Source organism: Nomascus leucogenys, chromosome 16 (genome assembly GCF_006542625.1).
Source record: "Nomascus leucogenys isolate Asia chromosome 16, Asia_NLE_v1, whole genome shotgun sequence".
NCBI classification, from domain to species: Eukaryota; Metazoa; Chordata; class Mammalia; order Primates; family Hylobatidae; genus Nomascus; species Nomascus leucogenys.
The window spans coordinates 62,650,431-62,722,519 of record NC_044396.1 but is presented as its reverse complement, the minus strand read 5'-3'; the positions used below and the strand labels follow the sequence as shown (position 1 = coordinate 62,722,519).

At 34.7% G+C, this 72,089-nt stretch overlaps 1 pseudogene; it reads right to left on the bottom strand.

Moving 5' to 3' along the window:
* Positions 1–45,566: 45,566 nt before the first annotated feature.
* On the bottom strand, positions 45,567–52,399 carry LOC100601102 (annotated as a pseudogene).
* Between the last annotated feature and the right edge of the window lie 19,690 nt (positions 52,400–72,089).

Here is a 72,089-nt window from a genome sequence, read left to right as displayed (position 1 = left end):
AAAAATGGTATTCTCACACCCAACCATAGTAGCAAATTCCCAGCGGGAGCTTAGATTTCTAGCATCCTCATGCTGTAATGAACTTTCTCAGCTCATGCGCTGGGATGGTAGGAGAGAAAGCCTAGTAGGGAGTCAGATTTTCCATCCTAGCCAGGAAATAACAAGGCCACCTTTGCGGTGTCAGTGGTGATTGCGTGAAGAGCTTGGGTTTTCAAACCAACCTGTCATTAAGGAGGTAACCCTTTCTTCACCCCACTGAGAGTGTCAGAAAGGCCAGCCAAAGAGTCATAAATTTTATCTCAATTTTACAGCAGTTATGAGGCTACTTTCCCCCAAGTATCCATGGGGTTTATTAATGATATACTCCTAAATCTCCTGGCCAGAGACAGTATATCATTGAAGGCCTGACAGGGAACTAGAACTCCCACCTACACGAAGTTGTGACAAGCACTCCCTGTTGGGTGTCAACATAGGCTGAGTGGGAACTATGGACTTTCAAATCTCCTCATGGTAATGACGCAGCAGGCTCCTTTTATTTGTAAGAACCATATTAGAGAGAAACAGCGAAAATAGAAATTTTAAATAAAGTCCAGAGCCTCATTACCTCATACCTAAAATGTTAAAGTTTTAATAAGTGTATTAGTCTCTTTTTGTACTGCTATAAAGATACTACTTGAAACTGAGTAATTTATAAACAAAAGAGGTTTAATTGACTCACAGTTCCACATGGTTGCAGAGGCCTCAGGAAACTTATAATTATGTCAGAAGGCAAAGGTGAAGCAAGGCACGTCTTACATTGCTGCAGGAGGGAGTGCACGCATGGGAATCTGCCACTTTTAAAACCATCAGATTATGTGAGAACTCCCTCAGTATTATTAGAACAGCATGGGGGAACCTCCCCCATGATTCAATCACCTCCCACCAGGTCCCTCTATCAATACGTGGGGATTACAAGATGAGATTTTGGTCGGAACAGACAGCCAAACCATATCAAGAAGCAATCACTTGTCCTAAAAAGAATTATAAAGATCTCAAACTATTTATAGCAATGCAAGAAAAAAAAAATCTCAAACTGAATGAAAGAAGACAGTCAATAGTGGCCAATACCAGGATAATAATGATGTCAGCATTATCTGACCAAGATATTTTAAGGCAGCCATCATAAAGTAGCCATGATAACCAATTACAAAAATGTTTGAAATGAGTGAAAAAAAAATCTCAGAAAAGAAATAGTTCCAACAAAATACAATAACTGATAAAAATAAGTAAATAAAACCTCAGTGTGGTAGCCCGAACACCAGAATGGAAGAAATAAAGAAAAACAAATAAATGGGTGAATTTGAAAATAGAACAATAGAAATTACATAATCTGAGCAAATGAGAGAAAATAGAGTTAAAAAAACGAACAGAGCCTCAGAGACCATAGAACTATAGCAAAAGTTTTAATATTTGTGTCATTCTTATATCAGAAGACTATAAAGAGGGTACAGCTAAACAAATTATTCAAAAGACTAGTGGATGAAAAGTTTCTGATATGGTTTGACTCTGTGTCACTGCTCAAATCTCATGTCGAATTGCAATCCCTAATGTTGGAGGTGAGGCCTGGTGAAAGGTGATTTGATCATGAGGCCAGTTTCTCATGAGTGGTTTAGCACCATCCCATTGGTGCTGTTCCTGTGATAGTGAGTGAGTTATTGTGAAATCTGCTTATTAAAAAAGTGTGCAGCAACTTCCCTTGCTTTCTCTTGCTCCTACTCTGGCCACGTAATGTGCCTGCTTCTCCTTCACCATCCACCATGATGGTAAGTTTCCTGAGGCCTACCCAGACGTTGAGCAGAGGCCAGTGCCATGCTTGCTGTACAACCTGCAGAACTATGAGCCAGTTAAATGTCTTTCCTTTATAAATTACCCAGCCTCAGATGTTTCTTTATAGCAATACAAGAATGAACTAATATAGTTTCCTAATTTGGCAAAACATTTAAATCTACAGAGTCAAGAAGCAGAGCAAACACCAACTAGGATAAACTCAAAAAATTATACACAAAGACACAGCATAGTCAAACTTCTGAAAACCAGATACAAAGAAAATCACCCTGGGAAACAATGAGAGAGAAATGACACCTTAAGGGGAATATAGTTCAAGTGACAGTGGATTTCTCATCAAAACCCATGAAGGACAGAGGAAACAGCATATTTTTCAAGTGTCAACTCAGAATCCTATGTCAGACAAAAAATATTCCTTAGGATGAACAGACAATCAAGACATTCTCAGAAAAAGTTAAACCAAGAGAATTTTTCTCCAGCATATCTATGCTAAAAATGGCTAAAAACATTTACTAGTTGAAAGATAACAATAAAATAAGTAAACTTAGAACATGAGAAAGGAAAAAAATATAGTAAATAAATTTATAGGTAAATACTATAGACTTCCTTTCTCTTCTTGAGTTATCTAAATTTGTTTAATTATTGAAACAAAATAATAATATTTATTGGTGTGATTAAAATGTAACCTAGATAAAATGTTTTTTTAAATATATAAATAAGGAGGGTAAACTGACTTAAAGAGATTAGGGTTTTTATACTTCCTTTGAACTGGTAAAGTAACAACATCAGTAGACTCTTGTTCTATCTATCTATCTATCTATCTATCTATCTATCTATCTATCTAAAATACCTAGAGCAACCACTCTAAAAGCTACAGAAAGTTTCAAAGAGAAACTGTACCAGACACTTGTTAAAAATGACAAAGAAGGCTTTATTCAAAACTATTGCAATAAAGTAAGGAGACTATCGCAATAGGAGAGAGATCAGACTTATCTCTGTTGATACAAAAGGCAGGAGAGTTTTTAAGCACTGGTGTGAGGTAGGGGAAAAGTTCTGGAGGATATTAGGGGGAAATTGGCCAGTGTGATTAGGCCACCTGAGTTTGCTAATTGGCACTTATAGAATTGAAGCTCCTAACTTCCCATAGGCTGGTAGATGATAGGTATGCTATCTAACTTGATGATTACATTTCAAAAGGATGGCTTCCAGGTCCTTGTAAAAGATATTCCTGGATGGCAAAACTGTAACGGAGCTGGGAGATGATTTACATTTGAAATAGGCAGAAAAAATACAACTGCAAGTTTTCTAAGTAAATGCTCTGTAAGAAAAGGGATGCCAAGGGTCCACAGTCAGAAAGAAACCTATTCAGATTTTAGACAAGCTGAGGGGAGCATGAAGGATGTACTGGTGAAACGGATACTCTGAAACATACTACATATAAATCAAAATGAAATCCTAAAACATTGTTGAAGTTACCCACAATAAGGCAAATAATCTAAACCAAACAAAAACAAAGAGGAAAAACAGAAGAATGTCAGTACTAAACTCTAACATGTCGATAATTAAATAAACTGTAAATTTTCTGAATAGCCAAGACAATTCAAGATAGAGGTTGGCGCAGTCAATTGAAAAATATTGCCCAATGATAGGCAGTCTTCAAGAAACTTACTTCAAATATGATATGGGTAGATTGAAAACAAAAAGATAGAAAAAAGTATATTATGTGATCATTTCAAAAGAAATCAGGGATGGCTACTAATATAAAGTAGACTTCAGAGCAAAGAATATTAACAGAAAGAGATTTTATATAATTTAACAATGGTTAACACAGCAAAAAGACACATCAATTCCACATATATATGAAACAAGCAACAGAACATCAAATTATGTGAAGAAAACATATGATAGAGCTAAAAGGAGAAAAAGACAAATCTACTTATAATAAATGAGTTATCTCATTCAAAAACTGATAGAACAACAAGTGAGAAACGCAAGGAAATAGAAGAGCCTAACACCACCATCAGCCAACAGGATCTTACTGATATTTATAGAACACTCCACCCAACAAGAATAGAATACTCACTTTTAAGTGCCTGTGAAATATACACTAAGATAGACCATATCCTGAACATGAAACAAATTCAACAAATATTTTAAAAATTAAAAGCATGCAGACTATGTTCTCTGACTACAGTTGGAACAATCTAGAAATCAGTAACAGAAAGATAAAAAGAAAGAAAATCTTAAAACTTTTAGCAACTAAATACCATTCTTCTATATACTCCATAGTTCAAAGAGAAAGTCTCAAGAGAAGTAAAGAACACATTGCACAGAAGGAAAATGAAAATGCAACATATCAAAGTCACTAGGAGAAGCTAAAGCACTAGGACAATTCATAACACTAAATGTTTATATTAGAAAAGAAAAAAAGTCTAAAGTCAATCATCTAAGCTCTGACATCAAGACCTTTAAAAAAGAACAAAATAACCCAAATAATTGAGCACAAAAAGTAAAGATTAAAGATAAAAACAGAAATTGGATACAGAAAAAAATAGATAAAATCAGTAAGAAAAGCAAAACTGGCAGAGAGAGACGGAGAGAGAGGGAGGTGGGGAGATACAAAATACCAATATACCAATATCAGGAATAAAACCAGTCTTCAAAAGGATAACAAGTACTGCTACAGAGACATCTGTACACATAGATTTGACAACTAAGATAAAATGAAGCAATTTCTTGAAAAATACAAATTACTACAAATTATTCAACAAGAAATAAATAATTTAGATAGCAATATGACTACTAAGGCAGTCGAGATAACTTAACAACTCCCCAGAAAGAAACCTCTATATCTCAGTTATTTAACTAGAGAATACTACCGATGATTTAAAGAATTAACATCAGTTTTATAGATCTCTTCCAGAATGCAAAAATAGAGAAAACATTGTCCAATTTATTTTATGAAACTGGTCTTACACTGATACTAAAACCAGATAAATACAGTATAATAAAAGAAAATTACAGACCAATACCCATTATGAATATAATAATCCTTAACAAAATATTAGTAAATAAAGTGCAGCTATATGCAAAAGAAGTGATAAATCATGACCATGTAATGTTTATTCCAGGGACACAGTCTGGTTCAATATTCAAAAATCATTCAGTGTGATTTATCATATTAACAGTAATGTTTTAGAAAATAATATCATATCAACCTGTGGGGCGGAGAGGAACTTGGGACAGTTATTCAACACTCGTGCATGATAAAAAACTCTTAGGAAAATAGAAACAGAGGTAAACTTTCTCAACTTGAAAAAGAGCATTCTTAAAAAATAAAATAAAAACTACTAGCATATTTTCTCCCTTATGATCAGAAGTAAGAAAAAGAACACATGCCCTCACAGCTCTTACTCAACTTTGTTCTGGGAGTTCTAGGCTGTGCAGTAAGCTAAGCAAAAGAAATAAATATATACAGAGCAGAAAGGAATAAATAAGACTGCCTCTATATGCAAATAACACAAGTGGCTACAAAGAAAATCTCAAGAAACCTTAACTAAACAAAACAACCTCCTAGAAATAATGAGTCCCAATAGCAAGGTCACTATGTAACAAGATCGACATAGGGATATTGATTTTGTATCTGTATACTACCAATGAATGTATTTACACAATAATTAAAAATACATTTATCATTTATAATTACTCAGAAAACATGCTTAGGTATTTCTAATGCTAACGAGGTAAATCTAAGAAAACAAATTGGACTTTTTTGTTAAAGTCTACAAAATAGTGTTAGAAGTAGTGAAATAAAATCTAAATATAAAGAGGGACATAGGTGTTATATATTTGGTTTGGAAGACTGAACATAATAAAGATGTCCAGCTTCCCAAATTAATCCACAGGTTTAACATAATTTCTGTCAAGCAGTGAACATTAAAAATTCAATATGAATATATAGTATAAAGATTATATTATACAATTATGTGTAATACATATAAATATATATATAACCTGTGTACATTTATATATTATAATATATATTTTTAAATAGACCTTTTGTTATACCAAGTAAAGTTTATATAATTGTCATCAGGTTTTGTCTCTCTAGATTTTGTTAATGTCTAGGTTTTGTTAATGTCTAATTACTTGCTAATTTTCAGTTACATTACCCATTTGTTATTTTAATCACATTTAATTAAATTAATTATGGGGATATGAAGACAGGTCTTTCTTCTAATTGTAGGTTGATAAAATATGTACAGTCATAATTAAATGTCTATTTTTAAAGACTACAGAAAGATGGGAGATTAATCAGAATTGTCTTTCTTTATTTCACATGATATTAAAATACATTAAAAATTAATAGAAGGTCCCAATATATTTTCTATTTGTACTAATTCATTTTCAGGTTTTCATCCACTGTTTTAGGATATTCACTCTATCTCTTAAATTGCAAGATATTTGAAAAATATAATAGTTTTTTGTTAAACAAATACCTGATGAGTATTTCTGTCCTTAAACTTAAGTTTCCTGACTTTTCTAATCAGAGTAAGAGATTATGACTTTAATAGTCACACAAATTGTTTCCACTAACAGCAATTCATTACTCAGAATATGTCAATTTCTCTGTTTTGATTCCATCATTAACATAAAATATGTAGCTTGTTATTACAATAATTAAAATCACTCAATGCATTAACACAAACATAACTGTTAAATAAATAATAATTTGTCATAATTAATATCATTATAATTGTGAACTACTTTTCCTCCACATTGTTAAAAAGGCATAAGGTCATAAATATAAATATAAATAACTACAAAGCATATCATGATTATTCCTAAAACATTTTTTAAATGGCTAATTGTTAATTGTTGTTATTTTCCTCTTTCAATTTCCTTTTGGCATTTATTTCATTTTCTCTTTAGAAGTTCCCCCTTCAGACTTTTCCCTCTTTTGCTATTTTTAAAAGCATATTGCTATAGTTTGGATGTTTCTCTTACCCAAACCTCAGGTTGGAATTTGATCCCCAGTGTCGGAGATGAGCGCCTAATGAGAGGTGTTTGGGTCAAGGAGGGGATCTCCACATGAATAGATTAATGCCCTCCTTGGGGTAAAGCGTGAATGAGTACTCAGTCATTAGTTCCAATGAGAGCTGATTGTTAAGAAAAACCTGGTATCTCCTCCCCTTCTCTCTTGCTTCTTCTCTCATCATGTGATCTCTGCATATGCCAGCCCTGCTTCACCTCCTGCCATGAGTGAACACAGCCTGAAGCCCTCCCTCAGGAGGGCTTGTTTCTTTTACGGCCTGCAGAATTGTCAGCCAAATAAACCTCTATTATCTATAAATTACCCAGCCTCGGGTATTACCTTATAGCAACACTAAATGGACTAAGACACATATTTTCCTTAAAGTATGTTTACTACCTTTTTATTTTCTGTACCTTCCTCTGAACTGCTCATTTAAACAAACAGAGATAGAAAATATACTACTAATAAAATAATTAGCTTAAAAGTAAATATAAATATGTAGTAATTTAATATACTTTCATGTTCATTGTTGTTTACTTCAAAATAATAACTGTGCATTTTCCATTTTCTGTCTCTTATAATCTAAGGTAAATTCTGCTTCTTGAATCTATCACATTATTTTTTTCTGCATGTAGAAAATGAGCAGAAAATGAATAGAATGCTTGTTTTTTTTAATAAATGGAAAATATCTTTAGGTTTTAACTTGGAAAAATTAATTTACAAGTATTAGAATGTAGGAAATAAAAGCATCCATGTGTTGTTCAATTATATATGTATACTTACACATATATACATATGTATTTCATTTGTATATATTCAACTATGTTTTTGAATTTTACATTCATAAACATATTCATAAACATATACAATTTATAAATAAGAAAAATATTAAAATAAAATTTAAAACCTTTGCGTGTTTAACATAAATCCAAACATTTTAGTGTAAAATAGCAAACAAACAAGAATTTATTGTGTTTTCTCTATTAGACCTCATTAAAGTAAAAGTTTAAAAAATATATAAACTCAGGAAAATATATGCTCAATAAACTCCTGAAAAGTGGAAACCAGATGGAATGAGTGGTGGTAGATGACATAGGTGAAGAAAATGTCATAAGGTGCTTTAAGTAGCTGTCTCACCTTGCAAAACTTTCTTTGAGAAAACAGCTCAGGTCAGAAATTGGTAACATCAGGAACTATGGAAGACATGCAGCTAAAATAAAGTGCATTAATAGGCACCTCCAAATGAAATGGTGATTGCATACACACACACACACACACACACACACACACACACTCTCACACACATTTATGGCATACTCACAAAGTAGACCATTATTCCCTCTCACTACTTTAGTGCTGCCGGGGGAAAAAAAAAAAAAATCAGAGGTTTTTTTTTTTGGTTGTTGTTTGTTTGTTTGTTTTTCCCAAAGTAATTAAACAATCTGTCTTGGTAGCCTGGGAAACAGTAAGGAAAATTTGAAAGTTGACATACTAAAGCAAAGTCTTCTGCTTTCTGCAATTATTTGATTCAAAAGAATGATGGTTGGTACTTTGTATGTCTCCCCTAAAATGAAATCTGGCAATAGATGTGCTGTACTGTGAAGTTATATACACTACTTCCTTGTTGTCACACCAGATATCTGAGAAATTAAAGAAAGAGAACAAGGTATAAAAAATGATAAATCTAATGAAAATGGATAATTCAAGGGATAAATACATAAAAATATAATAAAAAACAACAGCAAAATATTAACATTCAAATAAAGAATCCCAGAAATATTTGAGAAGCTGTTACATCCATAATATGGATCTGCCCAAGTGTGGACTAAGAGAAGGGAAGATAAGGAGGGGAGGAAAGGTTAAAAACTAACTACTGGGTACTACTCTCAGTACCTGGGTGATAAGGTCCTTTGTAACCCAAACCTCAGTGTCATACAATATACCCAGGTAACAAACTAACACATTTATACCCCTATATCTAATATAAAAGTTGAAAATAATAATAAAATACAAAATATATAAACACAAATTACATCTATGAGTCACAATTCTGCACAATAGAATACTATGTACCAAGATTCCTATCCCAGTATTAATTCCCTACTTATAATTTCCAGGAAACCAAAGGCATAAAAGTACTGGCTTGTTTAGACACCCAGAGATGTGAGCATGTTCCCACATAGTCCCGCCAATTCCATCCTGACCCACAGCATCCCCTGCTATTTCAGTTCTAAACAAAGATTTATGTCAAAACTTAAAAATATATATAATCAGCTCTAAAAATGGTCTCTTAGCTCCCAAATTTGAAGGTGAGAATATTATACTTTTGATTTATTTCCCTTTTTTGATGCTAAATTTTTCAAATTTATTTTATTTTTTCTTTCTTTTTTTTTTTTAGACAAGATCTCACTCTGTCGCCCAGGCTGGAGTACAGTGACACCATCACAGCTCACTGAAGCCTCAACATCCCTGGTTTCAGGTGATCCTCCTAGCTCAGCCTCCTGAGTAGATGAGACTACAGGTGAGTGCCACCATGCCCAACTAACTTTTGTATTTTTTTGTTAAGACAGGGTTTCACCATGTTGCCTAGGCTGGTCTCAAACTCCTGGGCTCAAGCATCTGCCTGCCTTGGCCTCCCAAAGTTCTAGAATTACAAGCATGAGCCACAGCACCCAGCGATTTTTATTTTTATTTGTCAAATAATATAATTAGTTATATTTATAAGACACAATGAGATGTTTCAATATATATCTACTTTGTGGAATGATTAAATCAAGCTAATTAGCATATTTGTCACCTCACCTACATATGGGTTTTTTGTGGAAAGAATACTTAAAATTTAATCTTTAAGCAATTTTGAAATATACAATGCATTTTTAATTATTGTCATCATTCTGTGCAAAAGATCACTAAAACTCAAATCATAAGACATTGCCCAACCTTGTAGATAAAGATAAATGTCAAAAATATGTCTACATATACAAACACACACACACATACACATACACACATTCATACTTGTATATATATATAATACAATTAGCATGAATTTAATGCAGATTCCAATCAGAAATGATTTAAACATTCATATGATTTGTTACACTGCCACAATTATAAAAATAGTATTTGCTCTCCCTCAAGTAATACAAAAATCTTGCGTTCATATGTTAGACTGCCTGCTATCCTCCTTTGCCCAAGAGGTACATGATACAAGCAAGCCAATTGTAGAACAGTATCCCTCTGGATACAGTAATAGCTGCAAACATTTATGAATTTGACACAAGCATTGGGAATTCCTAGTCTGAACATTCCTTATATTATTCCTTAAGAAGTTTCCTATAGATAGTATATAGTTAACGGTTTTGTTAAATGTGCATATATGTGATTATTGATATAACTTGACTTCTACCATTTTGATATTTATTTGTGGTTTGGTATTCTCTTATTTGTTCCCTAAGTTTCTATTCCTTCTTTCTTTTGTATCTTTTGTATATATCTTAGCAATCCATTTTAATCTTCTCTCTCAGGGGAGTACACTTTTTACATAATTTTTGTAATGGTGGTTTAGAGATACTCCAATATTTTATAATCTTTTAGTTTTAATATTTTCTGACTGCTAACAAAATGTAGAAGTGTTACAATCATTGCATCCCCTTGCCCCATTTCATGTGTTATAATAACACAATATATTAATATTGTTTGAAAACTACCAATAATATGCAATATATTGTATGATTAAAGCATATGTAAAGAAGCAAATGTTTCCTACCTGCTCTTTGTAATTGATAATTTTAAACAAACTTCAACTTTACTGCTTTTTTATCTTTATTATGCTCTTGAGCCTATCCTTTAAATATTTAATTCAAAAATATTTTTTATTTCTAAAATTTCCATTTTTTTATTGTTTCATTTTCTCTACTCAGAACTTTATCTTTTCATTTATTTCAACTGCAGTTACTATGACCTTGTGGAGAATAGTTATAATATCTACTTTAATGTCTTAACCGTATAAACCCAGTATCTGGGTCATTTTGGATTGGCATCTGTTGTTTCTTTTTTTTTTTTTTGAGGATTAATGTAATTTCCCTCAGTGTTTGGATATTGACTAAATTTGGCTTTTATCATCAAAGTTTTGAATATTAAGTTCATAGATTTGGCTACAAACTTAAAGACTATGGACTATTAAAATACTCTAAAGCAGAGGTCAGCAAGCTTTTTATGTAAAGAACTGGATAGTAAATATTTAAGGCTTTCCACACCCTATGGTCCTGTTGTGACAAATCGACTCTGCCATTTTAGTGCAAAGACAGCCACAAATGATCTATTAATGAATATGTGTGCTGTATCCAATAAAACTTCATTTACATAAAAACAGGCGGTAAGATGGACTTGGCCCATGAGCTTTAGTTTGCCAACACTTTGCTCTTAATAATGTTGATCTGGCCAGGCGCAGTGGCTCACGCCTGTAATCCCAGCAGTTTGGGAGGCCGAGGCGGGCGGATCACGAGGTCGGGAGATCGAGACCATCCTGGCTAACATAGTGAAACTCTGTCTCTACTAAAAAATACAAAAAATTAGCCCCGTGTGGTACCGGGCGCCTGTAGTCCCAGCTACTCGAGAGGCTGAGGCAGGAGAATGGAGCGAACCCAGGAGGCGGAGCTTGCAGTGAGCCGAGATGGCGCCACTGCACTCCAGCCTGGGTGACAGAGCGAGACTCCGTCTCAAAAGAAAATAATAATAATAATAATAATAATTATAATAATAATGTTGATCTATTTGTTTTAGCAGGTATTTACCCTAGTTTGGTCAAGACTACAAATTCTGTCTTGGCTCTGTGATCTGTATTCCCAATATCAGTACAGTTGTCAAATGGTTTTTTGCTCTGCTCCTTTGGGTCTCTTTTATGTACTACTTTTGGTATTAGTCTGAATCTTGGGTGGTCGCTTAATCTCAGCCCAGCCTTTACATATTTCTTTGTGTCTTCGCAACACAGGCTCACAAGGTTGGCAATTTTTGTGGCAGTTTAAACTGAGGTTCAGTCTTCTACAAATTTGCTGTTCTACTTTTGGTGTGTCATGTTTGTATGGAGCACAGAGGTAACACCTGAACTTGTACAGTTTCATATACTCATGAGAAGTAGGATATTTCAACCTCCAGCTCTCTTCTCTGGGATTTCCTCTATACTTCCTGGCTGAAGATTTTTCCTGTTTTTTTTTTTTTCCTTCTTCTTTTTTTGTTCCTATAACAGGCTTTTCATTTTAAACTTTAGCTGTCTGGGCCACCACCATTGTGGGAAAATGCTCTGACTAGAGTCTACGGTTAGGTTAAATCTGCAAGAGAAAAGATTATGTGTTGCTTTACCAGGTTTTAGCTTGCTTCCAAAATCCATCTTTTAGTTTACTTTTTAGAGACCTTGTGAATTATCCTGGTGAGCTCATGTAATTGTAAGTGTCCTTAAAAGAGGAAAGAAGGGGGCAGAAGCCAAGACTTGGAGAGATATTTGAAGATGGTCCACTGCTGGCTTTGAAGATGGTGAAAGTAGACATGAGCCAAGGAATGCAGATGGTCTTTAGAAGCTGGAAAAGGTCAGAAAATAGATTATCTCCTAGAGCCCTCAAAAGGGACACCTCTGTCTGACACCTTTATTAGGCTCACCAAGATACATTTTGGAATTCTGACCCTAGAAGTGAAAGAGAATACATTTGTGTTGTTTAAAAATGATTGAATGTATGATAATTTGTTACAACATTATAGGAAGCTGATATAATAACTTATCTATTACTGCCAGAAATTGAAATGTGATACATAATTTCTAAATAATTCTAAGAAAAAATAAATACAAAACAAACACAAAACAAATGAAATTAAAATAATAAAAGAGAATGATTAAAATACCTGTTAATATTTATTTGTTTGTCTGCAGAGGATACACATAAAACATAATCCCACAGGTTAGTTAAAAATAAAGAGTTTTGAAACTCTATGCTAGGCAAACTATAAACCAAAAGGAAATTGGATATGGCAAACATTGCTAGTGTTTACTTCCAATTTTCATATCCACATCATTTTCTCACCAAGATGGCTTAATGGGACAATGCCAGATGATGACACATAAGTATAATTAGTGTCCTGGGAACAGTTTACTTTTCTGACAGAGGCATCTGTCAGTTTTCCTCCCCATTCTTTTCTGCTGCAATATAGATGGCGTGGCAGAAAATTCGATACCCACTCTGTGTCTGGTTCCGAACACTAGATGGTATTAACAACTATTGCCCTCTCATTATTAAGCTGCTGAATCAGAATAAAAAACGTCTGCCTGCAGATGTTTTTTATATGAGAGAAATAAAGTTCTACGTTTTTAAGTCCCTACCATACGTTTTTCTGTTCCTTGAAGCTAAACACATCATTGATTTAATATAAGGGCAGTAATTTTACTACTATTCAGGTGAAATTTAAAGTGAGCAATAGCATAGTAGATAAAGATAGCCATGGCTTTGGAAAAAGTAGAGTAACATCAACATACTATAAAAATACTGTAGTTATGTTCCTAAAATATTTTTTGAGATGCACACACACACACACATATATATATACGTACATACACACTCACATGTATAAACATTTCAGGAATTAAAGGATAACGCAATGTCAAAGAGCTCCACTGATGTAGATTTTGAAATTCTAAAATTTGTTTCTCAAGTGGACTAATCTACTGATGTAATCTGCCATATTTATAAATTACAGAAAAAATAATATTGTTTTTATCTACATGTAGATAAAAAAATTTGCTATATTTCAAAACACAAATGTAACTTAAAAACTTCAAAAATCTAAAAGTAGGCTGAAATTTCCTTGATTATGTAATTGCTATATACCATAAAACTACATCAAATATCATATTTAATGTTCAAACATTTTACTTAAAATCAGGAAGATAGATGCCTGCTATTAATTATAATAGATACCAGTTTTTAATTACAATATATCGTCAGTAGCAAAAAAAATCAAGCAGGCATGTATCACATTTCAGTTTTAGCCTTCATATATGGCCAAAATTTTCTATTAACTTTATTTTGGCTTTAGAAAACAAATTTGTCAAACGTATATTTCAACATCACTTATGAATTCCCTACACTGTTGTAAGAATGTACCTATCATTCTCTTTTCATGAAAATTCTGAAATTAGTATTTATGCCTTGAAATCCAAGTTGTAGATGGAAAATCAGAAATAAATAGGTTATTTTGAAGGTCTTTGAAATGACTCCCAACATTCACTTCCTTGTATTCACTGTGAAATCCTCTCCCGTTGTAACCCCCTTGGGCTACAACTAGTCACTTGCTTCTAAAAAGTAATATATGGCAAAAGTAATGACTGTCTGCTCCAAAATTCGGTTCTAAAGCCAGGGCTATCCATCTTGCTCACACTCTCTCTTGCCCTCTTACCAGCTCTGACTCAACCAGCTGCCATGTTGTGAACTTCCCTAAGGAGAGAAACACATGGCCAGAAACTGAGGGTTACCTTCAGCCAGTAGCAAGCAAGGTGTCATGTTCTGAACGTTTGCGACTCCCCCAGTACCTATGTTGAATTCTCATCGCCAAGGTTATTTTATCAAAAGATGGGGGTCTTTGAGAGATGATTAGGTCATAAGGGCTCTGCCTCTCTAAATGGGATTAGTGCCCTTACAAAAGAAGTCCCAGAGAATGCCCTTGCCTCTTCTACCATGTAAGGGCCCAGTGAGAAGGTGCCACTTATGAATCAGAGAGTGGGCCCTCACCAGACACTGAATCTGCTGGCACATTGATCACAGACTTCCCAGAATCTAGAACTAAAAGAAATAAAATTCTGTTGTTTCTCAGCCACCCAGTTTATGGTAGTCTGTTTTATCAGTCCCAAAGGACTAAGACACAAGGAGTCAAAATGCAGGAAATGAAAACAACCTGTGAGAAACAGAATCTAACCAATAAGAGTGGGTGTGGACGTGATTCTTCCCCAGTTGAATGTCCAGGTAACTACAACCTAGGGGACACTTGATTGCAGCCTGTGAAATACTCTGAAGCAAAGAACCCAGATAAGCTATGCCTTTGCTATAAAACTGAGATGACTTAGCTATAAAACTGAAATTATAAATGCTGTTTTAAGGTGCTAATTTTTGACATAATTTCTTATGCAGCAATAGATAACTATGACACTTCTCTCTCTCAGAGCATAGTACAATGGAACAAGACATCCTGTGTCCTGCTGAAGTTATGAGATGTGAATTGACTCTTGGTCGTTATTTTATGGTTAAAAATTGAACATGAAATCCCTTTAGGTAGAATCCTGCCTTACATTATATTTTCTGTGTATTTGAATTAAAATATTGTTATGGCTGTATTGAAACTGTGAAAGACAGTAGTTATAGTGGTATACAATAGTGTTTTAGATGTTTCCTTTTTTATTTTATCTAGCAATTTATCAACATATGGAGGTTTTTTTCAAAGCTGTGTTTTATGGACCCAGCATGTTCTGTACTTATGTGTCAGGCATTTATAAAAACTAAATTCATTTAATATTTAAAATATTAATATATAGATATATTAAATATTTCGCATTACTAAATAATGTGAGAAAAAATAGCAAATAAAATAGACAAAACCTCATATCCTTTTAATGACACTAATAAATGTTTTAGGTGGCAGCCAGATATGAAAATAGACTCAGCAGCATGATGATTTAATGAACACTGGGAATATGTGAAAAGATTACAAGTAAACTAATGAAGTGAAAATGATGTGAGTCTCTCTATTTTGCTTATTCTATGTAATATTTTAAATGGCAAATAAGAGAAAGATTTATTATTTTGTGAAAGTTTTGACAAAGATATGACAAAAAAGAGAAAGGGGATTTTGAAGAGTTTAGATTCATTTCTAACACATCATTAAATAAACTGGCAAAAATATGCAGGAACATCTGTACTGGTGGTACAAAAGCCAAAATGAGAACACAGGATTCATTCCAAATGCAAATGAGGAATCAAGGTATATTTCCTGGAAAAGGGCTAGGTCATAAAAAAATGCTCACATCTTTCTAAACAGTTTTACAGATTATCAAATATATGAAACTATGGTTTTATGAATATGAACCTTTCAGTTATTTTTAAATGAATATTGTGAACTACTGAATTTTCCAAATCCATTGGTTGATTCAAATCAAGTGATGTGCACAATACCAAGGACACAAATAATTGTCTTTTTAAAAAATGATTAAGAAATTCAATTTGTCAAATAGTTATCAAATATCACATAAGAGGATAGAATGCAAATTATGTTTTTCTTAAATAAAATCAATATGAAAATATTTGATATCAATGTTAAATATATATTGATATATTTTTGACTTTAAAATAACAGTGATAAAATTAGGCTTAAGAGTTAGGCATTGAAAAATAATGGATTTATATTTTTTGATGATATTTTAAATAAAATGAAGATTTCTATATCTCTAGATAGCATTTTTATATAATTTTGTATATGTTTGTACAATAATTAATATATTCAAGTATATAAAATTCAGGAAGCATAAAAATGAAATATACAGATATGCATTCTCACTAACTCATTTTTCTGACTTTACCTAGATATAAAAATTATTTTGAATTTAATGTTTATCATTTCATTGCTTTTTTGGGAAGAACATTTCCATACATCTATGTTTTCATGAAAAACTATTATTTGTACTTGCTTTTGAATGTTATACAAATGATATGACATTTTCATTTATTCGCAACATCGTATTTTCAAGATTCATTTTGTTGGTGAGAGTAGTTTTGTTCCATTCATTTTTATTACATTTTTGTTATATTTTATATGTATAATTTTTGATTTTGCTGTTAATGTATCCATAAAATGTTTTCCATTTTTGTATTATAAAAAATGTTGTTATGAACAGCCTTCTGCCCTGCCTGTCAACTGATGTATATATGTGCGTATGTGTGTGTGTATATATGTATATATAACATATATAATACATATATATATATATAATTTGTCTACATTATGTAACTAAGATTGAAATTGCTTGGTCATAGGTTGTAGACATGATCAGTTTTATCAAACAAGTTCAAATTATTTCCCAAGGTAGTTGTACCAATTACACTCCATTAGTTGTGCTGGAGGATGCTATTTTTCCACCTCTTTGCCTGTACTTTGGTTGAGGCCTATCTAGTGGTTGTAAAAAATTTCATCTCATTGTAGCTCAATTTCTATTTACCAGATTATTAAGAAAGTATAGCATATCTTCACAGGATTATTTGTCATTTGAATTTCTTTTTCTGTGAAGTGCTTGTTTATGTCTATTGCCCTTTGTGTAGCTTATCTTTAATACACATTTTAAAACAATTATAAAATCTTATCAAAACAATTTGTCACCCCCTTAAAGCTGAACATTTTTAAATTGAGGAAAGCTATAACCTTGAAAAATTGTTTTTTCAAAATATTTTTCTTTTAGCTTAATTGAAAATATGTTTATTCACCTAGTGAGGTGAGATTTCAAGGCAAAACAGAGCATTTCTCACTTATATTTTTTGAGGAATCATATTTTATATATTGTGTAAAAAAACAAAATATATGAAAACATTTTAAAAATTATAAAGTTATGGTAAAATGTAAGTCTTGTTATGGTTAATTTATCATACTTGAACTCATAGATGATTGCCTGTGGACAATTGTGCCTTGAAAACAAAATGTACACTATCGTATTGACAGCAGAAGTCTCACAATTAGGAAGCGTCTATTAAATCCATATCCAAGTCAGTTATTGCAGTACCGGCAGCTTACTTCCACAGGGGAAGAAGTGTCTTATACCACAGGCAGCATTTGGTTGCCTTGAAAAGAATTGTACCCTGGAGTCAGCATCTGTTTCAGGTGCTTGGTGCAAAACTTCAAGTATAATCCTAGATAGAGTATTAAATCAAAATAATTCTGAGACTCCTACTATTGAGAAACATCATTATAATGTACACTAAGTAAGCATTTATAATGCCATCATAAAGGCTCATGGGTAAATGTCTAGAAAACAATCCTTATTGCAGCAGTTCACCCAGGATTTTGTCTCTTTCAGATGTGATCTGCAGCCCCAAATACATTTTAAATTGGCGATTTAGTCTCTAGAAGAACCCAGGCAATAATTGAGTTAGGTCATTAATGAGATGTGTTATCAGTGATTCACACCTCATGTGTATAGTGTGCTTTGGAGAACTCCTAATTGCAGTGCTGGGAATCTTACCCTCCAAACACAACTATGCAAGATCATTGTGATTCAGAGTACTGACCTGCTTTGGCATAAGGTATATTTGTGTAGTACAAATCATCTATATTTACAAAATATATCAATTCTCCTCTGGAAACTACCTCTCTCATATTTCCTCAATAATAAAGTTATCATTATGCAGCCACTTTCTTCTTGGGAGGCATAGCTATTTAATGTGACGTTAGGAATTTTACCCTCAAGACAGCTATATTGAGAATGTGATGAGCGAAAAGATATTAAGCTTTTGCAATGCAGAAAGCCTTATTTGGAAGAAACCTTGCATCCATGGATCACAGAGAACCCTGCCCTGTAGGTGGTTTTATATCATTGTAATAAAGAAATTTGAGACTTGGAGATATGAATAGATGATAAGGATGGTGTCATTATTGCTTGGAAAGAAGTTCTTTCCTAATTTCTTTTTTCCACTCACTGATAAACAATATAGCATGTTTTTTCTTTCTCTGATCATAGGTACATTTCAGTTGTCCATGAGTGTTCTTGCAGTAAAGATTAGTATCATATAGTGATATATGTAACTATGTAACAGTAAATTACATTTATTATAAGTCCTAATTTTTAATGTTAATTAAATAAAATCACCCTTACAATTATATATTCATATCACCACTTCAGAGATACTTAGAGGTCTTTTTGAAGGGTAGTTATAAGATTTTTCGTGTCATTTTTAATGCTATCAAAAATTAGATTAATTATAAACTATTTCAGTTGTAGCTAAAAATTAACTATACTGTGCCAAAGAGTAGGGGCTTGAAATTGCTGCTGTCACTTGCATTATCTACCAAATTGAGAAAATAAAGAATAACAGAGAGAAAAATATTACATTTGCTTGAGAATTTAACTGTAAATTGAGAATTTCTAAGGTAAAAAAGGAGTGACTCTGGGGAGAAATTGGTAATGGTTACACAATTTCTTTTAGGGGGTGATGAAAATGTTCAAAAACTGATTATGTGATGGTTGTAGAATTCTGTGAATGTACTAAAACCCACAAAATTTTGCACTTTAAAAGAACAAAATTGAATGGTATGTAAGTTATCTTTTTCTCTTTCCAACCGTGGAAACAATAGTGGCACCAACTTATTTAAAAAAAAAAAGAAAACAGGTCGGGCACGGTGGCTCACGCCTGTAATCCCACTTTAGGAGGCCGAGGTGGGCGGATCATGAGGTCAGGAGATCGAGACCATCATCCTGGCTAATGCGGTGAAACACTATCTCTACTAAAAAAAAAAAAAAAAAAAAAAAAAAGCCGGGTGTGGTGGCGGGCATCTGTAGTCCCAGCTACTCAGGAGGCTGAGGCAGGAGAATGGCGTGAACTCGGGAGCCAGAGCTTGCAGTGAGCCGAGATCGCGCCACTGCACTCCAGCCTAGGTGACAGAGCAAGACTCCGTCACAAAAAAAAAAAAAAAAAAAAAAAGCAACTTCTGTTTAACATAGTAATTTCTTTCTTAATATTATACAATCTGGAGAAAAAGAAATACTGCCATAAAAGTTAATGGTATCTAGTAAAAAATACAGCTTCATGAGAAGAAATAATATTTGAAAATATTAGAATACTTCTACATAAATGCATGCTTTAACCCTTTAAATGATACAAAATGCTTAGATCATAATGATTTAAAAAATATCTAAATAATCACTTTCTTATCAAAATGCCATTAATATTTCTATAAGAAAATTATTCAAATCTCAAGTGCTAAATTAATTGCCCGAAGACATACCACTTTTACATAACAGAATATAGAATAAAAAGAAGAGAAATTACTGCTTTAACTAATGTGTTATTAAGGCCATTAATATGAACTATTATTTTTTTCTGAAAAAGCAAGCAGTGTGGTAAATTACAGAATAAAATAGAATTAAACAGCTTTAATTGATTTATAAACCCTGCCTCACATACGCATTAATATAAAATGACTTCAAATATTATGCAATCTCCCATTTTACCTTGAAGGATATTTTCAAAAAAGTAAATTTTTGTCAAATTAAATGCATTACATTTAGAGTTGTAGATTATATTATGAAGGACCTATTTATAATACATGAAATATGTATTTGATATATAACATTAAATCAACACTTATTTGGGTATTTTTCTAAAAATCATAAAATATATAATATATAAATTTTTAAGTAAACAATTTCTATGTAATATATTATTATAAAAGGAATTATAAATAGAGGTAATATGTATATTATAATTCTGTATGAAAAAAGTATACTTTACGACAAAGAAATACTGAATCTGACTGAGTCTTACATACATTTCTAATCTACTCTATTGCTGATGGGCCTACTCATTCTGAAAGAATCAGCTTGCCCATATATGCCTCTGTACACGGATCACACTATATACTCTGTGAAGTGTATTCGTCCACCCTATATACATCTGTCAAGTTTCTACTTAAGACTGAATCAATATTCTTCAAAATGTCAAGTACTCTTGGCTGGCTTATGCAATGAAAAAATACCACTAATATTCTAGCTACTACTGAAGGGTGGCATGATGAATTCACATAGTCACTGAGAGCAGGAAAACCAGAAAAATGGTTTAATGTTTCACTGAAGCTCCACCTCAAGGATTGTGACATTATTAGAAGATTACATACACAACCAGAGATGCAAGACCAAGAATGACTGGAAAAATGACGAAGAAAGATGGTCTTTAATGAGCAGAAGTTCTGAATAAATGGGGCTAAAATGTGTAAGTGATCTAAAAATAGCATGTCAAAGTGCAACAGATTGTCCTTCTATTGGCCACAGATAACAATTGAAATATTTGTATTATAAGACCACTCTCATTTCTTTCAAATGATTTGCCTACTACATTCAGCCTATCTTCTGTTTTATTCAATTTTCTTATATTGGTTTCCACATTTTCTGGAGATACCAATGCTTCTCAGACATGGTCTTAAGCCATTGATAAATTATATGTGTACATATATACTTTTTTTGACAACTTCTAGGTTGGCTTACTCATTTAGTAGTTCTACCTTGCCTATTTTTAAAGATGCATCATCATAACTTTGATTCATTTGCCATATCTTTTGAGTTTACCTGTAAGAAGGCAGGATATACCTGTGGTGCTAGAAATAGTCAATCAGTCTCCAGAAGTGGGTATGAAGACATGAAAGATCATGCACACTATATGACCAATTTAGTCAGTGATAAAATTGCCTAAGTATATAGACAGAATCTCAAAAAATAATGATTAGGTTCTTCAAGTCTTCATCATTGCTCCTACAAATATTGTCATTTGGAAATTAATTACTTAGAAAGGCTTGTGACCAAATCAACTATAATTAAATACAACATAAATTCCTCATAAGATATAAAGAGATACCAAAAATGAGATTTTTAAAAATTAACTTTAGTTTTAAAATGTAAAGTTATTATGACTAAACTAAAATTCACTTGTTAGAATAAGTTTATATGATCATAATTAAAAGTCTAGTGTCTTAACCTAAATGCCAATTAAATAAGTTAATATTTATGTGTGTGGATATACAGATGGAATTAGAAAAAAAGTAATGTGAAATGTTAAAAAGTCAGAATTATAACTAGATATTTAGTCAGTTGTTAGAATAGTTGACAACTGACTAACGAAATATGCTGTTTATTTAATTTAGGATATCTTATCACTGTAAAACATATTGCAAAGTTGGAACATATTATAAATTGGGTTACTTTTCTAAACAATCACTCATTCCTCTCTGGGTAGTAACTGCTAAATTTATGGCATTGACATTTAGATTCAAATAGTAATGTAGTGAGAATATTTTCTTTTTATCTTATTCTTTGGTGTGCTAGCCTCTTATGAGGAATTTAAGATTATATTTTTGTTTCTAGACACAGCCTGATTTATCCTTTAAAAATAAGCACAATTTCTTATTTTGACAGGAAGTAAGCACATGCTTTATCAAAGCCAAGAATCCTGTCACACTCTTTTCCACAAATTTATGTTGGTACACAGATAATATGGATCATTAATATATGTCAAATATAGATTGCCTTTTAATTATTGATACTAAAAGATTTATTTTTAAGAGCAATTTCAATGTTAAGGATCACCAAACACAAAAACCACTAGATGAGTTAAAGATAAATTTCTCCCCAAGCTGATGATTCATATATCTCATCACAAAATAAGGCATTTATTTTTAAATGCAGTAGACATGGTTTCATGATTAAGGTTAATGACACAGCTTATTGCTATTCAAATCTCACTGAGACAATTTCAGGAGCAAGGTACTAGTGAGAAGCAGCTACCAGTATTTAATGGAGTACAACAATGAAACATTACAAACTACAGTGTGATGCTCATATAGGAATTCTGATTTGCCCTAAGGGAGCCAGGGGCTTCAGCCTTTTACATGGCATAAACATACATAACCTCAGAGGAAAAAAAAACTGAAAAAATTAACAGCCTGAACAAATGAGAATATATATGATGAAAAAAGCAGCTGGATCTCACCTTCTTTTCTACTCAAAAGAAAATTTGAACCTCAGGAAAATATCTTAAGAAATCATTGCCATGATGCATGTCTAATGGATAGGAAACATAGAGTATAGCTATTGAAAAAGCAATTGACTTTTGTTTTTGAGGCAAAATGAAAAAAAAAAACCTGCTATTGTGTTGACAAAAAGGAACTGGACCTACAACTGCCTACATGCTGGTATATAATAAAGGGTTTTTACATGGAAATTTACTCAGGCTTTAATTTTCTTACCATATTCTATGCAAGGTTGAAAACAGAAATCAAACTGTAGTCAAGAAGTTAAATGTAAAGACACTCAATCCACAATATGGGGTTAGTCCCCAAGAGATGCCCTGTGTCAAAACAGTGGGCAGAGCAGGCTTCACTAGTCTCAGAAAAATAAATGTCTCTATTCTATTGTCTTTTTCACTTGTCACATACAGGGTGACTGTAACTATGGCAAAGAGAAGAGAGATATAGTTCTCACACGGCTATAAAACTTAGTTGAAATTGGTAGAGGCACTGGGATCCACATTCACTTTTCAAGTGGCCAAAAACACAGCTCCGGCTGAGATTGAGATGACGTGACTCAGTTTTGTGATGTCCCAGACTCTCGGGGTCTGTGTCTATTAAAGCTTTCTGCTTAAAATCTTTTAATGATATGTATTACTTTTTAAAATAGCAAAACTTACCAAGACCCCCAACATGAGACCTTTACCTATCTTGCAGCCTCAATACTTTCATTACTCCCTGCTCTTCAGCTGTATAGGATTTTTTATGCATTGCAAATAGATTATGTTGTGGTTCAAGTTCTTTAATTTCCCCAAAACAGTCTGCAAACATTTTAGTGACCAAAGTTATCAAAATAACATGTACATATTAAAATCTCACCTTAAACATCAATCCCTCATTTTGTGAACTCCAGAAAGACATTGTTAATTCCATTTTATACACACTTTCATAGCACACTGTATTCTCCTATTCATTACATCAAAATTCTTGTAATTTCATTTACTCTGTTTTCCCTGTTTTTCAAGGCTCCATGAGGGCAGGGGAAAACATCTATTTTGGTTACCCCCATCATTTGGTATACCCCCATCACACTGCACAATACTGGATTTAATTGAATTTAATCAGTGCCGTGAGGTAGTAAGCTAGTGTTAAAGACACACAAGCTGTTCTGTATCATCCAGTGCCCAGTGTGTCTGAATCTCTACCTAAGTTCCTCTTCAATTTTCAGTTTCCTTGGTCAGTCCACTTAAATTTTCTGAATTATTCTCAGTATCTTTATTTCCTTAGTTATATAACAACTCTGTGGTGGGTGAGAAGTTGGGATGTAGAGGACAGAGAATATAGTTTTCAAAGTTATATATTTCCATGATTTATGGAAATATGTATTCTGAAAGAAAATTAATAAATGATAGTAAGATTTTCAGGTAATCTATAAAAACATATCTACCCTATAATGTAATTGTACTGGTGAGGGCACCCACTTTGAAATTTTAAAATTTATTTGCCAAGTGAACTAATCTATATCAGGTAAATCTTGTCATAATTTATAGAAATTTATCTTACTGAAGAGTACTCTTTATGTTTCAAAGACTAAAATACTTCTGAAATTTTGGAAACCAACTCTGGAAGACTGAGTCATATAAAATGCCAAACAACAGTGAATTAACAAGACAGAAGACTATTCTTGTCACATAAAATAAGTTTTGAGGTAACCAATTTAGCTTCATGAAAATTCTAAGCTCTTTAGGCCAGGTGTGGTGGCTCATGCCTGTAATCTCAGCACTTTGGGAGGCTGAGATGGGAGGATTGCTTGATCTCTGGGATTCGAGACTAGCCTGGGCAACATGGTCAAACCTTGTCTCTACTAAAAATACAAAAATTAGCTGGGTGTGTAATCTCAGCTTCTCTGGAGGCTGAGGCATGAGAATCACTTGAACCTGGGAGACAGAGGTTGCAGTGAGCAGAGATGGCGCCACTGCACTCCAGCCTTCCAGCCTGGGTGGTGAAGTAAGACTCTGTCTTAAAAAAATATGGAAAATTTGAAACTCTTTAAAACTGTATGCATTATGTTTTCCCTTCATTCTTAGCATGCAGTTTTTACCTGATGGTTAAAGATAGTTAATTCAGCTTCAATCATCACAACTGCTTTGATTGTTAATACTGAACGTCAACATGATTGAATTGAAGAATGTAAAGTATTGATCCTGCGTGTGTCTGTGAGGGTGTTGCCAAAGGAAATCAAAGTTTGACTCAGTGGCCTAGGAGAGGCAGACCCACCCTTAATCTGGGTGGGCACCATCTAATCAGCTGCCAGCATGGCTAGAATATAAAGCAGGAAGAAAAACATGAAAAAACTAGAATGGCCTAGCCTCCCAGCCTATATCTTACTCCCGTGCTGGATGTTTCCTGCCCTCCAACATTAGACTCCAAGTTCTTCAGTTTTGGGACTTGGACTGGCTCTCCTTGCTCCTCAAGAACAGATAGCATATATAGATATATATAAAGAATTGATCAGATATATATAGCCACAGACACTTAACATCTGCCATGAAAGCAGCCTATAGGAAGGCTGTACCCTGCAAGGCCATAGGGGCAGAGCTGCTCAAGACCATGGGAACCCATCTACTGCATCAGTATGACCTGGATGTGAGACATAGAGTCAAAGGAGATAATTTTGAAGTGTTAAGATTTGACTGCCCAACCGGATTTCACACTTGCATGCACCCTGTAGCCCCTTTGTTTTGTCTAATTTCTCCCATTGGGAATGGCTGTATTTCCCCAATACCTGTACCCCAATTGCATCTCGGAAGTAACTAGCTTGCTTTTGATTTTACAGGTTCATAGGCAGAAGGGACTTGCCTTGTCTCAGATGAGACTTTGGGCTGTGGACTTTTGCATTAATGCTGAAATGAGTTAAGACTTTGGGGGACTGTTGGGAAGGCATGATTGGTTTTGAAATGTTGAGGACATGAGATTTGGCAGGGGTCGGGGTGGAATGATATGGTTTAGCTCTGTGACCCCACCCAAATCTCATCTTGAATTCCCACATGTTGTGGGAGGGACCTGGTGAGAGGTAATTGAATCATGGGGCCAGGACTTTGCAGTGCTGTTCTCGTGATAGTGAATAAGTGCCACAAGATCTGTTGGTTTTAAAAAGGGAGTTTCCCTGCACAAGCTCTTTTTTTTTGTTTGCCACCATGTGAGATGTGCTTTTCACCTTCCACCATGGTTGTGAGGCCTCCCCAGCCACATGGAACTGTAAGTCCATTAAACCTCTTTCTTTTGTAAATTGCCAGTCTAGGGTATGTTTTTATCAGCAGCACAAAAATGGACTAATACTACTGCCATAACCATTTCCTTCCAGCAAGAAAATTAAAGAACATAGTGGAAAAAAATGGTACATGCTAGCCATCTGCTAAGATTCCCCAAACTGCCATTTTCACATATATACCATTGGCAAGAAGTTATTCACACAGAAAGCAAGAGAGGACAGAAAGCAAGAGAGAGTAGGCTATTACCATCTATTCTGGGCAGCCAAATGGAAAACAATTATAGGAGGGGATGGAGTGGGAGTGGGGTACTAGCAGACTTTGCCATTGCAGCTAATTTGAAAGTTAAAACTCATAGTAAAAGTCTGAGTAATTAAAAAGCAAGATTGACATTATATTTCATTTAATAGGGTACATTAAAATTTATTTGGTACACAATATACCTAATTTTCCTACTAAATACTTTGAAGAAAATGAAGCAAGAATACACTTCATAGTAAATATAAAAATACTAAATGCAATATTGTGTTCCCATTCATTATTAACATTTGGGGGAAATTGTAACTATAAAAGCATCATAACTAACATAATCTATGTATATTAGTAAAATAAATGAGAACATTACATGTAAAAAATGTTTCCATTTGTTAAGTTTAAACTCTGTAAGTTTTGTTTGTTATTGCTATTAGCTATTGAATTTATTCCTTTCTATTGATATCTACACTAGGTTAGTACAGAATTCAGCAAAAAAAGTGAATGTAAACATGATTTATATTCTGATAGTTATATTCAAGTTTTTCTTACTTCTGGTTACATTTACTGAAATCATATTTATATCACTACATTATATTTATATGAATATTTGCATTACCTAGAGTAAATTCCATGAAAGCAGGAACATTAGTTTGTTCACCACTATATACACAGTGCCTAGAAGAGTGCCTACCGCAAAGATGTGCTCATTAAATATTTGTTGAAAGAGCAAATTTGTGGAATAATAGTTTTGAAAATTCAATTTAAAAAAAAACAGATCTGTAATATCAACTACAGATCTGTAGTATCAATTGTAATATCAATATATACCACATTCTCCTGATACCACTTGTCTGCCCATAACGTCATTTCTGCTCTTTATTTTAAATGAGCCCCCTGAAAATATTTTGATTGTTGCTATTTATTGTTTTAAAAATCTTTCAAAGAAGAAATGTCACATTGATATCTTATGTGCAAATTCATACAAGGCAGGCTAAGATTTTTTTTTCTTTTTTTGCCAATTGTTGGTATTACTTGGTTATTCAAATGCATTAAAATTTCAATTTACCTGAGTGTTTTTGTTTATTTGATCATTAAAGCTGCATTTAGATGAAAACATTCAACCTAAATATGTGATTTTTGAGTTTTGTTCCATTTTAACAAGCAAATTGCATTGATGTTGCAATTATTCTGATCAATCACAGTTGTTTATGTTCTACATACAATTGTTACGGCTTTATATGCAATATCACTTCGATTTTCCCAATAATCCCATTAAACAATGTTACTGAAGAGTAAATAAAAGCTAAGGAAGATTTATTAATTTCCTTGATACCACTTTAGTATGAAATTGTTGAGTCAGAATATGAGTCAAGGTTTAATACCAGATAGTATGCCCACTTCTTTTCTTTCTACCTTTGCAGTCTCATTTAATTATATAGTTGTTGCTATGGTATGAATCTGTCTCCCCAGCATTCATATGTTAAAACCTAATCACCAGTGTGATGATGTTATGAGGTAACACCTTTGAGAGTTGATGGAATCAGCAGGGCAGAGCCCTTATGAATGGGATTAGTGACCTTATAAAAGAGAACTGAGAGAGACTTATCTTTTCATCATGTGAGGACACGGCAAGAAGGTGCCATCTGTGATCTATAAAGCAGGCCCTTGACAGACATCAAATATGTGGGCACCTTAAGTTTGGACTTCTAAACCTTCAGAATTGTAAGAAAAAAAAATTCTGTTGTACATAAGCTGCCCAGTCTGCAGTATTTTTCTTATTGCAGACTAAATGGTCTAAGACAGCTGTTAAAATAATTGATGATTTTTTTTTCATTTCCCAGAAGAATTTCACTTCTCTATAGAAGCTAAATGATCATACAGGTACATCCACATGAATTGGCTGAAGAAATCACCAGGAAGTGCTTTGACTCTGACTATGAGGAAGCATCTTTTCCTATCTTCCTATTTATGTCTCTTTTAAGAGATTAACTTCAGAAGGCTCTTCTTTGTATAAAGCATATTATCACTTGTTTATATTTTCTTAAGCATATGTGCTCATTGAAGTGTCTGGTGTAATTTATCCTCTTCTCCAGGAAATCATCCAAATTTAAATTATTTTTGAAAGACATTGTCTACACATAAAAGCCTAGAAGAAAATGTAAGTGCAATAAATGCCTAGCATAATAGCATTATTTATGTACATTTCTGTGTGCGCATACATGTCTGCAGCCATGAAATTTTACTATTAGAGATCCACTGCACACCTAGCACAGTATGTCATATATGATCTGTAATATCACGCATATGCTAACATCCCTGCTTTCCACATAAGTAAATCACCTCCATGTCAACATCTATTTTTTCTGAATTGTCACAAGTAGGTCCTAAACCCCACATTTCTCATCCTAGCACATCTGCATTTCATTGGTTCATTTCTAGAAGTATTTTAGAGTAAAAGATATATTCCAAGTCTGATAATTTTACACATTAGCAATAATTGGCCTGTATTGACTTCCATCATATACACAAAATGCCTTTCCCCCTTATTTTCACAACCAAACTTTCAGAAAATTAAACATCATTTGCTGAAACCACATTGAACAGGACCATATTTTAAGAAATTCAAAATAATCATAGTTTGATGATATTACAACCCTTCATTTGAAGGTTTATGATGAAAATACAGAATTGCCCAGCTTGCTATTTTATTCTGAAACATACCCAGAAAATTTCTGATGATGGAAGAGGAGTAGCAGAATAAAGTAGATATTTTACGACATCATTATACTAAAAACAAAAAATAGCCTTGCTGTTAAAAACTGGTTATTCTTTCCAGGACTTACAAAGTTTTTCCTTTATTCTTATAACTATATATCTAAATTATTGTCTGTATAGCTTGGTGCTCTCTTATAAAGCTCACAATAAAAATCAGATTGTGGCAAATTTGTTCCTTCTGTTACACAATTGAACAATGTGAAGTAATTTGGATATTTGATATGCTTGCTAGGATTTCTTATATTATTAATTCTAATTCTATATTGCATTGTAGTAATTCTATGGCCAAGATACTTTTATAAACTTTATTGAACCAAGCTTACATACTCTTTCTTATATCCTCTTTTGACTCAACAGAATTGTAACTAGGGAGATATCAGAAAAATACGGTCTTCTAAAACTTGCCTTTAAAATCACAAAATCATAAAAAAGTTAATAGATTTAAGGACCTATCACATGTAATTATACATAATTTTATATATATATATATATATATACTTTTTTTTTTTTTTTTGAGATAGAGTCTCCCTCTGTCACCCAGGCTGGAGTGCAGTGGCATGATCTCAACTCACTGTAACCTCCGCCTACTGGGTTCAACTGATTCTCATGCCTCGGCCTCCCAAGTAGCTGGAACTACTGATGCGCACCACCATGCCCAGCTAATTTTTATATTTTCAGTAGAGACAGGGTTTTGCCATGTTGGCCAGCCTGGTCTCAAACTCCTGGCCTTAAGCAATCCACCTGCCTGGGCCTCCCAAAGTGCTGGGATTACAGGCCTGAGCCACTGCGCCTGGACCATTTTATAAGATTTTTAAAAGGACATAATTAACAAATTCAATAGAAAGGTGACCAATTAAGAGATGATATGTTCACTGTTTGTGACTACAAAGTATTAATATAAATCTTCCTTACACCTTATACAAAAATTAATTCAAGATGGATTAAAGACTTAAATCTTAGACCTAAAACCATAAAAACCCTAGAAGAAAACCTAGGCAATACCATTCAGGACATAGGCATGGGCAAGGACTTCATGTCTAAAACACCAAAAGCAATGGCAACAAAAGCCAAAATTGACAAATGGGATCTAATTAAACTAAAGAGCTTCGGCACAGCAAGAAACTACCATGAGGGTGAACAGGCAACCTACAGAATGGGAGAAAATTTTTGCAATCTACTCATCTGACAAAGGGCTAATATCCAGAATCTACAATGAACTCAAACAAATTTACCAGAAAAAAACAAACAACCCCATCAGTAAGTGGGCAAAGTATATGAACAGACACTTCTCAAAAGAAGACATTTCTGCAGCCAAAATACACATGAAAAAATACTCATCATCACTGGCCATCAGAGAAATGCAAATCAAAACCACAACAAGATACCATCTCACACCAGTTAGAATGGCGATCATTAAAAAGTCAGGAAACAACAGGTGCTGGAGAGGATGTGGAGAAATAGGCACACTTTTACACAGTTGGTGGGACAGTAAAGTAGTTCAACCATTCTGGAAGATAGTGTGGTGATTCCTCAGGGATCTAGAACTAGAAATACCATTTGACCCAGCCATCCCATTACTGGGTATATACCCAAAGGACTATAAATCATGCTGCTATAAAGACACATGCACACGTATGTTTATTGCGGCACTATTCACAATAGTAAAGACTTGGAACCAACCCAAATGTCCATCAGTGATAGACTGGATTAAGAAAATGTGGCAGATATACACCATGGAATACTATGCAGGCATAAAAAATGATGAGTTCATGTCCTTTGTAGGGACATGGATGAAGCTGGAAACCATCATTCTCGACAAACTATCGCAAGGACAAAAAACCAAACACCACATGTTCTCATAGGTGGCAATTGAACAATGAGAACACATGGACACAGGAAGGGGAACATCACACAACAGGGCCTGTGGTGGGGTGGGAGGAGGGGGGAGGGATAGCATTAGGAGATATATCTAATGTTAAATGACGAATTAATGGGTGCAGCACACCAACATGGCACATGTATACATATGTAACTAACCTGCACATTGTGCACATGTACCCTAAAACTTAAAATATAATAAAAAAATAAAAAAGTAAAAAATAAAATAAAAAATAAATAAATTTTCAATTAAAGTAAATTAAACATTTATTGTGATATTACTATGTGCCAAAACTGAGCTTTGAATTTAGGAGAGGAATCTAAATAACACTTTTATTTTCTTAATGTTTATTTCTTATAAGATAAATTTATTAAAGTATGCTTAAAAAATTTAATATTCCTTCAAAAGGTGGGATCTTATTCCTCTTTCCTTGACTGTGAGGTGGACTAAGTGACTTATACCTAAAAAACAGAATACAGTGGAAGTGATGGTGTTTTGCCTCTGAGACTATGACATAACAGACATTGTGGTTTTCTCCTTGCCCTCTCTTTTGCATCTCACACTGGGAGATGCCATCTGCCATTTTTCAAGCACAATAAAACAGGCTTGTGGAACAATACACATGGAGAGTAGCTGAAGCATTTTGCCAATGGCTATGTGAGTGAGACATCTAAGAGGTGAATATCAAACCCCAATTCAACCTTCAGGTGATGGAAGTCCAAACTGACATTTTAACTGCAAACTGAAAGAATCTGAGCTGGAACTATTTAGCTAAGCTACTTCTAAATTGTGACCCACAGAAACTGTGAAATACTAAGTGTTTATTCTTTCAAACTTCTAAATTTTGGGCTATTTTTGACACAGCAACAGATAACTAATACAGACAAAAATAGTATTGGAGACATAATGATTAACACTGTGGAAAGAAAGACAAGGGAAGAAGTGTTCCTCATGTAATTGATGTGTGAACAGTTTGGAAGGAAGGTGAAACATTAACTACGTGATTGGAGAGAAAGGTATGTTACTTACAGGGTATTTCTAAAATATAATATCACATCATTTTTTATGATCAGGTATTATGTGCCTTGGAAGAGTTAAGCATAAAACAAATTTGAAAGTCGGTTTGCATCTTTCCATATTTTAGACAGCAAGAGAAAGCTGTATCAGTGATGCTTTCATTTGGGTATAGTGGTTTGACCCCTCCAAATCTCATGTTGAAATTTGACTTTCAATTTTGAAGGTGGTGCTTCATGGGAGGTGATTGTGTTACTGGGGCTACTCTTTCCTGAATAGATTAAGGCCCTCCCTGGCACAAAGGCCAGTGAGTGAATTCTCAATCTATGAGTTCCCAGGAGAGGTGGTTGTTAAAAAGAGCCTGGTACCTCCCTCCCCCATCTCTCTTAATTTCTCTCTCTTACCATATGATTTCTGCCCACCCTGGCTCCCCTTCCCCTTTTGCCATAAGTAGAATCAGTTTGAGGCCCTCAACAGATGCAGATACCTGCACCACACTTCTTGTACCACCTGCAGAACCATGAGCCAAATAAACCTCTTTTCCTTATAAATTATTTGTCCTCAGGTATTCTTTTAGAGCAATACAAACTCATACAAGAGATTATTATGCTTATGATAGAAAGTAAAAGATGCCAAGTTATAGAGCTTTACCTTCCAAGATGTGACTAGGATGCAAATACATTAAAAACTCATAGGAGTCCAGAGACAGGAAATGGATATCTCACTATAAATGGGAATTATTAGCCAAAAAAGCATGAATTATAAAGAGGAAACAAAACCACAAAGATAATTTCTATAGCTGCAGTCTCAAAGGTTAATTCTAATTCCTTATAAAAGAGACACTAAAATTTGCTTATTTTTTAGAAATAGTTATGCACACGTACATGTATTAAACTTTGCATAATCTTTGTTCTAAGTAGGGGTCCATTCCTTATTATAAACCTATTTCCCTTCTTCATAATTGTTCAAATTAGATAATCCCTTTAAATATTATTATCTCTAGATACTCAGAATGACTGGACAGTATCTGTGTGCTAAAATAAGTATCCTGGTATTTAGACAAGTACGCTTGTGTAAAAAAACACTCTTTACGAATTGAGCACTGAATATTGTTATTCAAAAACAAAATTGGAGGAAAAAAGCAATAGGGCAGTGTTCAAATTAATTTTAATTAATATTTCTTTCCTTTTTCTCTGCCTACCTAATTGTTACAAAAATCTTATGTTTATTGATTTTAACTTTTTTTTTTTTTTTTTTTTTTTGAGACGGAGTCTCGCTCTGTCACCCAGGCTGGAGTGCAGTGGTGCATTCTCGGCTCACTGCAAGCTCCGCCTCCCAGGTTCACGCCATTCTCCTGCCTCAGCCTCTCCGAGTAGCTGGGACTACAGGTGCCCGCCACCATGCCCGGCTAATTTTTTGTATTTTTAGTAGAGACAGGGTTTCACCGTGGTCTCGATCTCCTGACCTCGTGATCCGCCCGCCTCGGCCTCCCAAAGTGCTGGGATTACAAGCGTGAGCCACCGCGCCCGGCCCGATTTTAACTTTATTATATAAAAAACGTGAAATAAAAGGGCATGACTATTTACTATTAGGTTAGTGCAAAAGTAATGGGAAAGGCCGGGCGCAGTGGCTCACGCCTGTAATCCCAGCACTGACACGAAGTAGTGTTAAGTTACCTCCCATAACACATCGGAATTATGGGAGCTACAATTTAAGATGAGATCTGGGTGAGGACATAGAGCCAAACCATATCATTCTGCCCCTGACCCCTGCCAAATCTCACGTCCTCACATTTCAAAACTGATCATGCCTTCCCAACAGTCCCCCAAAGTCTTAACTCATTTCAGCATTAACTCAAAAGTCCACAGTCCAAATTCTCATCTAAGACAAGGTAAGTCCCTTCTGCCTATGAGCCTGTAAAATAATAATAATAATAATAAAAACAAGTTAGTTACTTCCTAGATACTATGGGGGTACAGACATTGAATAAATACACCCTTTCCAAATGGGAGAAATTGACTAAAATGAAGGTGCTACAGGTTCCATGCAAGTCTGAAATCCAACAAGTCAGTAATTAAATCTTAAAGCTCTGAAATAATCTCCTTTAACTCCATGTCTCACATTCAGGTCATGCTGATGCAAGAGTTGGGCTCCCACAGCCTTGAGAAGCTCTGCCCCTATAGTTTTGCAGAGTACAGACTCCCTCCTGGCTGCTTTCTTGGGCTGGCATTGAGTGCCTGTGGCTTTTCCAAGTGCACGAAGCACCTCTGTATGGGGGTTCCAACCCCATATTCCCCTTCCACACTACCCTAGCAGAGTTTCTCCATGAGGGCTCTGGACATCCAGGTCCTTCCATACATCCTCTGTAATCTAGGTGGAGGTTCCGAAACCCCAATTGTTGACTTCTGTGAACCTGCAGTCCCAACACCATGTGGAAGCTGCCAAGGCTTGGGGCTTGCACCCTCTGAAGCCACGGCCTGAGCTATACCTTGGTCCCTTTTAGCCATGGCTAGAGCAGCTGGGACACAGAGCACAAGGTCCCTAAGCTGCATAGAGCAGGGAACCCCTGGCCCAGCCCATGAAACTATTTTTTTCTCCTTGGCCTCTGGGCCTGTGATGAGTAGGTCTGTCTCAAAAGTCTTTTACATACCCTGGAGACATTTTCCCCGTTTTCTTGGCAATTAACATTTAGCTCTTCATTACTTATGCAAATTTCTGCAGCAGGCTTGAATTTCTCCTCAGAAAATGGGTTTTTCTTTTCTATTGCATTGTCAGTCTGCAAACTTTCCTAATTTTTATGCTTTGTTTCCCTTTTAAAACTGCTTTTAACAGCACTCAGGTCACCTCTTGAATGCTTCACTGCTTAGAAATTTCTGGCCGGGCGCAGTGGCTCACGCCTGTAATCCCAGCACTTTGGGAGGCCGAGGCGGGTGGATCACAAGGTCAGGAGATCGAGACCATCCTGGCTAACACGGTGAAACCCCATCTCTACTAAAAATACAAAAAATTAGCCGGGTGTGGTGGCGGGCACCTGTAGTCCCAGCTACTCTGGAGGCTGAGGCAGGAGAATGGCATGAACATGGGAGGTGGAGCTTGCAGTGAGCCCAGATCGTGCCACTGTACTCCAGCCTGGGTGACAGAGCGAGACTCCATCTCAAAAAAAAAAAAAAAAAAAAAGTAATGGGAAAAAACATAATTATTTTTGCACCAACCTAATATTAATTCTCATTATTCTAATTTAAAAAACGTGCTCCTTAAAGTTGTATTTTGTTAGAATTTGAATGTTACATGCATGTATATTTGTGTGGATGTGTCTGTGTGATGGCGTATTCATGTTATACCCAGGACTGTTCTCTACTTTCTAATTCTGAAGACTCCCTAATTCTAAAGACTTCTAAAAGAAGTCTTAATTATTTATCTGAAATAATTTTTGAACACCTGTTATGTGCCAACCCCTGAGGATAAAATGGTAAATTAAAAACGATGAAGTTTTGCTGTGTTCATAGAACATACAGTCTACTGTGGAAGTCAGACCAAAAACATTATACAAAAAATAATAAGAAGAAAAAATAACTGCCATGAAGGGAATAAAGGGCTTAATTTGATCTACTTTCAATAACATTGTAATAAAAAGCATCTCAAAGAAAAAGGCTTGAGTAGAGATTTGGAGGATGAGATGGCATTGAGAATGATGCAGGAGGGTGGAAGCTGACAGCATCCCAGGCATGAAAACCGCTCATAGCAAAGATTATGTGGAAAGTGCAATATGTTGACAGAATGGGAAGAAAGCCAGTATGGTTGGATTATACTGATAAGAGGGCATGCTGAGTTGAAATGAAGCCAGAAGGAATGAGATTGGTGAGGTGGTAAGTAATGAAGATCTTAGTCTGTGTGTAATGGAAAGTTACAGAAGCATGTAGTATGGGAATTATGTGTACTATGTAGTTTATGCTTTACGTTTTATAAAGCTAACAGACTAAAAAAGTGATAGATAATGTGGACAGGAAGGAATACAGATTTAGATGTGTCCAAGTGAGGGATAATGGCTGCTTGGACAATATAGTTTCAGTGCTGATGGAGAGAAGCCAATTAATTCAAGAGAGTTTGTTTGTTTGTTTGTTTGTTTTTTAGACAGAGTCTCACTCTGTCGTCCAGGCTGGAGTGCAATGGGGCAATCTCAGCTCACTGCAACCTCTGCCTCCCAGGTTTAAGTGATTCTCCTGCCTCAGCCTCCTGAGTAGCTGGGGTAACAGGTGCACACCACCACGCCTGGTAGAGACGGAGTTTCATCATGTTAGCCAGGATGGTCTCTATCTCCTGACCTCACGATCCACCCACCTTGGCCTCCCAAAGTGCTGGAATTCAAGAGATGTTTTTAAATAGTATTGGCAAGTATTGATGATTTTGTAAATTAAGGGAGAGAAATAATGAAGGCTGACTCTCCTAGGGTTTTGTTTACAGCTTCTGAATACATGTGGTTATCAATGTTAAATTAGTTAGAAAAGTATATTCAGTACTTCTCAGTAAGTGTATGGGAGTTGGTAGAAAAAATTATAATGATAATTCCTGAAGTTTAAAATATTGTCAAAATATTGTCACTTCCAATTCTAGGGTTTTGCATACAACTATGTGCTGAGTATTATGTCCATACTAAAATACCTTTCTATCTTAGGCTCTTCCCTTTTTTGATTTTTGAGCAACTTAACTAAATTAGCAAAATAACTTTGAATTCATATATTGTCTACCTTAGTTGTGAATGTTGAGAAAGTTTCTCTACTACTCAATGCAGCATCAGTGTAACTTCAGCATAATTGCCACAAAACTCTCTGGACACTTGAGGCAGAAAGGAAAAAGAGAAGGAAGGAAGAAAGGGAAAGAAAGAAAAGAATAAAATTAAAGTTTTTGTTGTTGTGCTCTCAAATAAAATAAATTCTCCATTGATAGTCAACATACAGTATTATGAAATGCTTATCCATGACCTTTCACTATGTGACACTACTTAATATGGTTTGGCTCTATGTCCCCACCCAAATCTCATCTTGAATTGTAGCTCCCATAATTCCCTTGTGTTGTGGGAAGGACCTGGTGGGAGATAATTAAATCATGGGGAAAATTTCCACCATAGTGTTCTCGTGACACTGAGTAAGTCTCATGAGATCTGATGGTTTTATCAGGGGAAACATTTTTGGCTTGGTTTCCATTCTCTCTCGTCTGCCACCATGTAAAACATGACTTTTACCTCTGCCATGAGTGTGAGACCATCCTAGCCATGTGAAACTGTAAGTCCATTAAATCTTTTTTTATCTATAAATTACCCAATCTTGGGTATGTCTTTATCATCATGTGAAAATGGACTAATATAGTAAATTGGTACTGGTAGAGTGGGGCACTGCTGTAAAGATACCCCAAAATGTGGAAGCGACTTTGGAACTATTTGAGTTGTGAAATTATGAATTACATTTTTGTATGTAGCTGAGGTGGAAAACTTTCCAATTTTAATGACTTTGAGTTTCAATCTAGATCATAATATTAGGAGAAATACTACAACATGAGTAATATCCCATGGCAGAATATGATTTATTTGGACTCAAAAAAATCTACTTCCAAGCTGACAACTGGTCTTTAACTAGCGTATGCATATTGGAAGAGCATTAACGGAATAATGCAGTTGCATAAAGTATTTTTTCTTTTTTGCTAAAGAAACAACTGGAAAATTCTTAGTTTAGTTTGTTAACACATGTGGGATTCAGAATGCCACTGGCAGAGTGACACTTTAGGATTGGTTAGTTTTTTACTTTTTACCAGGTACCAGTGTTGGCAGGGATAATCTGAAGAACTGGAGGAATGTAGAGACTTACTTGGCTGCTTTCCAAAGAAGAGACAGGTTATCTTGCATTGATGCCATAAAGAAGCAATTCCAAACTCAAGTTATTTTACTAAAGCTAAAACTGTATTTCCTGCTATAGGTATTAAGGAAACATGGGTAAACCTGAGACATAAGTATCAGTTTTGTTTTGTTATCTTACTACCTGCTTTCACTACCTTTTATCCAGGAGTATAGTTTCGAGGACTTATATAATTCTGTATGTAAACTTAGTGAATATAGAAACATCCACTGGGGCCAACAGCACTGATAGGAGAACACCTATTTCCTCTCGAAGCCCTAAAGCATATTCTGAAGTCTTTCCTCCATTTGCAATTAAAAAAAAAATAAATTTTAAGTTATATGGCATTATGTTATGGGACACATATACATAGTGAAAAAGATTCTCACTAATGTGAAGCAAATTAATGTACCCATCAACTCACATACCTACCCATTTTTTTGGTTTGTTTGTTTTTGTGTCAATTTTTTAAAAATTCTGTGGGAGGGTAATTTAGTTCAATAGCATTAAATTGTTGAAAGAATACATCACTTACAATCAGAAATTTTGATGTCAATGGCCATTTACTGCTATAACCTTTAAATTATCACTAATCCCCCAACTATGTTCCCATCTTAAAAATGGAAAATATTTTTCTCAAGGTTTCCAACAGAGATAAAAGGGTAATAGAAAAGTAAGCAACAGTGGGATCTCTTAGCACCCACCCATATAATTTTTTAGGTAATTTATAATCATTTTCCTCTGGTGAATGACTTTTAAGATAGGAAATTGGTTGGATTTTTCAGCAGATCAAATGAGTCCTAAAATGATAGGGTGACTATAACAAATAACAATGTAGTGTATATTTCAAGAAAGCCAAAAGATTTTGAATGTTGTCACAAATAAATGATAAATGTTAATAGTGATGGTTATGGTAATTACCCCTGATTTGATGATTATGCTGTGTATACGTGCACCGAAACATCACATTGTACTCCATAAATATGAGCAATTATTATGTCACTGATAAATAAGAAACATAAATTTTGAAATGTTCCTTTAGTTTTGGCCTTAACTTCTCTGTGAAATGATGAATTTAATGGCAATTAGACAGAAATAAAGAAAAGCATTTCAAGGCACAATTATGAAGCTGCCAATATCCTTCGTGAAGCACAGCATGATTTGTTTCTGCTGCCTTGTTCTGTTTCATTTGGCTGGAATCCCAATTGATTCAGGCATTCATGTATGCTTCAAATCAGTGAAAATTTCATGCTTCTAGATTTTGTCCTCACTTCTTTTTTTAATACAATACCTGCTTTCTTAATGTTATTTTTTCCAGTTATCCAGATACTGAAACACAAAGTATAAAGGCTCATTTATATTCTAATCCGTGAAGATCATTTTTAATCCTGTTTTTCTTAACATTCAAATTTGTTTGCTATTCAATGTATCTTCTCATACCCCCTTTTTAAATTTTGTTTTGTTTTGTTAATTCTACAAGTGCTTAAAAATTAAAAAGAAAACTGTTTTGGCTCTAAAACAGTTAACTGAATTCAGTTAATTGCTTCTTTACGGCATCAATGCAAGATAACCTGTCTCTTTGGAAAGCAGCCAAGTAAGTCGCTACATTCCTCCAATTCTTCAGATTATCCCTGCCAACACTGGTACCTGGTAAAAAGTAAAAAACTAACCAATCCTATTAGTGTTAAAACACCTAACTGAATTAACATTTTTTATTTTAGAAATAATTAAAAGGAAATATTATTGGAAATATTTATACTGCATAGAGTTACATCTGCTGATAGGAAACAGAAACACAGCACATTTCACTTTCAACCTCTCAGCTTTCTTTCTTCCTTTCTTATTGTCTCTACTGCCATTCCATTGGAGAAGAGACTTCTTGAAACTCAATATATATTTTTTTCTTTGTGTGACTACCATGTTTGTTTATACATTCACTTGTTATTGGACATTTCTATCATTCCAGGTTTGGGCTATTATGAATAAAGTATCATGAGCATACACATACAGATCATTGTGCAGACACAGTGTGTAAATTCCTTGGAATGGATTGACTGTCCATCCGATTTGTGTATGTTTAACCTTATAAAAATTGTTGGCCAGGCGCAGTGGCTCATACCTGTAATCCCAGCACTTTGGGAGGCCGAGATGGGTGGATCACGAGGTCAAGAGATAGAGACCATGATGGCCAACATGGTGAAACCCCGTCTCTACTAAAAATACAAAAATTAGCTGGGTGTGGTGGTGCGCAACTGTAGTCCCAGCTACTGGGGAGGCTGAGGCAGGAGAATCACTTGAACCTGGGAGGTGGAAGTTGCAGTGAGCCGAAATCACGCCACTGCACTCCAGCCTGGGTACAGGGCAAGACTCTGTCCCCAAAATAAATAAATAAATAAATAGAATTTTTAATAATTATTATAATTTTTTTAAAGTTCTGGGGTACATGTGCAGGATTTGCTGATTTGTTACACAGGTAAACGTGTGCCACGGTGGTTTGCTGCACCTATCAACCCATCACCTAGGTATTAAGCCCAGCACTCATTAGCTCCTTTCCCTAATGCTCTCCCCGCACTCTCCCTCAATAGGCACCAGTAAGTGTTGAGCCCCTCCCTGTGTCCATGTGTTCTCATTGTTCAGCTCCCATTTATAAGTAAAAACATGTGGTGTTTGGTTTTCTGTTCCTGCATTAGTTTGCTGAGGATAATGGCTTCCAGCTTTATCCATGTCCCTGCAAAGGACATAATCTTGTTCCTTTTTGTGGCTGCATAGTATTCCATGGTGTATATGTGCCACATTTTCTTTATCCAGTCTATCATTGATGGATATTTGGGCTGATTCCGTGTCTTTGCTACTGAGAACAGTGCTGCAGTGAACATATGTGTGCATGTATCTTTACAACAGAATGATTTATATCCCTTTGGGTGTATACGCAGTAACAGGATTGCTGGGTCAAATGGTTTTTCTGGTACTAATCTTTGAGGAATCACCACAGTGTCTTCCACAGTGGTTGAACTAATTTACATTCCCACCAAGAGTGTACAAGCATTCCTATTTCTCTGCAACCTGACCAGTATTTGTTGTTTCTTGGCTTTTTAATAATCGCCATTCTGACTGGTGTGAGATGGCATCTCGTTATGGTTTTGATATGCATTTCTTTAATAATCAGTGATGAGCTATTTTTCATATGTGTATTGGCCACATGTATGTCTTTTAAAACCCCAGAAGAAAATCTAGGCAATACCATTCAGAACATAGGCATGGGCAAAGACTTTATGATGAAATCACCAAAAGCAGTTGCAACAAAAGCAAAAAATGACAAATGAGATCTAATTTAAAAAAAGAGCTTCTGCACAGCAAATGAAACTATCATCACAGTAAACAGGCAACTACAGAATGGGAGAAAATTTTTGCAATGTATCCATCTGACAAAGGGCTAATATCTAGAATCTACAAGGAACTTAAGCAAATTTACAGGAAAGAAACAAACAATGCCATTAAAGAGTGGGCAAAGGATATGAACAGACACCTCTCAAAAAGAAACCCAATATTTTAAAAATTATGAATCAGCTCTCCTCACTTAAAAAGACAAAGGCAAATTGAGAAAAAAACAACCAAATTCTGATTAAAACTTTTTGTTATTTTAAAATTGCCGTGAGAATGAAAAAGTCTTGTTCACTTTTTGGCTCTTGTAGAAAATATCAGGTTTAAATATAGTCAGAATCTAAAACTGGTTTTAGAAATGTCCAGATCAAGTTGTGTGTGTGTGTGTGTGTGTATATAATATATATATATAATACTAAATGTATATAATATAATAAGTATATATTAGTGTATATCATATATTCTATAAATATATATGATGGTGATATGGGAGGTAGCAGAGAAGTGCTGGGTAGAGAAGGGCAGGGTCCCTGGTGAGGGTTCCATCCTCGGGCTTCTGCCTGCAGACCTGTTTTTGTGCCAAAATGTTGCATTTTCCAAGACCACTCTGGCACACCATGCCTCCCATCCTGTGCCCATATAAACCTGAGACCTTAGTGGACATACACCCACATGGCTGTACATCAAGAGGAGCTGTGGAGAGCAGCAGAGAGTGGAAGAGAGTGGCAGGGAGGCAGAGAGCAGCAGGATGGCGTGGCAGAGAAGGAGAAAAGAGGCATCTGAACGACGAGAGTAGTTCAGCCATTCTTGGTTAATCTCCCCTTGGACAATCTCCAGGAGAAAATTATCTCCCCCACCCCTCCACCTTCTGGCTCCCCATCCATCTCACTGAGAGCCACCTCCACCACGCAATAAAACCTTACACTCATCCTTCAGGCCACATGTGATCTGATTCTTCTGGGACACTGGGCAAGAACTCGGGATACAGAAGGCTGTCACACTGGCCCTCTGCCCTTGTGATAAGGCAGATGGCCCATTGAGCTGATTAACATTCAATCTGTCTGCAGACGGCAGAGCTGAAAGAGCTTTGTAACACTGGGGCTGCAGGCAGTCACCCCTAGACACTACCACGGGGCTGAGAGACCAGCGCACTCACCTGGGCCTCTGCACCTGTCCGTCTGCATGCTCCCCCTAGGTATTTGAGCTGCAGTGCAACCAAACAGGCAAGCCAATCCCCTGTCACACATCCTGCAAAGGAAATAAGGAAGCTCTCCTGTTTCAATCATAAGTAAAATGTGCATTATATATATATATATATGTATGTACACACACACACACACACATATGTAAGATATATATATACACACACACACAAACATACCATGTAGTATATGTAATACTTAAAATTCATTTGAAATGAAATATATAGAAAACCCTCAAAAAGTAATGCAGGAAAAGAGTGAAGGAAAACTAACAAGGTGAAATTTAAAAGTTTTATTATAATTTTGTTAAATATTATGTGTGTACATATATTATCTATATATATAGTCTTTATAGCTATATAATATCTATATACTGTAAACAAATCAAAGAGAGAGAGAGGCAGAAAGAAAGAGATACAGAGAGAAAAATCTATATGCCTCATCTCCACATAAACATGGTGCTGGAACAGAGAAATATAGAAAATTAGATTCAGTTATTGCCCCAAAGACACATTATTCAGATTTGTCAGGAACACAAGACACAGAGACCAGGTAAGTAGAAACTTCTGTTGGAGATCTCCTTGTGTAGCTGTTTGCATAGCTTCCCTACCTGAAAGATCCAACATTTAAATGCTCACATAAAATGTTAAAAAAAAGAAAAAAAATAAATGTGACTGAATACACCATTAAATCTCCTAACATAACTCTGGCATTCTAACCACTATTAGTCATTCAAACAAGAGTTATGAAAAACTCAAAACAAAGCTTTCTCTTTCATTTTTAATTGTGTTTTTAGGTAGAAATTATTCTCATTCATGAACCTGCAGGGGGTAGTACAGATGGAAATGGGAGCAGGAAGGACTTCCATCAGAGTTGAAAGCAAAGGAGAGAAGAGGAGCAATTAAAAATAGATTTCCAGATTTAATCATCTTGAAGTATGGTGTTTGTTAGGTTTTTAAAATGCAAAAGACATGCAGCAGTATTTTGTTTTGAGCTCCACAAACATAACAGGCTGATTTGGTACACCTGTCGTCATCGCTATTTAGCATAAGACACATATCTTGAGTGCATGTGCAACAAACTGAAAATCTTAAGTATATTTTGCATAACACATGTGAGATTCTAGATGCAGGTGTTATGGCTAAAAAATGTGTTCCTATAAAACCTTGACAGATGAGTAAACAGAAATTGAAATGAGCTTGTGCTGTTGGAGTATAGCAGAATATTATGAATTACAATACCTAGCATTTTCTCTCAAGGTATGGATTTCCATTAACAAGAATGCAGAATTAGCTTTGCAAATGGTAGGTGCAGGTAGGTGCAGGAATCCATTATTTCTGAATGCCAGGTGGTAGCCACTGCTATGATTATATTGTTATAGAAACCATTTTGTCTCTAGTTTTCCCCATATTATCCTTCATAGAAAGTAGAATGATGACAATACAGTAGGTATTTGTTTTACTGGCATTGTCCTCATTTCCAGGCATACATTCTAACCTAATCACCAACCACTGTCACATCTCTGTACCTAGCCAAAAACTAGTTTGGAAGAGGAAGCACCTGGATTCTATTGTGCTCTCTTCTATTGTTCATTGTAAAGTCTTGAGAGTATTTTATTTCTCTCCATTATTTCCAATGTCCAACCAACTGATATGATCTCTCAATCAATGACAAGATATGTATGCCATTGTTGATGCATTTTTCTTACTATATATTTTTGGTTTGTCAAGGATTCTGAAGCTCTGCTACTTACAAGTATTTTCTCTTATCTATTGCCATATTTTTAAAATACACACTAAAATGTGCAACAAATTCCCCTCCAAAAGACTTTCCAGGGTCTCAGCTCTTATGTCATTATCACCACTCACACGCACGCATTCACATGCACACATGCATACATGCCTGTAAATGATTTGGCTACTTTTCATAATTCAACCAGGGGTCTTCAGGTATTCGGGGCTAATTTGCATAGTATAGGTGGAGAAAAAGAGACAGATGTATTTATATCTTTCCTAAGTGGTCCTTTATAACTATTAAGATGTCTTTAAAATAGAAACTGTAAGAGTTGGCATTTTATAATTTATCCTGCTTTTCAGGTGATGTTTCTTTCACACAGTGTTGGGAAAAATATATTTCTGCCAAAAGTATTTAAGAGAGTTGATGACAACTATTAAAATAATAGTAGTCCAGTGTCAATCAGAGGTTATTAATACAATTAAATTCAATTTAAAATGTCTTTACAGTGGGCCTAATTAGAGAAAAGCACCAAATTAAATTGTCATAATTACAAAACTTCATCAGATGGTAAATCCCATAGATAAATAGAGCCATACTCACAAGTGTAGGTGTCAATAGAGGTACCTAACTGTGTGTTCGTTATTAAAATAAAAAAATACAGAAAACCATATTTCTGTATGATGCAATGAATATAAATGTTAACTTTGGAAGAAAACACAACTCAGAGAATTTTTAAAAATTATATTGGAATTAAATAATCCATGGATTATACCATCTTCTTGTTATAATTCAGTACTTATGTAGGAGTATGAAAGGCTTGGCTAAGTACCTAAGTTAATCATGGTGAGGAAAAGAAGCTCAATTTTAAAAAAATCTTTTAAATTTCTATGATTGCTGAATGCCTCTTTGGCTAATACTTGAAAGATCATTATTTAGTCCTACAACTGATGCATTTTCCTACTTTCTCATTATTTTGTTTGCAAGCCACCTAAAAGTCTTATTTCCTCATATATTTGACACATTACCAAAATGGACCTGTGCTGTTATCCTGCAGTATAATGTTGGAATCCTATGCTGTAATCACACAGGATAATATTGGAAAAATAGGAGTATTTAAATTATTTACTTATTTTTTATTTTTTTGAGACAGAGTCTCACTCTGTCACCCAGAGTGGAGTGCAGTGGCATGATCTCAGCTCACTGCAACCTCTGCCCCTGGGGTTCAAGCAATTCTCATGCCTCAGCCTCCCAAGTAGCTATTACTACATGTGTGCACCACCACAACTGGCTAATTTTTTTGTATTTTTAGTAGAGATGGGGTTTCGCCATGTTGGCCAGGCTGGTCTCAAACTCCTGGCCTCATGTGATCCTTCCACCTTGGCCTCCCAAAATGCCGGTATTACAGATGCAAGCCACCACATCCAGCCTAAATTATTTTTGAATGATATTTTTTCCTTCTGTTTTCAAATTATTTCCAACAGTTTCTAAGGACATGGTCACAGCTGCCTGAAACATGGCTTATTCACTCATATCACCTAGATCACTCCCAAATGCTCCTGAACTTGTGATCAGCCTTTCACATGGATATGAAATTTGTCCTGGTGAATCTACCTGCTGCTGCTGCTGCTGCTGCTGCTTTTCAGACAGGTTTCTCTTCTCTTCTAAAGCTCTTTTGAAGTGAGATTTTTCCTGAGGTCTATGGAATATCTTGAGATAAATTTCTGGAACTGCCTTGCATACTTAGCTGAATAGCTCTGCAGAGATCTGCTTCTTCATCTTCCAGGTCAATTACTTGGCGACTTAGCCCAGAGCCCTCTGCAAATCCTCCTGATCATCTAATATTTCTGACACATCATTTGCCTCTAAGACTCATTCCAGGTCTGTTTTATGGAACCTTTGCTGTTAATTTATCTAAGTCTTCTGCAATAAGTTTTGGTCGATGCGTTTATTGGACCCTAATCATCTGCAGGAGTTGGTTGGCCTCACAATCTGGCAGATCATCCTTAACAAGAAATACAGAATAACATTCCTGTTGTAATTGAGCTGAGAAAATTGCAAGGTATTTATCTGATGTTAAGTCTGAAACCATCAAGAAAGTATTCGAATTAAACATTGTTTTTCTAACTTTCTAACTGTAAACAAGTATTATTTATAATTGCATATAAATTATCTTACATTTATAGGGTCGATCCTGAGCCTTTGGTACTCTGGACTATTGAACAAGATTAGGTCTAAACCCCAAATTTTCAAGGCATTGCTTATAACTTGAATAGAGAAAAGACAAAAACAAAAGCAAAAAAACTGTCACTTATATTCCCAGCAGGCTGCTGTAAAAATGTGTTTCTAGTTTCTTCTCTAGAAACTCCTCCTTCTGCCATTCTCATCCTCTGTTCTTCATCTAGCTGATGTACAATTGAAGATAATTCCACAGGGCTAAAATATTCTCCTTATAATAAATCATGCCGGCAATGCTGAGCACAAAGCGAGCCTTCTTGTTTGTCATGAAAGATGGACTCCTTGTTTATTTGTCTAAGAAGCTCGATTTTTAACCAATTATCTTAATTTCAAAAATTGTTTCACTGTGTTTTCATTTTCCTACTGTGTGTTTTCTAAAACATCTGTTTACACTAAGATATCTTAATTATGCTTTAATGTTTTTCTTGCTGTGGCATACCAAAATTTCTGTTGGAAAAAAAATGTATCCCACTTTCTTTGGTTAATGGGCTTGATATTTAATTATGTATGTTGAGTAGTACAAAAATTATATCTTATGTTAAACTGACATCCCAAGGATTCTATGGCAATAGTCCAAAATCATAAGAAGGACTATGGGCTTCCAGTAATGGCTATTAATATAGCTCTTTAATGTTTTTAAGACAAACTTTTAAACAGACTAAATTTTCTATTCCTGTGTAAATTGCTCTAAAAATTATTAATAGCAGCTTAAAACAACAAGCATTTATTATCTCACATAGTTTTTGAGATTGGAAATTCAGTAGTGGTTTATATAGCTGATCCTGATTCAGGATCTTCTATAAGATTTTAGTAAAGCTGACAGTCAAAGTGCAGTCATCTGAAAGTTGACAGAGACTGACCGATCTGCTTCCAAGGTAGCTCACTTGCATGGTCAGTGGCAGAAAGTCTCAGTTGATTATCACATGAGTCTCAAAGCTATGCTCCCTTGCAGCTGACTTCTCCCTGATAAGTCACTTAAAAAAGTGGGATATTAATTCACATACCCGCCAACAGCGTATAAACATTCCCTTGTCACTACAGCTACACCAACATCTATTGTTTTTGATTTTTTAATAATGCCCAATACCCATAATGGAGTAAGGTGGTATCTCATTGAGGTTTTTTTATTTCCCTTATGATTAGTGATATTGAGCATTTTTTTCATATTTGTTGGCCATTTGTATATCTTCTTTTGAGAAATGTCTGTTGTCGTTTACCCACTTTTTAATGGGATTATTTGATTATTTTTCTGGTTGATCTGTTTGACTTCCTTGTAGATAGTGGATATTAGTTCTTTGTTGGATGTAAAGTTTTCAAATATTTTTTTCCAATTCTGCAGACTGTTTATTCAATATTTCTTTTGCTGAGCAGAACCTTTTTAGTTTAATTAGGTCCCATTTATTAGTTTTGGTTTTGTGCCCCAAAGAGAAGCAGTCACTACTTTAAAAAGACACCTGCATGCATATGTTTATTGCAGCAGATTTCACAATTGCAAAGATGTGGAATCAACCTAAATGGTCATCAGCCGATGAGTGGATAAAGAAAATGTGGTATATATACAACATGGAAAAATACTCAGTCATAAACAAGAATAAAATAATGAGTTTTTTTTCAGCAACTTGTATGGAACTGGAGGCCATTATCCTAAGCGAAGTAACTCAGAAATTGAAAATGCAATACTACATGTTCTTACTTAGAAGTCAGAGCTAAGCTATGGATACACAAAGGCATGCAAAGAGGTATAATGGAAATTGGAGCCTCAGAATGACGGAGGGTGGGAGGCGGGTGAAGGATGAAAAATCACCTATAAGGTACAATGTACTCTATTCAGGTAATGGATACTCTAAAAGCCCAGGCCTCATCACTATACAATTCATCCATGTCACCCAAAACCACTTGTACTCCTATAGCTATTGAAATTACAAAAACAAAAAGAGGGACCAAGATGGAGGTCACAACATATTTTATAACTCAATCACATAAGCGACATGCCATCAATCTGTCATATTCTATTGGCCACATAGATCAACCCTAGTACAAGGTGGGAATGGACTGTACAATGGTATCAATACTAGGAGGTGGAGACCAATGCAGGTTATCTCAGAGGCAGGCAGCCACATAATGATCAAGATAAGCCCACATTACTTAATATTTGAGAACTAGAATAAATTTCTTAAAAGTGTCCTTTAATAAGCCCATCAGGGCTCTAGGTGAAAAAATCGGCCTAAAGCCATTTTATAAATAAGCATAGCTTATATTATTCTACGACATTTCCTTCTGGTCACTGCTCGGTTATTTACAGGGCCTCTGTTCCATCTGCTGTTCAAAGCAACCAGAGGGACTACATAACACTAGTCAACTTGATGAGCTCTACATATTTAATATATTTCCCTCCATTCCCCAACACATAAGCCTGAAACTTGAAAAGTTATAATGTTGTCCTGAAGACTATAAAATGTGTTTTGAACTAACAACCAATCTTTGAAAAATGTCCTCCCATAAGCAGAATGCAGTAGGAGACAAAGGACAGAAGTTGAATTACACCTAAATACATACTTGCGGAAAAAAGTCTATTCTTATCCCCCATGATTTGTGGCTTTGCTCATTTGAAAGTCTGGGCTCTGAAGAATGCTTCCAAGATGAGCCACATTGATTTAGATGAGATTGCCTCTGGCCAATGTAGCTTTTCATATGATTAAGTCAAAAGTCAAAACGGGATATTTATATTGACTGGGATGATCAATCCTCACCATCCAAATAGGTAAATATTACATAATGGAGGGAAGAATATGGATAGAATTCAGATGACCCCCTACTGCACCCACTAGCACAACAGCACGGAGGCCTAAATGTTATTGTAATCTGTACAGGCAGGAACACCAAAGTCACAGATATTTTATTAACATAAGTTTGGATCAAACAATTAGATAGAGAACCCTATCAGGTTGAGATTGCTGTCTCAAAGCCAGAAGAATTTGAAATGGGTGATAGAGGAGGTAATTTGTAATTATGTGCCATAAACACAAAAACTAGAGTCTTTATCCATTTTTAAATCTTTGCTCGTGTTTGCACTTATATTTATATTGTAACAAATTTCCTCCTGTAAAAAGCAGTAAGTATTTTCTAGAGAATTCAAACATAGAATTAGATACAAAAACTACTGAAATTTTAGGCAATTTTCCCTTGAAAATGAAATTTGTTTCAGTTGTACAATAAATATTTGTATTATGTCATATAGGATCATTTTTTTCTAATTAAAAGAAGATTGTATGTATAATTGGTTATAGTAGATATTTGCTACTTGTTAATTATCCATCGTGTAAATACCCCTTAAATTGTGAAGGAATCCCTAGTGTGATGGTGGAACTTGGGGCAGGCAGGGCCCCATCCTATATTCATGCCCTAATAGCTCATAGACATATAAACTTGGGTTGAGCTTGAATTCACATGTTTCTTTCTTAGGCATTGAATTTTAAGGGAGAGTGAAAGCTATTCAAGAAAATTTGAGGTTATTCAAGTTAAAAGAGTCAAATTTCCAAGAGTGGCATTCCTGAGTGGTGACAGGGCTGTTTCCAGAAACATTAATGTTCAAAGTAGCATCTAGCCAGTCTGTTTCAGTAGTCTGTTGTCTACTGGTTAGTTACCTTGTTCTTGCTTATTTTTTTCAGCCTGGTCCTCCAGATTTATCCTAGGAGCAATTTTATATTATCTAGTAAGCTATTTTCATTTTCATGTTACATTTCTGGTTTTGCTACCAAGTAGTAGGAATTTGAAAAATGCTGCTTTGATGTATATAGCAAGTATATACTTGTCCTTGATGGAGCTCCTGAATATAAGATAAAAAAGTCAACAATCTGTTGATGAAAAGAGAAGAGAAAGAGAAGAGAAAGTGGAAATTATCAGTTTACATTGCACCATTTATCAAGTAAATATGGGTTTAGAAAATCTATGTCAAATTTATTGCACAATAAAACATAAGAAAGTATTATGGTTGTATATTTCTTTTTGAGTCTATCTTAAACTGTTAGTAGTTTATAGGACAGTTGGTAGAAGCTGGAGCAGCATATAAAATATTGAATATTGCAGTTAGGTAAGTCCTAGGGTTGTGAAATTTGAAAAGGTTTGCTAAGATTCTTTATTAAATCAAGAGCCAACTTCACAGACTCACAGTGACTCAGAAAATTGTATTTACTTATTTATGTGACAGGGAATGAAACACAGCAATGCCAGAAGATCAAACTGAAAAACAGTCTTAATATTTTGTTCAAGAAAGTACAAATAATTTTAATCACTTCATCTGCTTTTTCTGAATTTTCCTGTTATACTTGTTTTCTCAATCTATTCTTTTCTTCTTGAGATAGTGTCTCACTCTATCACCCAGGCTGAAGTGCAGTGGAACAATCATAGCTCACTGCAGCCTTCAACTCCTGGACTCCAGCAATCTTCCCACCTTAGCCTCCCTACAAGCTAGGACTACCTGACTAATTTTTTTGTTTGTTTTTCTTTTTTGTAGAGGCAGGATCTCCCTATGTCACCCAAGCTTGTCTTGAACTCCTGACTTCAAGTAATCCTCCCACCCTGGCTTCCCAAAATTTGGGGAAGGCACAGGTAGGAGCCACTGTGTTCAGCCTCAATTTTTATTTATAAATATCATATTGCTAGCTCACCTATAAAGTCATTTTTTATTTACATTTTTTTCCTATGTGATCACATCCAGTTTTATAGCTTTAAATAACATCAATATTCCAATGCTTCCCAAATCTCTCTCTAAATCTGAGCTTTTCTCTGAACTGCAGATTCAAATACACAACCACATAATATTAGGTGATAGAACCATACGAAATTGATGACATCTGACTTTTTTGGGCTCACAAAATATTTATATTGTTCCAATTATCCATATCTTTACTTGGGTATTATATAGTAATATCACATTTTACATTTTCGAAACATAGCTCGTAATTTCCATCCCCTTAAACTCCTTGTCAAAACTTTTCCTAATCCAGGCTTTTAATCTCAGTAAATGGCAACACATTTTACACATTTGCTCATGATTGAAACCAAGAAGGTTCTTGATTGGTTATTATCTCACGTAACTCTAAATTCAGTACATTAATAAGCCCTATTTTTCTACTTCCAACATATCTTATAGATACTTCTATCTTTAGGAATAAAATCCAGTTGAAGTCACCATTACTTCTTATATTGGCTAGCATTATGGCCTCCTGATTAATTTCCCTGTCTCTACACTTGACCACTTTTAAAGGGTCTATTCTGTTCAAAAAATTCAAGGCTGTGAAAGATAGTAAATATTGATTACTTGCCATAGCCTATAAAATGCCACATATTGTGAGTCTAGCTATTTCTCTGACTTCATCCGGCAACACTCTTCCCTTTCTCATTATGTTCCAAACACTCCATTGTTTTTTGTTTATATTCTTCTCCTGCAACATGACAAGCTTGCTCCCCTTCCTTAGTATCTTGCTGCAGCACTCTTATCTTAGATCTCTTACCTTAGATTTTCCTACAGTGATCACCTTCTTGTTATTGCTTTTCCAATTCAAATTCTATCTAACAAAACTAACTTCCTTTAGATAGACTTATATTTCTCTCCCACAGTACTCTGTTTTCTTTACCTCACAAAACTTCACTTGAAGTATAGTATAGTACTTTTACTTTTACGTGGTTTTTCCTATCCTCCCTCCCATTTATCTTCCAGAATACTAATTATTTTACAATTGGGACTTGCCTACCTTAATTACTATTATAAACTCTGCACCATGTTCCAGTCATCTGGTAGTCAATTAATAGATGTGTTGAAAGAATGTAGAAATATATTCCATAAACTGATAAAATGACATAGACTATATATTCATTTTTAAGAGGTTCATGCACTAAGAAATGTGTAATGTATTTTGATAAATTATAAAATATTTCATGAATATTTTGTCAGAATTTTTAAATATTTAATAATTTGATCTGATTTTTATATGTATGAATTATTCTTTAAGTTACCTTGGGTGCACTTACAAATCTAGATGAGCTATCACTTAACTACCTTGAAAGAAGAGTTTGGTGTCAATAATTGAGTTACAGTTGCAAAAGACATAGTACATCCTGTTAAATTTTGAAACATGAGTATGACTTCAGTATAATTACCTAGATTCTGGCTATTAAAGGAAGAGGAAATTAAGATGGCAATAATTACTGTGATGTTGTCTTGTATAAATTTAGCTAAACTGGAATTACATAATTTCAAATTCCCTTTCCTTTAAGGTTCTAGCGTAGTGTTGGCCACAAAATAAATTTGTGCAAGATTTAGAAGGTGGAAGTGAAGCAGCAGCAGCTCATGTTTAAACTCAGAAATTTGACGTAAAGTTAGGTATGGTTTCAGATGGCTCACATTGTACATGTCTGCCAGATTATCTTGTTGGTATGAGGAAGTGGTTGGAGCTGCAGCACCTGGCGCTCCCACTAGGTCTCTGTCTTCAGCATCTTCAAGTACTTGGCCAAGTGCTTTTGAAGTTCCGTGGTAACGTGCATCAACTCTATTGTAGGTCATGCACATTATCAGAGTTGGAGGCTTCAAAGCAGTAAGAGAAAAACGCAAGTTCAAATTTCATTTATTCTTACTGCTTACAGGCCAACTTACATGGATTTTTAGTTTAGTTAGTTTTTTTTTCATCATGCTTTGTAGTGATTTAGCAGCCTGGGACAATGTAAGATACAATTTCTAAATTAAAGACAAGTTGCTGCAACTGTCCCCTCCTTAAATTAAGAGAGAGTCATGATGTTTGTTGAGATTTTTAGATTTACTGACAAATACCTCACTTGGGCTTGCTAATCCAAAACTTTTATCAAGTAACCTGAGAAGCTACTAGTTTGGAGTGTGGCTCCAATCAAGAAAAGGCTCTTCAGCAGGTCCAGGTTGCTTACAAACTGCTCTGCCACTTGGACCATATGACTCAGCAGATCCAATTATTCTTAACATATCTATGACAACCAGGTGTGCTGTACAGAGCACTTGGCAGGCATGTGCAGATAATCCTAATGCAACTCTAAAGATTTTAACAAAACTACACCACCCTCTAGGGATAACTATTCTCATTTTAAGAAAAAGATCTGGGCATGTTACAGAGCTGAGTAGAGACTGAATGCTTGACCATTAAGAATAAATTTATCATGTGGACATCATGAAAAGGTTGTTGTCTGACTGACTGAACCATAAAATTAGGTGAGCACAACAGCACTTCATCATCAAGCAAAATTGTTATATATGAGATTGAGTTCAAGTAAGTCCTGAAGGCTCAGATAAGGCATCTTAGAAAGTGGTCCACATGTCCATTGTTCATATACCTGTTAAATTGCTTCCTCACTTTCAATACTTGTTATGGTTTCTTATGTCCATTAGACCGAAACAAATACTCTAGCCCATTTATAAATGATTCTACATAATATGTTGATACTACCTGAATGTGGAGAGCTACAGAGTTTTAGCCTCATACTGGAAAATCATTTAAAAATAATGACAAAGGAAAATCTGTCCAGTGGACAGAATTTTGAGCAGTACACCTGATTGTTCATTTTACCAAGAAGAAGAAAATGCCAGATGTAATGATCTGAAGTCATTCATGACAAGTGGCAAATTATCTGGTTGGATGATCAAGGATGTGGAAGGAACACAACTGGGAAACTGGTAACAAGGAATTCTGGGAAGAATTATGTAGATAAACTTCCTCTGAATGGGCACAAAATATAATGATATTTGTGTTCCATATGAAGGAAAGCCAAAAAGCATTTCAGCAGATGGCAATCTTAAAACCCATGTGGACAAATGGAACTGTTCTGTGGATGCAAATCAGTCTCTGCCCAGATAACTCTGTTGTAGCCCAGTGGGCATAGGAACTTAGTGGTTATATCAGCAGGGATGGATGTTATGCTATGCTCAGTAATATGGGGCTTTGACAGCCAGCTTGATCTGGCTAACTATGGGTGAGTGACCAACATGCCAACAGCAGAGATCAATACTAAGCTGTAATACTGTGCCATTCCCCAGGGGGATACTGGCATGCTGATTACATTGAACAGCTTTCATTGTGAAAAGGGCAGTGCTTTGTCCTCTCTAGAAGAGATACTCTGGTTATTAATTTAACTTCCCTATCCAAAATGCTTTAGTCAAACTCATCATCTATGGACTTATCAAATACCTTAATGACCCCCTGAGTATTCTTCACATCACTCCTTTTGAACATGGAAGTTATTTTATAACAAACAAGGTTACACAATGAGCTCATACTTGTTGACATAACTAGTCTTACCATTTCCCTCACTACACTGAAGCAAGTAGCCTGAGAGCATGATGGGTTAGCTGTTTCTGACTACTTAGTTATGGTACCAGCTGAGTGCAAACACCTTGCAGACTGAAATAATGCCCTTCATAATACGGTATATGCTTCATATCAGAAACCACTATAGTTTTTATGTTCTTCTCCTATTCAAAATTAACTGTCCAGAAATCAAAGGGTGAAAATGAGAGTCATTTCTATTAACTCTTGTATTCACTCGTGACATTTTGCTTTGCTTTCTCAAATTCCTAGAATTTGGGACTCTGCAAAATACAGGTGTTTGTTTCCATGGGATAATATTTTCACCAGAGGACACAACAGTGATAAGCTTTTGGAGAAATACACTGCAAACTTTAGAGAACAGAACATGTTAGAATTTGGAGAGGAGGCAAATTATCATTCAAAACAAGAGAGTTAGAAAAGACCTCATAGACAAAATCATATTTAAACAGAGATTTAAAGTGGGATACAATGTCATGAAGAACTCTGGGAGGTACACTTTCCAGCAGAGGGAACAGAAGCGCAAAGTCCTCAAGACTAGATCATGCTTCACGTGTTCGAGATCGCCCTTTCTTAACATTTGTAGAGTCATGGACCAAAGCACAAATAGAGGTTTATAAACCATATATTTAAATACTTTAAAACTATAAATCAAGTTAACAAATCATTATAATCTATATTTGACAATTAAACCTTTATAATGACCTGGAATTTGGGACTCTGAAATTCCACACAGGAGCATATACCATTGTGGGAAGGGCAAACCCTCAAAGTGGGACACCTCTTTTCTTTTTCCACTCTGGGCTTTTGTATCACACCACAAAGGGTCACATGTGTTTGTGGGAATTTACCTTGCATATCCAATCTCTTATTCACTTCCCAATGAACACAGCCTTTGGCCACTCTGGGCCACCACACTTGTGAAGATGGTCCAGGGAAGAGGCTTGTGTAAGCCCTGGAGGTGGGATTAGAATATTTTTGATAGAGAATTACGGGATTCCAGGTGTTTGTAGCATATTCTAGAATGGGTATGTGCATTGGTACATTCTCTGTCTCCACAGACTCCCATTTAGGGGAAGAGTATTGCTACAGGAAGGCTGACTAGAACCATTTAAAATATCCAGTTCAGAAAAGGAGATCCTTCCTTATCTAATGGCAGTAGCAGTTTGAAGACTATCCATTAGGCCATGTGATTGCAGTAGAGTTGGCAGGAAAGAATGTGCTAGATAAAGTTATAGAGAAGTAGGAGCTAGAACAAAATTGTCAGTGGTTATCAGCCCCAGTTGCCCATTAAAATCACTATGAAAGGACCATTGCTTGGTTACCAACTACACAAATTCTGATTCAGTTGATCTGGGCTAAGGTTTAGCCATAACAAATTTGAAAATCCCTGGGGACTGAATGTAGAGTCAAATTTGAAAATCACATATATATACACTTTTTTTTTCTCTCTGAGATAGGAGGTTATTGGATAATTTTGATTATGAGAGTGCCACAAAATTATGCACATTCAAAAGGAAATTAATACAGCAGCAGGATGAAGAAGTTTCTAGGGAGTATAGAGAAGATGTAGTGAGATCAGTTTAGGAGGCTACTGAAACAATACTGGAAAGAGATAATGATGCTTTCGACCAAAATGGAAACACTAATAGAATTCTAGATGATAATACTGATACAGAAGTCTGAAGTTCAGGATAACTCTCTCTATATATATTTTTTAAATAAAACAACTTTGCATCTACAAGATTTTGGAATAGTACAGCTTTTAGACAGGTTTATACAGTCTCAGCTTTTCAACAGTGAAACTTGTACAGAGTTGCAAATAATAATAATCTTTTCACTTATTTATAAATATTCATGATAGCCAAAATATACTTAAGATGATATGGAAACATGATAAATCATATTTGTACCTTGCTATTTATACCAGTTCTAGATAAATTCTATGTGCATTATAACACATTAAATACTATTTGAGTTACTAGGTTAAAAAAGTATATATATATATATAATATATATATAATATATATATATTATATATATATATATATACACACACATACAATAGAGCCTCAAGTGTTCATCATTTTCTAGCTTACAACTCAGAGAAATTTTATTAAAAATCATTATTAATGTCAAACTTAATGAAGACAGGATTTTTTTGCCAGATGGTAAAAATTTGCATACTTTCCAAAACTACGGTTAAGTTAGTAAAAATGTGATTTTTGAATAAACTGGCTCCGAACCATTATTTAAATACACATTAGAAATATTATTAGCTTTTATTAATTTTATTACAAGTATGGACTTATTCCCTCGAAAAGAGAACTAGGGCAGGTGGGAGAATTTAAGGGGGAATGGTGAGAAGCAATGTTGAGGTATATTATTATTTTAAAATACAATAACTGAAATTATAAACCTTCAGATCTGTTTCTCTCTGTTACTTGCCTCATGTTCATATTGTTTATGAATATGCTGCAACATGTGCACTGTCAGAACAAAATCTAGAAAAGGCCCTCAATGCCTAAGCATTTCAATTCATACTTTTACCAATCTATTTTTCATATGTTATATTTTTATTGTGTCCTATTAACCCCATTAATAAGGGAGGAATTCCTGCCTTAGGATTATGAAGATGGCTGAACACATGACTCTTAACACTGGACAGATAAAAAATGGACAGCAGTTCATTAGTCACTTACACTCACAGTCTAGTGGAGGAGGACAACCCATGCCATATTTGGCAGTTGCATTTGGGAATAGAATGAACAACCAGGTACTGTGGGAGGCAGGCTTTGTAGAATCTAGAGTAGAGCGACTTTTGGTTTCCTTGTGGGGAAGTCCTTGTGTTGTTTGCATAATTCTGAAGGCTAACAGGAAACTGAAACCCACCACTCAGAGATAAGCAGAAAGTGTACCTGTTCTCTGAGATAAGGAGGTTTCTTTGACTAGGTGTCATCTGCAAGAGCAGAGCAGGCAGGAATCTTGCCAATTAGGTCATTTGAGGCCCTCCTCATTTTACCAAATGTCAAGGCAGCACATATTTAATTTTAGACCTCACACCACAAGTTACATGGAACCACTATATATTATTTATCTATAATCTCTGTCTGTCTGTCTGTCTGTCTGTCTGTCTATCTATCTATCTATCTATCTATCTATCTATCTATCTATCTATCTACTTACCTAACTACCTACCTACCTATCTATGACATTGAGGGAGAGGACGAATCCTCTGTGCCCTCTTCACATCTTCTATAAGAACATGCTCTTGGCAGCTATGTATGGAGTTGAAATGTGACCAAACTGCCCAAACCAACAGGGAGACCCAAGAACAAGGAATAAATGCCTAATGTTGCATATGTCTGATTTTTGGGGATGATCATTTAATACTTAACAGAAGCTGAGTAATGTAGTAATCCATACAAAGTATTTTAACATGAATATGTAAATGATTGGAAGAATTCATATTAATTATCTATGGAGCACACACATATGGGTTTCTGATTATGTAGATTTAATTTTTATAAAAAATATTTCTGACTGTGTCTCACTCTGGGTAAGCCACACACTATTACAGTTTCTTTTTTGCATCCACCTTTTCTCAGAATACATGCAGAATTTGAGCAGTAAATTTCAATTATTTGTATATTGCTTTGTAAATAAATACATAGATGGATAGATGGATAGATAGATAATTGAATGATAAATTATAAGGAATTAGCCTATGTGATCATGAAGGCAGACAAGTCCCAAGATCTTCAGGATAAGTCAGCAACTTGGAGAATTGATGGTGCCATTCTAGTCCAAACACTGGCAGCCTGGAGACCCAGGAATAGTCAAAATTTCAGTTCTAGTGTGAAAAAAACAAGTGTTCCAGTTCAAAGCCAATCAGGCAAAAAGAGTTCTCTTTTAGTTGGCTGGTGGGAGGCAGGGATTGGCCTTTCTCTTCTATTTAGGCCTCCAACCAATCAAATCAGACTCACCAATATTAAGGGGGCAATCTGCTTTACTCAGTATATTCATTTAAATGTTAATCTTATCCAAAAACAAACACTCTAACAGAAAAACCCAGAGTAATATTTGACCAAATATCTGTGTATTCTGTGACCTAGTCAAATTGACACATAAAATTAACCAGCACATTATGTAACCCAAACCTATCTGGAACAATGTTATCACCTTGATATGAGAATAAGGGAAGGTTAGTGTACAATTCAACTGTAGGCAGAAGGCAGATAAAATGAAAATCACATACCTGTGGAAGTACCTGTATCACAGAAAGGTTAATATCCAGCAGGCTAGAGGTAGAATTTAGAATTGACTAATTCAAACTGTGCTATAGTTGGTTTTTATCTCATGTTCAATAATTAATTTTCACCAAATTGTATAAGAAACTGATACAAGAATTTGTTTTCGATGTTACAAAAAACTAATTTTTCTTCAATAATCTTTTTTTTGCATCTGTTAAATCAATTGACTCTAAATAATATGTCACTGGGGAAAAAGTCCACAAATAATATGTCATAAAAATATTGAATTATTAAATGGTAGACAAATAGGCTTAATTAATTTACTTAATTTTTAGAGACAGGGTTCCTAAGTATTTAAGTAGTTTAATAAACTCCTTTCCTCTCTCCCAGGCTGGAGTGCAGTGGTGCTATCCTAGCTTACTGCTACCTCAAACTCCTGGTGTCAAGCAATCCTTCTACCTCAGCCTCCCAAATACCTGGGACTACAGGCATGTGCCACTAGAACTGGCTAATTTAAAAAAAAAATTTAGCAGACAGGCTTTTCCTGTGTTGCCCCGGCTGGCCTCAGGCTCCTGGCTTCAAGGGATTCTCCTGCCTATACCTCCCAAAGCACTGGGATTTACAGGTCTGAATTTAAATATAGTTTTATTCAACTAGATAGTCTCATCTTAAATATTTTTCTTGACAATAGTATGACCAAATTATCAGTATAATAATATCACATTATTTTCCAAGAGATCTGACATTTTTATCAAATTAACTATTGCAATGAAAATTAATGAAAAAATTTTCAAGTGTTTGAAAATAATTATATATTTGGTCAAAAGGAACATATTATGCATACACAATAATATCAATATCTAAAAAAGGCTTTGTGAAATATTATGGCACATAGAATTCAACCTACAAAACTGGCATAAGCAAATGTTTATTTTATAACTTACTTTATAATTTTAACCGTTAAAAGTAGGCATACGTGTACATTATTGTGATTATGCAACAAAATAGTAAAAGTATGGAAAATGTTGAAAAATGTGAAAATACATTAATCAAAATATTAGGAATAAGTATTTCTGGATTCTGGGATTATGACAATTTGTATTCTTATCTTTTTTATTTTAATTTATTGAAAATTAACTTTCACAAATACTAGTATTTGTGATAATATTATCAATAAATAGCAAATCTTTTTCCTTCTGATTGTTGTTAAGCATCTATTTGTTTCCTAAGTTATGTAGTTAATTCCAACAATATTTTTGTGGATCTACCATGTGTCACAAGTGCACAATCATTCTGACCACAATTGTGAAAATCTAATATTTTCATTTCTAATACATTACTTTTATAATACATTCATCTGATAGTTATTATTTCTGTTTCATTGATTAAATCATACTGGGAAAATAATTACCCTTATATGCTGTTGTCAGTATGGTTCCTTCTTCCTCACCTAACATTGGAAAACATTTCAAAAATAAAATTACGGATTTAAGGAAAGATTTTGAAAGCAACTATAATGGAAATTTTCAAAAATATAGTAAAAAGAAGAAAAGTATAATAAAGGCTGTGAATGCATCAGCAGCTTCAACAAGTAATTATCAACAAATGACTGTTTTATTTCATTTTTATCCACAGTTATGTTACTCATAGAGAATTATTTTTGGGAAAACTCAGATTTTTATCCATACATCCAAAAATAATTAATCAAAGATGTATTTCTTAAGAAAGGCATCCTTTTAATAGAAGAGCCCTAATGTTTACTACCTGTTTGTAGATGAGAACAATCTAATAATACCATCAACTACACAGTCAAATTTAAAGTTTTCTAATTTTTTAATAGTTTTAAATGGTTGATTCATTTGAGGAAATATCCAAGTATGTTACTATATTATGGTTTTATTTCCTTAAAGCATCTTATAATGAATAGATCTCCTTCAATTCTTTTTTCATTATCATGAAGAACATAATAAATGCATTTTTGGAGTAGAATAAAGTCCAACATTCTATTACTTTGTGTCAAGCCACTGAAATTGCTTATTATATTTCCATTTACTTTACATTTTTTAAAAAAGTTCAACTTATGTTTTAAACATAGAAAGTATATGTGCAGATTTGCTGCATGGGAATATTGCATGATGCTGAGGTTTGCAGTACAAATCCCATCACCAAGATAGTTAGCATACTACCTGATGGGTAATTTTTTAACCTACCCCTTCCCTTCACCCTCTAGTAGTTTCTATTGTTTCTATATTTATGTATACATACATGTTTGTTCAATGCCTAGCTCCCATTTACAAGTGAGATTATGAAGTATTGGATTTTTCTGTTCTTGTGTTAATTTACTTAGGATAATGGCCCACAACTCCTTTCATGTTGCTGCAAAGGATATTATTTTATTATTTTTGATGGCTTCATAGTATCCCATGGTATGTATGTATCACAGTTCCTTTATCCAATCTACTATTGATAGGTACCTGGAGTGATTCCAAATGTCTGCAATTGTGAATAATGCAGCAATGAACATATGAGTACATGTCTTTTTGGCAGAATAACATATTTTCTTTTGGATGTGTCTACAGTAATGGGATTGTTCGGTCAAATGGTAGTTCTGTCTTAAATTTTTTTGAAAAAAGTCCAGACTTCTTTCCACAGTGGCTGGACTAATTTACATTCCAAACAACAGTGTATAAGCATTCCCTTTTCTCTGCAGCCTCACTAGCACCTGCTGTTTTTTGACTATTTAGTAATAGCCTTTCTGACTGGTATGAGATAGTATCTCACTGTGGTTTTGATTTGAATTTCTCTGATGACTGGTGATGCTGAGCATTTTTTGTATGTTTCTTGCCCAATTTATGTTCTCTTTTGAAAAGTTTTGCGCATTTTATTAATAAGGTTGTTTGTTTTTTGCTTGTTGATTTAAGTTTCCTATAGATTCTGGATATTAGGCCTTTGTCAGCTGCATAGTTTGCAAGCATCTTCTTTCTTCCATTCTGTAGGTTGTCTATGTGCTCTGTTGATATTTTCTTTTACTGTGCAGACACTCTGTAGTTTAATTAGATCCCAGTTGTCTTTGTTTGACTTTAATGTCATAATCTTATAATGCAATAACTACAGAATAGAAACATACTATATTCAGAATTTAGTAGGATAAAATATGTTTTATAAACTACTTTCTTAGATTTACTCTCATATATCATAAGGGTTTTCAACATAAACATACTTGAAAAGAAAACATTTAACAAAGTTATGGTATCTGAATGATGAATATCTTTTATTTCATAAGGGAAATAGCTGTGGTCACTAAGTAAACAATATATTATAGTTATGGTATATACACTAGTGTTAATAAAAATGGTCTGACCATTTCTTCAACTCTAATTGGAGAAAAATCATGGCAACATGGTCTTATTTCTTGTTTGCTACTGAAAGCAAAATAACTGTGTTTTGATTAATAATTATCTCTAAAATTTTAAGTGTATACAAATGAGGTGAAACACAGTGGGATAGAGATGCACAGCATGTCTAATTGAGAAAACTGCATGATCAACAATATTGTGTTATACCAAGAGACAGACGAAAATCAATTTAGCAGAAAATTGGCCTATGACTGATTAACAAAACAAAGATAAATAAGACTAAAATATTAGCTGACAATATTTCATATAACAGCAGAAACATAAAATGTTCATGTTTCTAAGTCTGAAAAGTACAAAAAGATGATGAAAATAGAAGTAATAGTAGTAATAAATTGTCAAAGCATCATAGTAAAATTATGAATTTTCTAATTCAAGGGCGAAAACCCATCAGAAGAAATAAAAATGCGTGGGTCTTTAGTGGAAAATGCTTTTCAAAAATGTTTCATGATACCAGCTCAGGTCATGACTCTTAGCTTATCTTGTTTAGTCTGTCAAAAACTGGTGACTAAGAATCTAAGTGCTGACAAATGTAGAAAAAAAAAAAGAAAGTGCTTGTTTTATTTGATTTGATTTGATTTTGAGATGGAGTTTCACTCTTGTTGCCCAGGCTGGAGTGCAATGGTGCGATCTCAGCTCTCTAAAACCTCCCCCTCCTGGCTTCAGGAGATTCTTCTGCCTCAGCCTCCCGAGTAGCTGGGATTACAGGCATGCGCCACCAGGCCCAGCTAATTTTGTATTGTTAGTAGAGACAGGCTTTCACCATGTTGGTCAGGCTTATCTCAAATTCCTGACCTCAGGTGATCCATCAGCCTTGGCCTTCCAAAGTGCTGGGACAGGCATGAGCTCCCACACCCGGCCGAAAGTGCTTTTCACTTACACCCTAACTGAGAACCTGTTTTTTAGTTGTTGGTGTTTAGGTTTTAGGTGCATTTAAACATATATATTTTAAATGATAATCAGTAGATAAATCAGTATACATAATGTGCAATACTCATTAATCAGTTGTAATCAGGACATCTGATGTAGTTTATGGTTTAAAACCAGAATTTCTTTGATACAAAAAAAAGCACTCAAATTTTGACATAATGGAGTATGGTTTATTTTATAGCTAAGGAAGTTGATATTTGAAGAGAATAACCTGCTTATACAAATAAGTATATATGACCCAGAGAGTTTGCCACAGATCATACTCATTATGCTTTTTGATCAAGAACAAGACTGTTCAAAAAACATTATGCTAGGCTTCATTACATCCTGTGTTTTAGTGTTTGTCTTATTTTAGGTTTTGATTTTAACCAGCAGAATTTAATTTTATCACTTTGTATCATACATATACACATTCCTTCTGGGAACTTTGAACATGAGATTAAGCCACCTTGGCTTGGCTCTGGTCCTACCTGGTTCCCTCTGCTGCTGGTGGCCTATGCCAAGGTCTTCACCTTCAACATTATTTGTTACTCTGTAACTCTTCCTCCTTCTTCCTTTGGCTCCAGTGACATGTTCCCTGCATTTTCCTAATTCGTCCTCACTCGTGCATATTTTTCTTGGTTATATCCTATTTCTTTTCTCTATTTTTAAAACTAAAAGTGATCAAATCCTCTTTTATATCAACATGTGCTGATGATGCCTAATTTTTCCCACCTCAAACCTCATCTTTCCTCCAACCTTAGAAATAGCGCTGTCATTTACCAGGTTGTACAACATCTTGAAATCTACCTTGACTCCTTGATTTTCTCCAGCCCATTTTCATTTGTCAAATATAGGATTTTATTTTTGAAGCACATCCATTCTGACAGATTTCTTCATTGATGTTATAATATATTCTCTTTTTTTCCTAACTTTCTAATTGCTCATTTTTAATCTTCCAGCAAAGATCCATTTCTCTTTTGTCTCTATATTATTTCGTGCTTCTAGAAGTGCTGTTATTTTGTCATTCAAATAATTGTTTCTGATAATTCCTGAATCTATACCTCCAAGCCAAAACACTGGTCACATAAAATTTGTGTAGCCGGTCTCATTTCTGGAATGTCTTCTTGAATATTTCATGTATATCTAATAATGATACAATATGTAAAATTATTGAGTGCTTATTATGTACCTGGCCCTAATCTGAATGTTTCACTCTATTTTTTCTTTGAACAATCATAGTAACCCTATGCTTTTGTTTCTATTGATATCTGTACTTGATTATGGAAAGCTTAAATAACACAACCAAAATTCACGGTAAATGACAGCACTGGATTGTTAACCCCACACAGTCTAGTCCCACAGAGAACACCTACACAGCAGGCCCACTTAAATATGCAGAAAATGCAATTCATTATTTCCCTTTTCTCAATCTACTTTGTCTCAATAACTCAAGAACTACTAAAGATAGTAAGACTATCTTTATAGTGAATTTAGCTACAAAAGCTGGGGCATATTCTACTCCACCCTACTCTCTTATACGGCCTCTCGATCCTACACATATCTACTAAATCATGATGTATTGTCAATTCTAAAGCCTACTTATCATTTAAATTTGTTCACTTTTCTCTATCTCCTTTGCTTATCCAAACTCAGATAACTATCACCTTTCAAAACATTCACAGCTTCTCAAAACATCCCATTGCCATCAAGGTAGGCTACCTCTTATTTCTTTTCTACACTGTAGCCTACACAATTTTAATAAAATATCCCCATGTCTTCTTGAGCTTTAAATACTTCAATTGATGTGTCTTTTAGTTAAATTACAAAAGTAATAAATGTAACTTATAAGGTCCTTATGATCTGGCTCATTCTTCCTGAAGCACTTGATCCTCTCATTTAGTTTGGTTAATATTTACTGGTATACAAATCTGTTTGGAAGTTGCTGTCATCAGGTGATGTCCTTAACCCTCTCCCTACCACCCAAATCATGGGTAGGTAGCCAAACTTTGCTCTTCTAGCACCTCATAATCTCCTCTACACTTATCCTGCTTGGCCAAAAGTGATAGTTTATTTTCTATGACTCTCACTGGAATTCAAGCTCAATGTGGGAAGGGCAGTGTCAGTTTTGTTCACCACTGAATAAAAATCTCTGCCAGTTTTTACTGTGTTCTAGGCACTCATTAAATATTGCTTGAGTGAATGAATTAATACATTATTAAATTATATGCATTTGTATCCTAATTTTTTATATATCATTACTTTCAATTAAAACTTTAAGTTATTACACATATGCAACTAACTAATATGTTTCCCTAGTGCTGATATTTTACAAACTCAAATTATTGTCCTTTCTAGATATAGCTTTTAATTTAAGACCTAATGGTTTAGGAATGGTGTACATTTGTATTGAATGTCTTCCTCAATACAAGTTTGCTTTGTATATACTAAAAAAAAGTCTTAAGTGAGATCACTTAATGTAGGCATTTAAATATTGCACTGTAGATGGCATGTTAAATAATCATCCAATGAGTGAATGTTGCTTGTCTTTTATTTTGCACCTCTTCTGTGAGCTGGTTATGAAATCCAACAGAGAGAGGGTTTAGTGACTGTACATCACTAACTTTCCACACAGCCTTGTCAGTTCAATTTTTCATCTTTCTACTTTCATCTTCTTTCATCTCAGTAAAATTGCTATGGGCTACTGATCTTGAATCAAATTTATCTGAAATTCAAATATAATGAAAATGGGAACTGATGAATGGAAACTAGTCATAGCCATCACTTTAGATCTTAGACAAATAAATTCAAGTTATAGAACATCAACACTTGTGCCTGTGGTAATAGGATCAACAAGATAAATTAATACAGTAGTGAATTACAACTAATTAGTGTCCATATAGTACTATTTGAATACAGTAATTGTTTAAATATCCAATGATTTAAGTTGTTTCTGTCATTCAATGTCCTATTTTAGCTACTGAAGATTTTAAGTAAATGTCATTGACTCATTTTCTCTATTTGTTATGAAACCAGAATATAAGGTACATGTCAGAAAATGGGAATTTATTTGTGGTCATCAAAGTAAGACTCATGTAATTTATTGTATGTTTTTCTCCCTCTTGGTGCATAGAAAATATGTGTAGTTCTGAGTAAGAATAAAAAAAAATAAACAGGAAGAAAGATCAAAACTTCTCATTCTTTCCTTGGGTCCTAGTCAAGGTTAATTCTGAGAGAAACTCCTAAAGGCTGTTGTCAAAGAAGATAATTGAAAAACAACAAAAACAAAAACAAACCAACAAAAAACTGCCAATATTTTCAATTAAGATAATGGGCTTCTTGTTTGAACCAGTTGGTATATGGTTGCTTTAATAGATGGTTTTGTGTTAAATAGATCTGGTGTTTCTTTGGATTAGAACAAATTCATATACACATATCATCACTGTATTAGGGTTCTCTTGAGAGATAGAACCACTAAGACAGAGAGAGAGATAGAGACAGAGAGAGAGAGAGAGAGAAAAGAGAGAGAGGAGAGGCGATTTATTAAAATAATTGATTCACAATTATTGAGAAATTATTGCATTCTTTGTTAATATGACTAATATTTGCTGAGCATTAAAGGTACAGTTTGGTGGGACTTTAAACCTTATTTCTTTGATATTCCAATTTGCATCTGTACTGGCAAAGTTTATTCACATCAGGCTCTAATTCCAATCTCCCATATATCATCACTATTTCTGTTAAAACATGCCATTACTGATCCTTTGGTAGGCCGGAGGCTCTAATGAACCTATGTGCAAATATATGGAAAAGACATTATTAAAGTGGCTTTTCAGAAGCTTTCTACTATCTTTTCAAACATAGCATTCCTGAACTCACATCACTCTGGAACTAAGGACATGTACCTGTATATGCCAATGATTGTGTAAATAATATTTTTTGTTATTGCTTAAATAACCATTCACTTATTTACTCCAATTAATTGAGGACAAAGAAAACCCTAGTTTTTCAGGCCAGGCGTGGTGGCTCGTGCCTGTAATCCCAGCACTTTGGGAGGCCGAGGCGGACGGATCATGAGGTCAGGAGACTGAAGCCATCCTGGCTAACAAGGTGAAACCTCGTCTCTACTAAAAATACAAAAGAATTAGCTGGGCGTGGTGGCGCGGGCCTATAGTCCCAGCTACTTGGGAGGCTGAGGCAGGAGAATGGTGTGAAGCCGGGAGTCGGAGCTTGCAGTGAGCTGAGATTGCACCACTGCACTCCAGCCTGAGCAACAGAGTGAGACTCTGTCTCAAAAGAAAAAAAAAAAAGAAAAAAAAGAAAACCCTAGCTTTTCTCTTGGCTCAAATCTGAAATGTAAGTTAAGTAATATATTAGAAAGTAAAATATAATTTATGTATGTTACATAAACAAGTAAACCATTTTAATTAATGTTTTTCAATCACATATTTATCATTCTCTGGAGCATTTAAAAGTTTTATTTTCTCAAATATATACTTATTATTAGCTTAATAATAAGTTTTCATTGTAGATGTTTAGATTTTGGTCACTTATGACCTTTGCAAAAGATGTTTAAAACCTTAGGAATTTTTGGAATATGTTTAAAACATAATAAGTTAAAGATAATTTATTTCTTGTTAATAAATAATCAAATGAATTATTCAAGAAAATTTACTCATTTTATAAAGGCAAATATTTTAGCATCTTTTTATTTCTCTATTTGAAATGATATCTTCAGTAAGAGAATTCAAAATGCCTAGAAAGCAAAGATTGTTTGTTAATTTACTCCAAAATTACGATGTTAGCTTCATATTTTCCGATAAATTAGTAGCACTTTAAATTGACTTTGCTTACCAAGCATTTTATAATAATTTTACTGTAAATTAGTCTTCATTTCTATAGAAAGTAACAAAGCATTACACAGATATTTGAACTCCATCAGTGTAATTTTGTGCCACTTAACACTTAAAAATTGTGATTTATTTCAATATATACAAAAGTAACTAGATTGAACTAATTTTCAGATTTTATAACAACTTTAAAATGCATTGCATTTACTTTATGAATTTGTGATTTTGGTGGATCTCAAATAGTTAAGGAACCTGACAATTAATCAGACATATTTTTAGGGTAAAGTGCTCCTTTGTATGATATGTATACATGAATAACTGGTTTATTGATCCATATCACAGCTCAGATAGATTAAAGGCAGATAAACAGGTCTGCTGCTTATGCATACTCCATCAGAGAACAAAATACAAGTTCCTTTTTGTTGTAGACTCATTTGAACCCTATAATTTATTTTCTTGGAGGCTCTATCTTCTCTTACTTTCAAAGAAGATCATTATGTAATAGGGCATAAAAATATTTAGTACAAACAATGCTTACAAATGTTGACTTTCTTTCCACTTCTCAATTTTGTTTACAGTTTGATAAGATTTATTAGAACAGTGGTACACGGTAATAGTAGTGCCAGTTTATTAATCTCTTGATAAACTGTAGCAGAAGTATGTAACTCGAATTCTTAGGTAGTCTCCTTCATAATATAAGGGTATTATCTTTTCACCTATAACTTTGGGTCATCATGGTCAATTTTGGCGCAGCAAGAAAAGTCCAATTTAACATATCTCTACTTTCATTGTGCTTTTTTAATGGTTTCTTTTATATCAGTTACTATACAGTCTAAGCTGCTGTAGCTAAAAAAGAAAAGATCCGTAGTTTAAACAAGATAGAATTTGATTTTTCTATTATGTTAATTAGGTGGACTAGAGATCTAGGCTAATTTTATCTTTTTACTCTAAAATCTTGAAGCATGTAACTTCCATTGTAAATTCTAAGATGCTTTCTTCACTGCCAACCATGATGTTCACACTCTAGCCCTGCATAAGGAGAAAATGGGCCAATGAATGACATGTTTTTAAGAGCATATCCAGAGGTAACATATTTTACCTGGCAATATTGTATTGGCCAAAACGTAGCCACATGACCACATCTAGCTTCCAAAATTTCAAGGCAATGTAGTGGGATAGCTGGATAATAATGTGCTCAGCTAAAATTTGAGCATTGCATTATTAAAGAAATAATATTAAATAAATAATTCTGAATATTTTGGGACAATAAGTAGTTTCTATCATTTCTATTAGTGGAACATATCTGAATAAGTAGTGCTTTACCCAACTGTCTAAAGGCAAATTATGATGACTGAGAAAGTGTCCATATATTTAATATTAAGAACTTTACATTAGTAAATCTAAAATCTGGAAATGACATGCTATGTTACTATAGTTTCTAACCACGTAAAACTGATGCCCCAGTTACAAGGGACACATCTGTGTACTTAGAACAAGGCTTCATGTTTTTATGCTACATTGTGCTTGCATGTTGTACCCTTTTCCTTGCACTGTCATTTTCATCAAACTTCTGTTTCAAGATCCAGCTCAGAAGTATTCTACTCATTGAAGTCTTCCTAATTTCATCAGGCCAGAGTGATTTGCACACTACTGGGGTCCTATAGAATTATATGCATGTTTTCATGATAGCATTTATGTACATTAATTATATGTGGACATGTTTCACAAAAGCAAAGAATCAATGCTTACAGAATTGTGGTTAGTCTTATTAAGTTAAAGAATAATAAATCTACCTACTAAGCACAAAATAAACCCATGTGTTTCTGACTCCAAAACTAAATTTCCTTTCCACTGATTTCTACAATCTTCCAGAATGGAGAATTTCCACATTTCTCTATTCCTACTATGAATAGCCAGCAATAACTTGATGTGTGAGAGATTTAGTTCCAACATTAGAAAGCATAACATTTCTTTTACTAAGAGCTATGACATAATAAAATACATTATTAATTGCAGAAGTCAATTCTAGAACATTAGATCATGGTAAGTAAATATGTCTCAGTCTCAATTTTTGTGATTTGTCTTGATTTGTCTCTATAGATATTAAATATTTACTTAAGTAACAAATACTATTTAATTAATACAGATTAGCATATTCAGTTTATTTAATATTTGTTATGTTCTTGGAACTGTGCTAGCCCTAAAGATTTAGTTGTTAAGGAGATGACCTAAGTTGTCGCAAATCTGGAGCTTGTGTTCAGAGAGTAACTGATAGTGCAGGTGTGAAGAAGGAGATAAATGGACATTACATTAGCAATCACAGGGATAAGGAACTTTTCAATAATATTAATGCTATAGAAAACAATAAAATAAACATAGACTGATGGAGTAGAAAGACTGGAGAAAATATTCACATTTCTTTGCCAGGGAAATCCTCTCTAAAGAAGTGACATTGAAGTAATATTAGTGTTTTGAATGAAACTCTTTGAGAGTTTCTTCATCAACTTAGGTGGTTAGTACTGAAGCCACCAGAGGCCCAGAGAAAGGGCAGCTTTGTGGCCAAGGCTGCTCTGAAGGGACGCATGCAAGAAGATCCACTTGCATGGGTCCCTTCAGGACAGCCTTGTCCACAAGGTAAAAGCATGCCTTTATAGTACTTACAGACCCTAAGGGGTAACCAGTATACCTAAAGGCCACACACATAGATGTCTGGAAGTGCAGCTGGAGAGAGAGAAGAGATCACAGCAACTAACCATATATATTAGGGCATAGGGTTTGGGTCACTTTAAGTTCATGGGCAAATGCCTGAATGGTTCCTTTAAAGGGAGTAGTGGGAAAGTGGAGAGCTTAATCTTCCGGGCAGGAGAGATGTTTCCTCATTCTTATCTCTGGCCACTGGCTTGAGCCATTTGGTTGTGAGGTGGAACTGAAAAATATGTTAAGGGGTGATTAAACCCTGCCACTGTTAAAAGAAAGCTAAACATCTTCCTAAGAACTGGAACAAGATAAGGATGCTGTACTAGTCTGCTTTCATGCTGCTGATAAAGCCATACCTGAGACTGGGCAATTTACAAAAGCATGAGGGTTAATGGACTTACAGTTCCATGTGGCTGGGAAAGCCTCACAATCATGGCAGAAGGCAAGGAGGAGAAAGTCATGTCTTCCATGGATGGCAGCAGACAAAAAGAGAGCTTGTGCAGGGAAACTCCCCTTTTTAAAACCATCAGATCTCATGAGACTTATTCACTATCACAAGAACAGCGCAGGAAAGACCTGACCCCATGATTAATTACCTCCCACTGGGTCCCTCTCAAAACACATGGGAATTCAAGATGAGATTTGGGTGGGGACACAGCCAAACTAAATCAGATGCCCACTCTCATCACTCTTATTCAACATAGTACTGGAAGTACTAGTCAGAGCAATTCAACAGGAGAAAGAAATAAAAGGCATCCAAATTGAAAACAAGGAAGTCAAATTATCTCTGTTCACTGATAACATTATCTTATACCTAGAAAACCCTAAAGACTTCTCCAAAAGACTCCTAGACTTCATAAATAACATCAGTAAAGTTTCAGCATACCAAATCAATGTACAAAAAAACAGTAGCATGTCTATATGCCAATAATGTTCAAGCTAAGAACCAAGTCAAGAGCTCAGTCTCACTTAAAGTGGCCACACACACACACACAAATAAAACATCTAGGAATATATTTAACCAAGGAGGTGAAATAGCTCTACAAAGAGAACTACAAAACACTGCTGAAAGAAATCTTAGATGACACAAACAAATGAAAAAACATCCCATGATAATGGATTGGAAGAATCATTATTGTTAAAATAACCATACTGCTCAAACCAATTTACAGATTCAATGCTATTTCTATTAAATTACCAGTGTCATCTTTTACAGAATTAAAAAAAAATTAAAATTCATGTGGAACAAAAAAAGAGCCCAAATAGCCAAAGCAATTTTAGGCAAAGAGAACTGAGCTGGAGGCATCAAATAATCTGACTTCAAATTATTAAACAAGGC